The sequence below is a fragment of the Musca autumnalis genome, unplaced genomic scaffold (genome assembly GCF_047663935.1).
Source record: "Musca autumnalis isolate F117 unplaced genomic scaffold, ASM4766393v1 scaffold_4, whole genome shotgun sequence".
NCBI classification, from domain to species: domain Eukaryota; kingdom Metazoa; phylum Arthropoda; class Insecta; order Diptera; family Muscidae; genus Musca; species Musca autumnalis.
This window is the reverse complement of record NW_027411977.1, coordinates 49881985-49954073: the sequence shown is the minus strand read 5'-3', so window position 1 is coordinate 49954073 and position 72089 is coordinate 49881985. Positions and strand designations below refer to the sequence as shown.

The 72089-nt window shown below is 35.4% G+C and overlaps 2 protein-coding genes across 2 annotated transcripts; one reads left to right on the top strand and one right to left on the bottom strand.

Moving 5' to 3' along the window:
• Window positions 1-39877: 39877 nt before the first annotated feature.
• Window positions 39878-40704, top strand: LOC141402417 (uncharacterized). The gene is made up of 3 exons (XM_073983640.1): window positions 39878-40119; window positions 40190-40357; window positions 40415-40704. Exons 1-3 carry the CDS (start codon window positions 39883-39885, stop codon window positions 40583-40585), a joined length of 576 nt encoding a protein of 191 aa, XP_073839741.1. The 5' UTR covers window positions 39878-39882; the 3' UTR covers window positions 40586-40704.
• A 2187-nt stretch (window positions 40705-42891) lies between these two features.
• LOC141402873 (uncharacterized) lies at window positions 42892-43633 on the bottom strand. The gene is made up of 3 exons (XM_073984958.1): window positions 43379-43633; window positions 43141-43308; window positions 42892-43077 (listed from the first exon to the last, which is right to left on the bottom strand). The coding sequence occupies exons 1-3, from the start codon at window positions 43613-43615 to the stop codon at window positions 42907-42909; spliced, it is 576 nt and encodes a 191-aa protein (XP_073841059.1). The 5' UTR covers window positions 43616-43633; the 3' UTR covers window positions 42892-42906.
• Window positions 43634-72089: the final 28456 nt, after the last annotated feature.

Genomic DNA, 72089 nt, shown 5'->3' with positions numbered 1-72089 from the left:
TTTATTTTCGTAGATTGCCGAAATGTGTCTCCTAGGAATAAAATATAGACCAAAAAATTGAATTTGGATAATTTTCCCACAACAGTTCACCCACTAAGAACTATCCGCTCATTATCAAAAATTGTTGGCATATTTCTTGACCAAAATACTTACCTCGTGTAAAAATTTTTCAGTACCAACCCATTAATGTCCAAATTTTTTTGTTGGAGATTTGCCCTGAAATTGAAATTGGTAAACGTGGCCGCATTATATCTCTAAGTATAAAACAATAAATCTACATATTTTTGATCTAAAACATAATTAAGGTATATTTCTATAAATACAAACACACTTTGCTATAAAATTAGTTACTATAATAGAAAAACTTTCATTACAAAACAGCAGTTTCACATGAAATTAGATTTTAACAAGTAAAAAGTCGTTAAGTTCGGCCGGGCCGAAGTTTTTATACCCTCCACCATAACAATATTCTTAATTAAAATGGAATAATTAGGGTCCTTTCACAATTTTAAGTGGAACAACTTTTCGACAATGGATAGACTATTACTGCCTCCCACTATTGCTTAAATTACACTGTGAACATAAATGTTGGGGCAGAGAGAGTTCCTTTTGGAGATGAAAACCCTTGGTGTATGTATGTTAAAAACCCCGAAGGACAGATGCGCCGTGAGTCGAACTTCCGTGTTATAAAGTTTTTGCAAGAGGCCCTGTAAGCCATCATGAATTAGCATTATATCTTTGTTTGTTGTTTTTGTAGAACACTTAAGCAAAAGTGAACAAAGATATAACTCTAATTCCTGATGACCCACAGGGTCTCTAACAAAAATTTCATCACGCCATAAGGCGGAAGTTCGGCTCACGGCTGTTCTATCATTCGGGGTTCATAATATACTCACCAAGGCCTTTCTTCCCCAAGAGGAATTTTCCGTGCCCCAGCTTTCACCTCCACTTTGTTGCACAGTGTTATCTAATCTAATCTAAACAAGTAAAAAAGCATTAAGTTCGGCCGGGCCGAACTTTTCATACCCTCCACTATAAAATATTCATTCCTGTCCCCAACTTTAAGTGAGTACGTTAAAATTTCAGATAATGAACATAAAATGCTTCATTCGGGAGGCCGTTTGTTATGGTGCTTATATATCTAACTGTTGACAATTTTGGTGGGCTAGAAATTGGGAGGTCTGTTATATAGGGGTTATAATAAAACATGGGCCTATGTTGACAGTTTTTGATGGGAGCCTTTAATGTCAAATAACTCCTAATTCGGTTAAAAAATTTAGCTAGAATCCTCAAAATATCGAAAATCGGTACATAACGTGGGAACTTCAAATGTCATTAACAGCTAGTTCGGAGGTATGTGGGCTATACGAAAATATGAGCTTAAATGCACAATTTTTGTTGAATTTTAAATTTCAAATTACAGAAAGTTCGTCCAAAAAATAAAGCTAAGGTACGGAAAATCGGGAGGTTTGTTTTGGGGCTATACAAAAACATGGACCTACGTTCGGTTATACATTTTAAGTAAAATCCTCAAAGTACCGAAAATCGGGAAGTATCGTTATATTGGGGCTATGTTGAAAATTGTTGATGCAGATGTGTGTTGACCACTACAACCTTCAAATGTCAAATTACAGTTAGTTCTGTTAAAAATTGTGGCTAAAATTGCCAAATTACTGAAAATTGGGAGGTACCGTTACATGGGAGCTATATCCGAACATGGACCTATGTTGACAATTTTTGATGGAGAGGTGTTGTGACCACTAAGAACTTCAAATGTCAAATTACTGCTAGTTCGGTTTAATATTGTAGCTAAAATCATCAAATTACTGAAAATCGGGAGGTACCGTTATATGGGGGCTTTCTTGACAATTTTTGGTGGAGAGGTGTGGTGACCACTAAGAATTTCAAATGTTCAAGTTACAGATAATTCGGTTAAAACTTGTTGGTAAAATTCTCAAAATACCTGAAATCGGGCGGTAAAGTTATATGGGGGTTTTCCAAAACATGGACCTATGTCCACTAGTTATATACGTTTATTGACATTTAAGAACCCTAAATGTCAATTGATAGCTAAATCGGTCAAAAAATGTAGATAAAAACGTCAAAATGCCGTAAATCGGGGGTACCGTTTTATGGGGGCTATACCAAAACGTGGACCCAGGTCCACAACTTTTGTTATATAAGTTTAGTTACACTTAAGAACCCTAAATGTCAAATTATAGCTATATCGGTCTGAAAATGTAGCTAAAAACGTCAAAATACCGTAAATCGGGCCTACCGTTATATGGGGGCTATACCAAAACGTGGACCTATGTCCACAAATTTTGTTATATACGTTTAATGACACTTAAGAACCCTAAATGTCAAATTATAGCTAAATCGGTCTGAACGTCAAAACGTATATGGGGGCTATACCAAAACGTGGACCTATGTCCACAACTTTTGTTATATAAGTTTATTGACACTTAAGAACCCTAAATGTCAAAATATAGCTAAGTCGGTCTGAAAATGTAGCTAAAACCGTCAAAATACCGTAAATCGTGGGGTACCGTTATATGGGGGCTATACCAAAACGAGGACCTATGTCCACAACTTTTGTTATATAAGTTTATTGACATTTAAGAACTCTAAATGTCAATTTATAGCTACATCGGTCTGAAAATGTAGCTAAAAACGTCAAAATACCGCAAATCGGGGGGTACCGTTATATGGGGGCTATACCAAAACGTGGACCTATGTCCACAACTTTTAATATATAAGTTTATTAACACTTAAGAACCCTAAATGTCAAATTATAGCTACATCGGTCTGATAATGTAGCTAAAAACGTCAAAATACCGTATATCGGGGGATACCATTATATGGGGGCTATACCAAAACGTGGACCTATGTCCACAACTTTTGTTATATATGTTTATTGATACTTAAGAACCCTAAATGTCAAACTATAGCTAAATCGGTCTAAAAATGTAGCTAAAAACGTCAAAATACCGCAAATCGGGGGGTACCGTTATATGGGGGCTATACCAAAACGTGGACCTATGTCCACAAGTTTTGTTATATATGCTTACTGACACTTAAGAACCCTAAATGTCAAATTATAGCCAAATCTCTCTGAAAATGTAGCTAAAACCGTCAAAATACCGTAAATCGGGGGGTACCGTTATATGGGGGCTATACCAAAACGTGGACCTATGTCCACAACTTTTGTTATATAAGTTTATTGACATTTAGGAACCCTAAATGTCAAATTATAGCTACATCGGTCTGAAAATGGAGCTAAAAACGTCAAAATACCGCAAATCGGGGGGTACCGTTATATGGGGGCTATACCAAAACGTGGACCTATGTCCACAACTTCTAATATATAAGTTTATTAACACTTAGGAACCCTAAATGTCAAATTATAGCTAAATCGGTTTAAAAATGTAGCTAAAAACGTCAAAATACCGCAAATCGGGGGGTACCGTTATATGGGGGCTATACCAAAACGTGGACCTATGTCCACAAGTTTTGTTATATATGTTTATTGACACTTAAGAACCCTAAATATCAAATTATAGCCAAATCGGTCTGAAAATGTAGCTAAAAACGTCAAAATACCGTAAATCGGGGGGTACCGTTATATGGGGGCTATACCAAAACGTGGACCGATATAGCCCATCATCGAACTTGACCTGCCTGCAAACAAAAGACGCATTTTCCCAAAATTTCAGCGTCCTATCTCCATTTTTGTGGATGCTAGAGTGATTACAACAGACGGACGGACGGACGGACGGACGGACGGACGTGCTCAGATCGACTTAGAATTTTACCCTGATCAAGAATATATATACTTTATAGGGTCGCAAATGAGTATTTCAATGCGTTACAAACGGAAAAACAAACTTAATATACCCTCCATACTATGGTGGAGGGTATAAAAATGTGTTCAGCTAGGTGAAAGGTACCACCTACGGGGCTTTATCAAAGAGTCAACTTATCTTTAAATTTTTTGGCGGAAACGTTTTATAGCTGCAGGGAACTTCAAGAGTCAAATTGAGGACAGTTTCATCAAAACAATGTAGACCCTCAAAATTGGACCCATCTTGACGAATTTTAGTGAAGAAATTTCGTGACCACTGAAAATTCCCGAAAATCGGGGGGTACAATTATATGGGGGATAAACCAAAACATGGACCTATATTGACGATTATTTTTGAATAGACAAAATTGTAGCTAAAATTCTCAAAATACCGATCATTACAGCTAGTACGGTTAAAAATTGCAGCTAAAATTCTCAAAATACCGAAAATCGGGAGATACCGTTATATGGGGGCTATACCAAAACATGGACTTATGTTAACGATGTTACGTTGGACATGTTTTATGACCACTGAGAACTTCAAATGTCAAATTACAGCTATTTCGGTTAAAAACTGTAGCTAAAATTCTCAAAATACTGAAAATCGGGAGGTACTGTTATTAGGGGGCTATACCAAAACGTGGACCTATGTTGACGATATTTGGTGGAGATGTTTCATGACCACTGAGAACCTGAAATGGCAAATTACAGATAGTTCGGTTAAAAATTGTAGCTAAAATTCTCAAACTACCGAAAATCGGGAGGTACCGATATATGGGGGCTATACCAAAACATGGACCTATGTTGACGATGTTTCGTGGAGATGTTTTATGACCACTGAGAACTGTTAAATATTGAATTTTCTTCGACCTTTTTGTTATACAATGTTGTTTTCATTAAATCAAGCTCGAGGTCATTTGTTATTAATAATTTTTATTTATTTTCGATATTTCGCAATTTCTTGAATTGCATCTTCAGGAATTATGATCTACAACAAAGGTAACAAATATAAAAAAACATGAATATCACAGTAGTTTAATAAGCTATAACAAGAAAAAACATACTAACAGTTCGCAATAATCACGTAAAAATAAAAATAAATTCTTGTTATAGCTTATTAAACTACTGTGATATTCATGTTTTTTTATATTTGTTACCTTTGTTGTAGATCATAATTCCTGAAGATGCAATTCAAGAAATTGCGAAATATCGAAAATAAATAAAAATTATTAATAACAAATGACCTCGAGCTTGATTTAATGAAAACAACACCACTGAGAACCTCAAATGTCAAATAGCAGATAGTTCGGTTACTAATTGTGGTTAAAATTCTCAAAATACCGAAAATCGGGAGGTACAGTTATATGGGGGCTATACCAAAACATGGACCTATGTTGACGATGTTTGGTGGAGATATTTTACGACTACTGAGAACCTCAAATGGCAAATTACAGCTAGTTCGGTTAAAAATTGTAGCTAAAATTCTCAATATACCGAAAATCGGAGGTACCGATATATGGGGGCTATACCAAAACATAGACCTATGTTCACGATGTTGCGTGGAGATATTTCATGACCACTGAGAACCTCAAATGTCAAATTTCAGATAGTTCGGTTAAAAATTGTGGCTGAAATTCTCAAAATACCGAAAATCGGGAGGTACCGTTATATGAGGACTATACCAAAACATGGACCTATGCCCATATCCTTTGAGATATAAGTTTGTTGATCACTAGGAACCCTAAGTGCCACATTATAGCTAATTCGGTCTGCAAATATGGCGAAGAACGTCAAAATACCTCAAATCCGGAGGTACCGTTATATGGGGGCTATACCAAAGAGTGGACCGATATAGCCCATCTTCGAACTTGACCTGCCTATGAAAAAAAGACCCTCGCGTGCAAAATTTCAGCACTCTATCTCAATTATTGCGGACGCTAGAGTGATTACAACAGACGGACATGGGTAGATCGTCTTAGAATTTTATCCTGATCAAGAATATATATACTTTATAGGGTCGCAAATGATTAGTTCGATGTGTTACAAACGGAATGACAAACATAATATACCCTCCATACTATGGTGGAGGGTATAAAAACAGGTCAGAGAATAGCATCTTATTATGCAAATTAAAAATATAGTAAAGTTACTTTTCTATTCCCAATTCCTACTTATTTCTCACAGTACGACAAAGGGGAAGAAGTCATTTGCCAACTTAAGTTGCCAATGGGCATTAATGGGTTAAATGATAACTGGTTATGGTTACTATACACACAATTAAAACTGTGGAATTTCTGTATACATATATTTGGCTGTAACTCTTTATCTGAGCACGTACATCAACATAATTGGCATTTATGGAAAGGTCGAGAGATTGTCTTTCAAAAATGTGGGCGGAATGTGTCTAGCAGGAATAAAGATATATGCTATATATATTAATTTTTTCCAATGTACACACAAAAGTTTCAGTACATTTCATCACGTAAAATTACAAGTTTCTTTTCTGTCATAAGCTCACACCTTATTTAAAATTTGTTCTAGTACTAAATGCATTTAATATACCCATTTTATTTTAATTATACCAATCGGAAATATGAACAACTTATACAATTTAATAATTAGATATTGTTTTGTATATTGACTGTCAAGCAAGAAATGAGCTTATCAATAAAAATGACAATAAATGGCACGAGTTTCAAATGTGTATTTATGTTTTAATTCCGTTTTGTTTGTACTTATCCAAATAAAGTTGTTTGTACGTTGAAATAAAAATGAATGCAATTATAAACATCTGTGTACATCTGGCTAAGTGGTTAATCTAGAATTAAACATCATTGCATTGATATTTGTATATTTTTCTTAGAATATTCTAAATATATAAAATGCATATATTTTATAGATTTTATTTTCTATTTTAGGAAATAAACCCGTTAGTATATTTCAGTTCAAGAATGGACATCAATTTGAAGTTATAACCCTTGGCCGTGAAAAATTCCGAAATCATCGCCATCATCAACAAAATCCTATTTACATGGAAAGGATATTTTAATATTCGCCACTTAACTAAAAAAACCAACAATCATTCGTTTTGCATAAAAATTATAAATGATTGTACTATGCATTTTAGTATTAACGTTTCTTGCAATATTTAAAACAAGTTTGTTTTCTTCATGTTAACCATCCAAAATCTACTTTCGAAATATATTGAGCACAAATTAACGAAAACAAAATTTATTCAACACACTTTGCTATCAAAACATTATCAATCACAATATGTGCAATCCGTCCGTCCGTTCTTATCTTGTCAGCTAAATCTAAACAAATGTTCATAAGATACATACATATACTAAATTCTACGAAATTGATTTTCGATAATATATTCTACAAAATTTAAGAGTATTTAACATTGATTTTCAATTTTTTATAAATTAATTATTCAAATTCTCTAAATGAAATTCTGGAAACTAATCTTGATTAAAGTTATGTCTTCGTCGAGGGTATGCCTTAACTAAATTACTGATGACAGTTAATAGGTATTAATGTTTCACTAAAACATAAATCTTTTATTTAAAAAAAGGTATTTTCTTACAGCAAATGGTTCCATCAATTCAGAAAATTACCTATGTCAAACTTTTTTTAAATTTAGATGTATTTAGCACATCGACCTGCTAATGACGAACAGCTGTAATCGAACTAAAATACAAAATGTAAAATAAAAAGAAGTGAACCAAGGCTATAGTCGGGTCGGGACCGACTATGTGATACCCTACACCACTACTCCCGTGACGATTCCATCAAAATTGCGACGCTACACGTGATTACAAAACAATTAAAAAATGGGATGTATTACCAACCTGCTTTACATCATTGTAAAGGTGGGATTTTCTACTTTCATAGTCAGACTTTGCTTTTGGAAGGTTCTCAACCAAAGCTGTGATATTCGTCATTATTATTAAAATCGCAAAAATGAAAAGTTGTGTTCTATTAGCCACTATTGCGATATCTTCGTTGTGTGACCACCTACGACAACCTACATCGTTTCAAAGGTCATATTTTCTACTTTTATTGCCAAGTTTTGCTTTTTATATACCCCTTATAGACGCTGAGATATTTGCTTTGGAATAAAATTTAGACTTTTTTATCCAAATAACTTTTTTGCTCATTCCGACCTAAATATTATCCGACCATCACCAAAATCAATAGGCTTCTTCCCCTCCGGGACTCCCATCAACACCCAAAATTTCGTGACGATCCGATCAAAATTGCGACCTGTAGCGTGGTTACCAAAAAAAAAATGGAAAAATGGGATGTATTACCGACTATTGCAATATCTCCGTTATTTGGTCACCTACGCCGCACAATGGTTCAGGAATCGATTTTCCTGGCCAAAAATCAAAATTTTGTTTTGTAACAGATATTTAATGTCTATATGGTATTCGATAGTAAACATATTGAAACTAAGGGAACCAAAAAATTAGGTCAAAATATTGGAAGGTGCGGGCGTGGGGTGCCCCTAAAGACGAGCATTTTTCCAATTTTTGAGAAATACGTAATTTTTGAAAAGTTCTGGAGAAAGAAATTGCTATTTCTCAAAAACTATAACATAAGTTGCGTTCGCTGTTTTTTGTTAGGTAGGTAGGATTGTGGCCTTTAAAAATAAATTAAACAAATTACCGTGGCGTTTACACAACATGAGCTATTTTATTTTTCCTCAGGTACTAAATTTTATGAAATTCCAAATTTAGTGGACTAGAACTTTTGTGGAACAACATGGAACAATGTTCTGTTTCCACAGAAATATGCCCGAAAGTCTCCTCTTTAAGCCCATATATACTTTTGTTCACGTCCCGTTCCGTCCGTTTAACACTTTTTTAAATTTATTGAAATTATATGGGTGTGTTTTTCCATACCAATTCCCATATGAATTACAGCTCTTTTTCACAAATTAAAATTTTTTGGAGTATATGAGTTTTCATATGAGTTATATAAGTTTTTTGAAAAAATTTAAATTTTTTGCATTTTTTAATGAGAAAAATTTGTGAAAAATTTTTTTTTAATTTTTTTTTCGAAATTTTTTTTTTATTTTTTTTTTTGCATTTTTATAGTGTATTTATTGGCGTTTGACCATCTTTAATATATAAGAAGATATAAAAACACAAAAGCACTGATATTTTGATGAAAAATAGTAAAAAATTCAAAAGTTTAACTTTGACATTGAATTCCTCTGCAACTACCAGACCGAATTTGACCGCTTATAATTCACCGGAAAGCTGATTGTGTTATCTGTCTCACAAAAAGAATTGTGAAAATATCTCTATCCGTTCAAAAGTTACAGAATTTTGACCAGGAAAAAACGATTCTGAACCACTGTGCGCCGACCTAATTTGCATCATTGCACGATGGGGCCAATGACAGGTTTTCGAGGCAACAAATCACTGGGGCAAGCTAGACCTTCCAAATTTTGTACAGATGTTTATAATGGGCTTAGAAACTAATATGCCAAATTTGGTTCATATCGGTTCATATATACATATAGCTCCCGTATATATGTTCGCCCGATTTCAAGCAATTGATGAACCAAACACGGAAATTCTGCCCAATTTTTATGCGATTTGGAAAATACCACGGAATTAGGACTACAAAAAAGTTTGCCAAGTTATATTGAAATCGGTTCAGATTTTGATATTGCTCCCATATATATTTTCGCCCGATTTTAGGTATTTGGTGCACCCATCCCGCTATGTATGTCCAATCTTGATGAAATTTGAAATGTGTGACGGATTTTGGTCTAGAAACATTTTTGGCAAATCATATTGAAATCGGTTCAGAATTGGATATAGCTCCCATTATATGTTCGCCCGATTTCAGGCAAATGATTGACCAATCATGCAAATTCCATCAAATTACAATAAAATTTGGAAAATGTTACGGAATTCGGACTACAAATAAGTTTGTCAAGTTATATTGAAATCGGTTCAGTTATAGATATAGCTCCCCTATATACATCTGTTCAAATTTCATGGTTTTGCCTGTGGTTTGTTATAAGTTAATAAAAAGAGGTTCCAAATTTAGTAAAAATCGGCTATGATTCTGCCACAAAAGCCAACTATTATTTTTATATATAAAACTCAATTGTCGTTTGTTGGTAATTGAATCAGTTGAAAACGGCTAGAGCGATTTGGATAATTTTTTGTGGAAATGTTAGTCATAGTCCAGTTTAGGTTTTTATGCAAAGAAAAATTGGCCACGCCCACTATTCCGCCCACTTTTATAAATATGTTATATCTACGGAACTACTCAATAGATTTTCCTGAAATTTGCAGGGAACGTAGAGTGATGGCCCCCGGTTGAAATAGGCTACATATTTGGTTGAATTTCGGATCGGGCGGGGTACCTCCCCTATGCCCTATTTTTGTAAAAATGCAATATTTGCAACAATTACAAATGTATCGCCTTGAAAATTAATTTCCGAGTCAATGGCGATTGTGTCTCCGACCTTACGTGCTTATTTGGGGCATTAAGACTGGACAACGCGCACTTTTTTTAAATATGTTATATCTACGAAACAACTAAATCGATTTTCCTGAAACTTTCAGCGAATGTACAGGGTTGGTCCCCGATAAGAATAGGCAACATATTTTTTGACTTTTGGATCGGGCGGGTACTTCCCCTATGCCCTATTTTTGTAAAAATGCAATATTTGCAACAAAGACGAATGTATCGGTTTGGGAACTTATTTGCGAGTCAATGGCGATTGTGTCTCCAACCTTACGTACTTATTTTGTGACTTAAGATCCGACCACGCTCACTTTCTAATTAGGTTATATCTACAGGGGATTTTCAAGAAAATCAAATATCGTTTGTTGGTAATGGCATCAGTTGAGAACGGCTGGGCCGATTTTCGACTTGGGTTTTTATGCAAAGAAAATTTGACCATGCCCACTTTTACGCCCACTTTTTTCAATTTTCTATTTTTATCATTTCTACAAAAACTACTGAACCGATTTTCCTGAAATTGCCAGGGAATGCACAGAGATGGTCCCAGCTTGAAATAGGCTACAAATTCAGTTGAATTTCGGAAAGGGCGGGGAACTTCCCCTATACCCTACTTTTTCAAAAATTTTATATTTACAACAATTACGAATGTATCTATTTGGAAGTTAATTTGCGAGACAATTGTGGTTGTGTCTCCGACCTTACCTACTTTTTTAGGAACCACAGACTTGACCATACCCACTTTTTAAAATATGTTACAACTACAAAACTACTGAACCGATATTCGTGAAAATGTCAGGGAATGTACAGGCATATTTTCTTGAATTTTGAAGATGGCATATTTAAAAAAAGCCTTACCTTTAAGAATAAAAATCAAATGCTGTCATAACCCAACTTAGGTTTTTTGGAAAGAAAAGTTTACCACGCCCCCGAAAACAGGTTACATATTTTATTGAATTCCAGAGGGGGCTATATTTAAAAAAAAAAACGTTATATTTGCAAAAATTATGTATGTATCAGAATAAATTAATTAATTAAATTAATGTACAATCTAGGTACTTCTTTGGGGCCTATAGTATGTCATAACCCCAATACTACTGAAGGGATTTCCATAAAATTTGCAGCAAAAGCTCAATGTTTGCCGTTGTTATGTGGGATACCTTCCCCATGCCTTTCTGTTAACACGTTCGCGGACGCAAAAAAACTCAGAGGGGTGCAAAAAACGACACCCAATTTTTTCGAAATTAATTTTTGTGCATTTATTAATTAGTCTATATAAATAAAAATCAAATGTCGTTCGTTGGTAGTAGCATCACTTGAGAACGGCTGGACCGATTTTGATAATTCTTTCTGTAAAATGTGCCAACTTGGGTTTTTATGCAACGAAATTTTGACCACGCCTACTTTGCGCCTACTTTTTTCAATTTTCAATTGTTGTCATTTCTACAAAAACTGCTGAACCGATTTTTCTGAAATTGCTAGGGAATGTAGAGGGATGGCACCCGGTTAAAATCGGCTACAAATTTTGTTGAATTTCGGAAGGGGCGGGTTACTTCCCCTATACCCTATTTCTTTAATAATGCTATATCTATATAAATAAAAATCAAATGTCGTTCGTTGGTAATGGCATCAGTTGAGAACGGCTGGACCGATTTCGATAATTCTTTCTGTAAAATGTGCGCCATAACCCGACTTGGGGATTTATGTCTATCCCTATGTCTTTAAAAATGATATCTAATATATAAATGACAACGTGTGTATGTTTGTATGTTCCGTATAGACTCAAAAACGGCTAAACCGATTTCTTGAAAATTTCAGGGAATGTACAGAAAACTCCCATGGTGAAAATAGGCTATATATATTTTTTAATTTTGGAGAGGGCGGGGTACCTCCCCCATGCCCTATTTTTATAAAATCCCTATTTTATCACACCCACTTTTTAAATACGTTACATACCCAAAACTACTGAACCGATTTTCCTGAAAATTTCAGAGAATGTACTGTGTCTGATTTAATAAAACCGATATATTAGCAAAAAAGAAACGAGTAATTGAATTAATTCTTCCGAACAACCATCCACCCCGCTCCGAACTTCTATATATCTAAACCGATTTCCATGTAATTTTCAGATGATGTACAGGAATGGTCCTTGGTGGAAAAATGCTATAAATTTTGTTAAATTTCGGAGGTGCTGGTTATACCCTGCGTCCTGTTTTTTAAATGCGCTATATATGTATAATGTACAAACCATAAGACCCGACCACTCCTACTTTCTTAAATATGTTAAAAAATAAATGGAAATACCAGATGTTATCCATAGCGAAGCTTTGGTCTTATTGGAAAGCAGGTATTTAAATTAGAAGGCAACATATCGATAGCTATAGCTTCATCAGATATATAAGATGTACATTATAAGAAGTTGGAAGGACGACACAGTTGGCCCTTAAGTTGCCACTGAACATTCATGTGAATGAAGGGCACATATGCAATATTAAATATAAGTTATCACCTGGAACGAATTTACAATGGCACATAATAATTTAAGAAGCAATTCACCTTTAGATTTCGGACAAACACTTCCAGTTATACTATTCCAGCAGATGAAATAAATGCATGCCTCAAGTCATCAGCTTTTTGGCGTTATGTTAAAATTGCATATCGACACAAACAAATCTGAACATTTTTTATATATAATCACTTGCAGATCCGGACTAATTAGCGATGCAATAAAAATACAATCGGGCCAGCAACGCTGACCGGGTCGGCTAGTATATATATATATATATATATATATATATATATATATATATATATATATGGTAACATGGGGCGCCTTCGCCACTGGGGCGGCTACGCCATCGCCGATTTCCTCGCAAAATACAAGTGCTAGAAAAAATCCGTTAAAAGCAAAATTGTGAGTTTAATGAAGATCTATCATCTCCCAAAAGTTGGTAGTTGTGTCATAGGTATGATAGCGGACCCACGCGGTTTTGTGTTTTCAGGGTATTGGGAAAAATAATTATGGTAGGTATTTTTTGTGATATCTTCTTTACCTTTTGTGATATCAAAAACACATTTTATACCGTTAGAAGACAACTACTGAAGAATATAAATCCCAATAATTCGCATGCAAAAAGCATTTGCAAATGTCAATATATTAATATTATGAAATATGTAAGGGGTGGGGCGCCTACGCCATGATAGTGGCGCGGTGGGTTAATGTTAGAAATTTTTCATGTTTAACTTAAATTCGTTATACCATAGATATACCACACAATAATATGAAGTTAAAATCAAATATTATCCTAAACGTATCTTGTTTTAGTTATATTATGATTTTGTTACCTAAATTCAAGGCCCCTACTTCAATTAACCACTAGAATCGGTTACTTTTTGTGAATTTTAAAATAATTTTTGATTATTCAATAGAAAACGTGTTCCTTTTTTGCATAATGTTGATATTTAAGGAAGAAGTATGGTAAATTACAGTTTTAGAGTCCGTTGGAGAATGTTCAATATTGATGGCGAAGCTGCCCCGTGGTTGGGGAGGCTTCGCCACTTTTTACACAATTTGTAAATTCTCAAAAATAATATTTTAAAAACAGTATTATAATCATTTATATATCAAAACTTGTAGTCAAGATATGCTAATATTTGCACCAAAAATAATATTTGAAAAAACTTTAACGGTGTCGGTATGAGAACATTTTGAACAAAAACATGGCGAAGGCGCCCCATGTTACCATATATATATATATATATATATATATATATATATATAGAGGAAGAAGCTTATTGGTGATGGTCATGGGTCGGAATGGACAAAAATGCATGTGAAGAAAAATTCAAAGTTTTATTCTTTTGCGAATATGTCGGCTTCTAGTAGGGTATTGCAACGGCAAAGCCTATCAATGTAAGAAGAAAATATCGCATTTACATTGATGCTAAGTAGGTAGACGATGGTGGTCAAACAAGGGAGATATCACAATAGTTCGTAATGCATCCAATTTCTTTTTTTGGTAATTACGCTACATGAGGCAATTTTTATCAGATCGTCACAAAATTTTGGTGTCCTAAGGGGGTCCCAGAGAGGAAGAAGCATATTAAATTTTTTGATAGTCCGATAATATTCCCTAAAATAAATTTTAGTAGTGAAAAGCTTATGCACAGGGGTAGTGGTGTAGGGTATCACATAGTCGGTACCGTCCCGACTATAGTCTTGCTCTCTTGTTTTTAAGTTAGAACATATTTGTTATGTTTGGAGAGAGGATTTTTGTCAAAGAGTGTAAAAGTGGGGCTCCTGCTTAAATTATAACAGAGAGCTGTTTGTATGGAGCAATAGAACACGCAAAAGTGACGTCGAGAGGGTGAAAACCCTGTTTTTGCATTGGCGGCGTGTATGCGGCCAAACGCTAGTGTTTCGTTCTTCAGCAGACATTTTTTTCTGTAAATCACAGCCAAAGTGAAGAGAAAAAGAAAATATGTAATGTAAAAAATACTTGTTTCCACCCAAACATATATTTGTTTGCAGGATCCAAACATATGTTATGTTTCGACTAGTTGCAAACAAATATATGTTTGCTGAAAAATATGTTTGGGACATATGTTAGAGGCGCCTTTTTCCTTCGTGTATCATCTTATTTCACAACTGATGTTGTTTGTTGTGTTTATGATGGCGCCGAGTAAACTAAGTTTTTTACTACCTCAACATTTTAGGTACAAACATTCTGACTTTAATAGATTATCTTTCGAACTTTTCAAAGGTATCTGTTACTTGTTTATATATTGTCCCACTTCTTTTGACCTTCGCATCTCGTATAACCTTTTCCAACAGGATGTTGAAGGGATTACACGACAGGCCGTCTCCTTGTCCGAAAATCTCTTTTGGTAGTAAAATGTTCAGAGAAGTTCTTTACTATTTAAACTGAAAACCGAACGTCAGTTAACGTCATCTTACAAAGTCGAATGAGCTTTGCGGCTGCTTCATAATCGACAAAAAGATGGTACGTGTAGGTAAATATCTGATAAATGGCGCATTTGTCAGGTCTAAAGCCGCGCTGATATGGCCCAATTATTTCATTGATCATAGGCTTTATTCGTTCACACAATATCCCTGATACTATCTCACATGCAATAGTTAGCAGATGTATGCCCCTGTAATTGGAGCACACAGTCTTATCTCTTTTCTTGTGGACAGGACATAGAATGTTCACGTTATAATCGTCGGGTACGTGTTCTTCCTGACAGATTGTGCTAACTAGCTGATGCATACACCTTATCAGTGTGTTGCCTCCAGTATTAAACAGCTCGGCTAGTAACTCATCGGCTACCACCGCCTTATTATTCTTCAACCTGTTGTCAACTGTATGTACCTCATCATGACTGGACGGTATACACTCAATACCATCTTCTGGGATTGGATCTGTGGTATCTTTGTCGTTTTCGCTAGTATTGGATACCAACAGTTTGGAAAAATGGTGTTTCCATAACCGGAGCACACTACCTGCATCACTTTTATGTTGTGACTCGCTTTCCAATCCATCGTATTTCATGTATGGCAACTACATCCGCCAGTACATAGACTGCATCTTGCCTATAAAGAGTCTGAACATTCCATTTGCAGATTCGCAGCATATGGTCTTTAAAACGTTTGCGGTGTTCGTCTACTTTAGAGGGGTTTGTTTTTCTTTTTCTTCTTGTGTTCATAGTAGGAAGCTTTTTTCTAGGGGAGGGTTACTAACCCGACGCACAAACCCAAGTTTTTATTACTCTTATGGGAGAACGCACTGCACATGTTAGCTCACTACCTTCAATGGGTATTAACGACAGTTCCCCAGGTGACACCAGGGGAGGTCCACTTGAGCTCAGAGAAGGACCAAAATATGTCCTGGGCTTTGCCATGAACCGTTTCACAATATCTTTCATAACCTACGCCACCCTATAAATATATGTATATATTTTTGATTAGGATAAAATTCTGAGTCGCTAGATCGACTCATGGTCTATTCGTATGACCGTATATTCGTCGTTTGTGTTCACTCTTGCGTCCACAATAATTGAGTTATATTTTTCCACTCTAGTGTTATTCTTCATAGGCAGGTCACGTTCGAAGATAGCCAATACAATCTGTCCACGTTTTGATGTAGGCCCAATATTACGGTAATTTAGGTATCTTGAGGATTTTATCAACAAATTTTAACCGAACTAGCCGTAATGGGATGATTTGTGCTCCCAGTGGTCACAACACTTCTTTACCAAAAATTGTGAAAATAGTTCCATGTTTTGGTATATCCGCCTATATAACAGTACCAACCTATTTTCGGTATTTTGAAGAGTTTAGATACATTTGCTTGACCGAACTATCTGAAATTTGACGTTTGAGATTCCCAGAGATTACAAAAAATATCTAAAAATCTCTAAAAATTACCAACATAGGTCGATGTTTTGGTATAACGCCCCATTAAACGGTACCAACCGATTTTCGGTATTTTGAGGATTTTACATTAATTTTCTTCCATTGCTCATAAAACTTCTCAAACAAAAATTGTCAATATATGTTCATGTTTTCGTATAGCGCCCCATAAAATTTTGGTCCCGATTTTCGATATTTTGAGGATCTTAGCTCCAACTCTTAAGCGAACTAGCCGTAATTTGACGTTTGAAGTTCCCAGTAGTTGCAAAACTTTTCTCCTGTATTTTGACGATTTTAGTTTAATTTTTGACCGAACTACCCAGTGCTCACAAAAGTTCTCCACCAAAAATTTTCAAAAAAGTCCATGTTTTGTTACAACCTCTCGTATGACGGTACCACCGCATTTTGAGAATTTTAGGTACTTTTTTGACTGAGCTATCCTTCATTTGACGTTTGAGGTTCGCAGTGATCACAAAACTTCTCCTCCCATAGCACAGCACCTCCCGATTTTGGGTATTTTTAGTATTTTAGCTACATTTGTTGACCGAACAACCTGTAATTTTACATTTCAGATCCCCAGTGGTCCACCAAATATTGTCACAATACGTACATACTTTGATAAAAGCCCCCTGCCCGATTGAAAACATTTTTGGGTATATTTTCTGATTTAATTTAGGCATTTAGGTGCCGAAATTTGGTACATAGTCTTCGTTGGGGGTAAAAAACCTTCCCCCATAAATTTGCAGGTATAGGTCCACGTCTTCATGCAGCCCCCATAGAACGTACTACTCGATTTTCGGTGTTTTGAAGGTTGTGACCTCAATATTCCTCAGAAGTGGCTAAAATTTGGTATTAGTCTTCGTTGGGGGTATAAAACTTTTCCCCAGAAACTTGTCGGTATAGTCTTAGTATATTCCCCATAGAACTGTACCTCCCTATTTTCTGTATTTTTAGGTTGTGGCATCAATATTCTACCGAAATGGCTGAAATTTGATATTTTGGCTTTCATTCGGGGTATTACACGTTCTATATGAATTTTTGCGGTATAGGTTTGGGGGCCCGGGCCCCCTTCCGAAATGGTTTGGTCGACTACAATTTTTGGAGCTACTTTCTCTAAAATAATTTTTGTTTTTGGAATTTTGAGAATATTGTTCTGAAGGTTATGTACTAAAATTTTACTTTATGAACAAGTTGTCTAAGAAATATTTAATTTTTTTGTTTGAATACTCTTTTTGAGAAAAACTTCAAGTAAAATTTGAATTACTTCTATATCTCATGTAATTTCATAATCAAATAATAAAGGCCCGAGGAATTCTGTAATGAATATAAAGGTCTTAAGGCTTTAAACTCATTCTGTATTCAAAAAATGACGAGTTTAGTATTGTGTGGATTGGACGTGCATGAAAAGAAATGTTTACTGGACAAAATGTACGATATATGAAGTGTTTTCCGTGGAGTATATCTCTAAAACCAATTAGAAAATTGTTTTACTACCTTAATTTTTTTTATTATTTATTTAATGGAGAAAAATTTATTGTTGTGCGTCATAAAGTGCTAATATTTGCTATAAGTAGCATACCCACCAGAATTTTTTTCCTGTCATTAACAAAGTTGTAGCTGTAAACAACCGTAAACGAAATTAATGCTCAAACATTGGTTAAATGGTATTCAAATCTGCTGTAAATTCGGCCTTTAGGATAACGATAAAAATGTACCTCATCGAAATATTGGCCTTTGACTTCTCATATGTTTCGACAAAAGCCGCTTTAAATAATTTGGCGTCGATTTAGCCCAGTTCGTCCGTCTGTCTGGTTCGAGCGCATGAGAACTCTCAAACGGATCAACCGAACTTTAAGTCATATCGATCCACTCCTTTTTTCCCACAAGACTACAAAATGTTTCGCTAAAATAGTGCTCACAATAACTCTCGAAGGTCCAAATCGATTTCTTCGAAACATACCTTAGGTTCGGATACGGTACCTCCCACACAAAATTTCAATATCCGATTTTACCGAAACTTTGAAATCCTAAAATTACTTCCGGACGTACATATATCAAGTACCAAGAAGGTCTATATGCGACAAAATCTTCGGATACCTCCCTAAAAAAAATTTCAACATAAGTACATTGGACATTTTGACCAACGCTACTGCTTGCGGTCTTGTTTAGAGCGATATTCTATTTTTCGTGGGTAAGTCCATGCTTCCTGTCATAACGGTTCAAAAGCTCTAAATCTTACCATGACCAATAAAAATTACGGCTTGACACCATAACTATCAAAAGGAATGACTTACAAAGTTAGGTCCACTTCCAAAATGGACCATTCTTTCAGGTATCTTCTCCACAAAAGTGCAAAACTTTTGCGCTCTTCTTGAAGTCGAATTTATGAGCTCAACATAAGCATTTATTCGCAACGCCCACAATCGTGAAGTTTTATATTTTTGTCGGAAAGTTTATACGTCCAAAAAAGGCCATGAAATTCTGATACTCCCTGACTACACAGTTTTTAGGACAAAGATTTTGGTTATGAAGCCCGTATTCGATCTGTCTATAGATTAAAGTCTCAACACACATATACTGAGGGTATATCTATGTCGGCAAACCCGACTGATACTTTTCTTCTTGTTTTCGGGGAAACAAAAGTTATGAAATTTCACAAGCTTGCCTCCGCTGTGCCGACAGAAGTCATAGTCCCTGGAAAGTTTTAAATGTCATCGAGTTCATAAACATCTAATCGTTCAATTAAGATAGAAATAAGGCGGAACAACAACCATTGGGATATCAGTTGGTGGAGTTTTTCGACTTAACCTATTTTGTCAGGACTTAGCTAAAATTTTGCCGAGACCTAATGTGGATTTCGTAGTCTCAAACAGTACTGCGAGTAGAATTCGGAGTCTATGAGTCGTAGTTGGTATCGCCCAACACCTGATAAAAATGTTTTCTGTTTTTTCTAAATGCCTGTTCCAGAACCTGCAAGAATCTACACATTTTTACAATTAAAATGTGTATATTCTTGCAGTACTGGAACAGACCATAAATGTAATTTTCTGAATTTTTTAGTTGTCTTGCATGGACTCTGTCACTTCTGGTAAAATAGTAAAGTTTTGGTGTTTTTATACCCTACACCACTATGTGGGGAGGGTATTATAAGTTGGTTTTGCCCAAAAAGTTTGTAACGCATCGAAATAATGGTCGTAGACCCATACTTATATATACCAAAATGAATGTCTCGACGAGCTGAGTCGATCTGGTGTGTGTGTCCGTCCGTCAGTCCGTCCGTCTGTCCGTCTGTCCATCTAAACCTTGTAATCACGCTACAGGTCGCAATTTTGATCGGATCGTCACGAAATTTTGGGTGTTGATGAGGGTCCCGGAGGGGAAGAAGCCTATTGATTTTGGTGATGGTCGGATAATATTCAGGGGTCGGAATGGGCAAAAAACTTATGTGGATAAAAAGACAACGTTTGTTTCCAAAGCGAATATCTCAGCTTTTATATGGCATATACCAAAAGCAAGAACTGACAATAAAAGTAGAAAATATCACCTTTCTAATGATGTAAAGTAAGTTATCGTAGGTGATCAAACAACGAAGATATTACAATAGTCGCAAATAAAACCCAAATTTTCATTCTTGCGATTTTAATTATAATGACGAATATCGCAGCTTTGGTTGGGGATTTTTTTAAAGCAAAGCCTGACTATGAAAGCAGGAAATCCCATCTTTACAATGACACAAACTAGGTCGGCGTAGGTGACCAAATAACTGAGATATTGCAATAGTCGGTAATACATCTCATTTTTCCATTTTTTTGGAAATCGGGCTACAGGTCGCAATTTTGATCGGATCGTCACGAAGTTTTGGGTGTTGATGAGGGTCCTGGACTGGAAGAAGTCTATTGATTTTGGTGATGGTGGGATAATACTTAGGAGTCGTAATGTTCAAAAAACTCATTTGGATAAAAAGACAAAGATTTTTTCCAAAGCGAATATCTCAGCATCTATAAAGGATATACCAAAAGCAAGACCTGACAATAAAAGTAGAAAATATCACCTTTCTAATGATGTAAAGTAAGTTATCGTAGGTGATCAAACAACGAAGATATTACAATAGTCGCAAATAAAACCCAAATTTTCATTCTTGCGATTTTAATTATAATGACGAATATCACAGCTTTGGTTGGGGACTTTCCAAAAGCAAAGCATGACTATGAAAGTACGAAATCCCATCTTTACAATGATACAAATTAAACACCTGCATGGATACAACTGAATATATCAGTTCCGACATTTTTCAACATTGAGTGAGTATGGATATGTAGAATGTAGTTTCAGTTACAAGTTGATACTGATACTTTTTCAAACAGGTATGATATGAGTTGGTATAGACAGAAAAAAAGGAACATATTTGTTTATATCTGGTTTGTACAAACTGATATAAATGGATATTGGTGTGATACAATAAGTATTTATTGTATGTAGCCCAAACAAAATAGGAATTGAAATAGAAAAATTCCCACAGAGCTGAATTTTGGTGGAAATGTAGGATTTGTCATTACAAATGAGGTCCTAAAAATCTCCGTTGATCCCATGCGTGCAAAGAAACTTATTCATGGTCATAGGTCATATTTTTGGGTTTTTTTATATATGTCAAAAACTGTGAGCCTTACCAAAAAGTGACTAAAGCAAAAGACAACGACCGTAAAATTCTCTATAAGATATCGCGTTCCTGAAAGTCACATAATAATGATATGCACATATAAAGCACCTATAACTTATTTGACCCGAAAGTCAGGATACAAAATCTGGTTAGACATGGTGCTACTGGACCGAGTACTACAAACCAAATCAAAAATTTTGAATTTCTTCAGAATCATTCCATGGACCAATAACAAATTCTGCATTATGAAAACCATTAGGAATAACAAAATCGTTTAATTTGTTATGGAGGGTATATTATGTTTGTCATTCTGTTTGTAACTCCTCGAAATAATAATTTATGATCATATAAAGTGTAGATGTTCTTTATCAGCCTGCTTCTACACCGATATAGCCCCATGACTGTACTTCTGTGGAAATGACTTTAATGTCCGAAGTAAGTGGATAATACTTCGGTAAATGTATTGTAGGCCTATTCAGCTTGAAACAACCCCTACACGCAGAAAAAATTATGTTAGAAATATGTTTGGATCCAAACAAATATATGTTTGGGACCGGTTGCAAACAAATATATGTTTGGATCCAAACATAATATGTTTGGGTGCAAACAAATATATGTTTGCAAAATTTTGTAACATATCTCAGTTTGATATGTTTGGGTAAAACATATTTTTTATGTTAGAACATTTTTTTCATGGGTGGAGAGAGGATGTTTGTCAACGAGAGTAATAACAGTGCTCTCGCGGCTGTGGGTATTGTATAATAGAAGACGTAGAAGCGAAGAAGGGGGCTTTGGTGGCATGTATGCGTCAAACTCGTGTGTTTCTTGTTTTGTTGTTGTTAACCAACTTAGCTGGCGACGAAGAAAAGAAGAAATGATATGAATTATATTTTTTTTCTTTCTTCAGTGTTTTAGTTGCCTTTGTAGAGTCAAGACGGTAAAGTGAGTGAATAAATCAGTGTTTTGTGTTTTCTTAAAGAAATTGTGCTTTTTAGTAAATTAAATGCCCAATACATTTTATAATTGGAAATTTTATAATTGAATCAATAAGGTGAATGGAAATATTTTATTGGCCAAGGAAGAAATCGCATTTAATATTGGTAATTATATACATACTTATGTATATTTGAAATATGGCATATCCATATTTATTTATTACATTACATAATCATTTGATTCTAGATGCCGATTCCCCGCTGATGATTTCAACTATGAGGACAATTTGTTTTATTTCACAACTAAGGAGAAGCGTTCAACTACGTTTCTATATATTTTTCCTTTCTAAAGTGTGACTATTTACAAATTATTTCAATCAGTTTTTCTTTTATTAAATTGTGTTATGTATTTCTTTGGAATTTTGTATGTACCTATGTGTTTGTTGTTCTTTTGTCTTCCAATAAAAAAACCACAACATTTGTGTGTATACTATAGAGATAGCCAGTGAGTTCTTACTGAGAGCAAGTGAGCACACATTTTAAAGCACTGTTGGGTAGAAATGCTCGGCCTCATACACAAAAGTGTTTTAAAGTGTTTTACATTGAATTTTACGCTCCCTTGCTCTCAGTAAGCGCCCACTGGTGCATGTGTTTGTTTTTTTTGTGCCTTTTGGGTTTGTATTTTTTTGCACCCAAACATATAAAATGTTTGCACCCAAACATAAAATTGTTTCCACCAAACATACCTTTGTTTGCACACAAACATATATATCTTTGCACCCAAACATAAATATCTTTGCACCCAAAGATATATATGTTTGTACCCAAACATATATTTGTTTGCACCCAAACATATATATCTTTGCACCCAAACATAAATATCTTTGCACCCAAACATATATATGTTTGTACCCAAACATATATTTGTTTGCACCCAAACATATATTTGTTTGCAGACCCAAACATATTTTATGTTTGGGACTGTTGCAAACATATATATGTTTGCTGCAAAATATGTTTGGGACATATGTTAGAGAGGCCGTTTTTTTTTTGCGTGTACCTTACAAAGTGACGCGTCGTTTTAAGGGCTTTTGAAGGTATTATTCTCTTAAGGTCAATCCCCGACCAGAACAACAACATTTTCGGCGGTGGTGGCCTGAGTATTTCAGCCATGAAAACTTATTTACAAGTTGTGTCGTAAGATACTCCGTTCGGGCTCGGACTTGCGGGAAATAAATTGGTTTGAAGGTATTTTAAACCTAGTTTTGAAATAACCACAAAAAACGCTTCAATATAACAAAACTATTTGCAATAAATATTTGGAATATAATAAAACTATTTTTGATAAATATTCGCGTTTTAATTATTAGGTCGGAAACTTTTCTAGTAGCCCTCGTACATTCCACTCACTGAACCCAGAATTGATGCGTTCAGTTATAACAGTTCATGTCTTTAATATTTATGTATCCCCTAAATAATAAAAATATTCAAAAATGTTATTTTTATGAAATTTTCCTTAGAAGTTATTCACACAAGCCTGTTACACCTATAGTATCTGTTGGTATCTGTAGTATTTGAAAAATATCTGTTGTACAACAGATACTTGAGAACGAAAAAATAAATAAAGTTCTCACTCGTTCATATACAACACATAACTGTTTCTAACAGTTCTGTTATTGTGAGTATACACAACCCAAACAATATCATAACTGTTACACTCATTCCCACATTTATATCATATTATATCTGTTATGTATATGATATATCTGTTTTGTTGATATAAACAGTTATACCATTGCACGTGTTTAATACAAATTACATCGGCGTAGGTGACCAACTAACGGAGATATCGCAATAGTCGGCAATACATCCCATTTTTCCATTTTTTTGGAAATCACGCTGCAGGTCGCAATTTTGATCGGATCGTCACGAAATTTAGGGTGTTGATGGGGGTCCCGGAGGGGAAGAAGCATATTTAATTTGGTCGGATAATAATTAAGGGTCGGAATGAGCAAAAAAGTTATTTGGAGAAAAAGTCTACATTTTATGCCAAAGCAAATATCTCAGCGTCTATAAGGGGAATATAAAAAGCAAAACTTGGCAATGAAAGAAGAAAATATTACCTTTGAAACGATTTAACGTAGGTTGTCGCAGGTGTTTACACAACGATTATATCGCAATAGTCGCTAATAGAACCCAACTTTCCATTTTTTGCGATTTTAATAATAATGACGGATATCACACCTTTAGTTGGGGACCTTCTAAAAGCAAAGCCTGACTAAGAAAGTAGACAATCCCATCTTTAATATTATGCAAATTAAGTTGGCGAAGGTGGTCAAATAGTAGAGATATCGCAATAGTCGGTAATGCATCCCTTTTTTCCACTTTTCTGCAATCACACTACAGGTCGGAATTTTGATCGGATCATCATGAAATTTTCTCACAGAGATAGAAGCCTATTGATGTTGGTTACGTCGAGAGTAGTCAAATATAAAACTACATATTAATAATTTTGGTTCAGTTCGCCTTAAGTCATTTGGTATAAAAGCCAGATAGGTGAAAACTTTCGTATCTCCCTAAAAGAAATGTTTTCGAGTGAATAGATTATGCACAGGGGTAGTGGTGTAGGGTATCACATAGTCGGCTCCGTACCGACTATAGCCTTTTCTCACTTGTTATGACATAAAAGAATATTATTTTCTTACAATAGTTCGGTAAAGTCCAATCTGCACTCACTGATTCGGGTTATTCTTTTTTTGGATTTATTTATTTCAGTTTATTATTGGTATACAAATACCATTAATAGGGTTTTAGATAGATTTTCTTATCAGATTCAGTCCTCGCGGTAAAAATGTGTCCAATTGATAACTTAATAAGGCAAAAATAAGACAAAACTTTTTTAATGAGACTAAAGTTAATGTGTGATATATGGATATGTACATTGAAAAGAAGATCTACTGAAAATCTTTGAAATAGAATCGAAAATGCCAAATAAGAGCTACTGTGGTTAAAAATTCTGGGATACGTTAGAACGTAAACCTACATGACTAATATTCATTTGAAAGATTTTTTAGTTATTGCTCAAATTCTGTTGGAGAATTTGGTTAAAATCTTCAAAATACCAGGCGGAATTTTTGTATGGGGACTATACTGAACGTGTTCTGATATGGTTAATTTCAATTCTAAACATCCAAAGACTAATTTATTATACTCTGTTTCAAATTTCAATGTTGTATCTAAAATATTGTAAACTCACTCTATTGAAATTATATAATTTGTATCAATATTTCATATATAATCAACTAAAAACCCTTTAAATAGCTTTATGTAACGCTACACAACATTTTTCAAATTCGTAATTTTTGATCAAGGTGGCCCCCTCGAAATTAAATCCTGCGTACGTCCCTGCACCCAATGGCTGAAATTTGGTATTTAGTCTTTGTTGGAGGTAAAAGCCCTTATGACTGAAATTCGTCGGTGTAGCTCCACGTGTCGATCTTCGTCCAGATTTTCGTAATCCTGAAAGTTATGACGTCAATATCCCACCGAAAGACTGCAATTTGTTATTTAGTCTTCCATGGGGTTATAACATATTCCAGAAGAGAATTATCAGTATAGGTCCGCGGGTTCCTATATCCCACATAGAAGCGTACTTCTTGATTTTCGGTATTTTGAAGGTTTTACCGAAATATTAAAAATTTGGTATTTAGTCTTCCTTGAGTCTAAAAACTTTTCGCCAGAAATTTGTAGGTATAGGTCGACGTTTTGATATAGCCCCCATGGAACGGTACCTCCCGAATTTCTGTATTTCGAAGGTTAGCCACATTGTTTTACCGAACTTGCTGAAATTTAGTATTTAGGAAGGGAAGGAAACTAATTGTTCTATTTTACTTCGATACAACTCGCTGTGGAGGGTATAACAGGTTCGGCCTGGCCGAACTTAACGCCGCACAGTGGTTCAGAATCGTTTTTTCGTGGTCAAAATTCTTTAACTTTTGAACGGATAGAGATGTTTTCATAATTCTTTTTTTGTTATACTGATAACACAATCAGCATTCCGGCGAATTATAAGCGGTCAATTCCGTTTTGACAGTTGCAGAGGAATTCAAGGTCAAAGTTATACTTTTGAATTTGTTTACTATTTTTCATCAAAATATGACTGTTTTTAAGTTTTTTATATCTTCCTATATATTATAGATGGTCAAACACCAATAAATAAACTATAAAAATACAAAAAAAAAACAAACAAACAAATTTTTCAAAAAAAATTAATTTTTTTAAGAATTACAAAAAAAAATTACGGTTTTTTCAAAAATTAAGGAAAGTAACCCCTGGCGTTACAAAAAAAAAAAAAAATTATAAAACTCATATAAAAACTCATATACTCCAAAAATTTTTAATTTGTGTAAAAAAACTGTAATTCATATGGGAAATGGTATGGAAACACACACATTTTTACCCATGTAATTTCAATAAATTTAGTGTTAAACGGACGGAACGGCACCGGAACAAAATTATATATGGGCTGAAAGAGGAGACTCTCGGGCATCTTTCTGTGAACATTGTTCTATGTTGTTCCACAAAAGTTGTAGTCCACTAAATTTGGAATTTCATAAGATTTAGTACCTGAGGAAAAATAAAATAACTCATATAGTGTAAACGCTACGGTAATTTATTTAAGCTATTTTTAAAGGAACACAATATATGTTAGAGTTTTCGAGAAATAGCTATTTCTTTCTCCAGAAGTTTACGAAAATTACGTATTTCTCGAACATGGGAAAAATGTTCGTCTTTAGGAGCACCCCACGCTCACACCTTCCAATATTTTGACCTAATTTTTAGGTTTCCTTGGTTTTAATATGTTTACTATCGAATCCCATATAGAAGTTAAATATCTGTGACAAAACAAAATTTTGACTTTTGGCCAGGAAAATCGTTTCTTGAACCATTGTGCGCAGTTAGTTCTTAATTGTTTCACTATTTCTTTTGCAATAGTTTTGCATTTGTCTATTGCTCACACTATTTCCTAAAAAAACATATGGCCAAATGTAGCGGAAAGTGTGAGAGAAAAAAGAAATAGCCCCAAAACGGTTATTCTTTTGATATTTATATTATGAAATAATAATGATCGCCGCCATCAGGTGACTCGAATGTATTCCATGCTAATGGACAAACCAATATGTGTATAACCTGTCTCATGCATATATTAACATAATCTAAACTATTAAGAAACCATTCGAATCATTACGACAGTTGCCAGTATGTCTAGTTTTGTTTGTCGGTGAATGTTAAAATATTCGAGAAGTTTTTGCTTTCATTTTTGTGGACCAGTTATCATTTTGGTTTAGAACGGACGAAAGTATAGGGTTACTCCACACGTGCATGTATCTGTCAAATGGCTCATACATCATATTTAAAAATTTAGCATAGATTATAATTAGTTAAGCTTAGCTTAATACTATGGTAAAACATAGTAAACAACAGCTAGAAATTATAGTTTTTGTGATCAAATCAACATTTTAATTTGTCATCAATAAAAATAATTTAAACGTTTTTTATAAATTCATTCATATAAGTGGTATCATACAAGACATATATTATTAATAAAAAACAAGTTTGATAGGGCATAGTTTTTATTGTTCAGGTGGAATGCAAAATGTAATTTTTGAAAAAATAATGTATTTTTTCCAATTACTTAATTATAAAATAGGCCATATAGAAAACATAATGTAAAACTTTAAAGCAATCATCTGTAGAAAACTAAAATTTCAAAATAAGAGTTTTTTACTTGTGTGTATAAAGTAAAGTAAAACTATCTGCAAATATACATGTGTATTTCCTGTCATCAACAACAAATTTTCAGTTTATTTGTTTTTAAAATGTTAGAACATATTTTTTCAATTCAATTCAATTTTATTTAACTTGTAATTCAAAGCCAACCGGCCCATCAGTGTAAATTACAAAATGCATAAGAATTGCTTAACCAAATAAAAAGGAAAAACTACTCGAACTATATTTTGCGCCTCAACCTAATTTCCTAACATAATATGATGATGACCCGCAAGCAACGTTCATCAATAATTTGCAACACTTACTTTAGCATGTGCTTTTGTTTGTTTTTGTGAGTTTTTTTTTTTTTTTTTTTGTTTGACATAATAGCTAACTGGACGTTACTATTTACCTTTTTGATGTTAGGCTAAGGCCATGGTCAAAATAATTATGTTTGTCTCTTCGTGAAATATTTGTTTTAAAATGTTTTTATTTTATTAATTTGAAATGAATAGGTCGTGGTGATTATATCTATTGTTGTCCCATTGTGTGTTTTTATCAATCACACAAATTTGGTTGGTCTGTACTTCTGAGGTAGACATTTGACACCAAACCATACATATATTCAATCTGACAGCAATTATAATTCTTTTGTCTTAATAATGCCACAAAAAGAGAATGGCGTTCTGAACACGCGAACATAGCAATGAAATATGCACAGTGAGGAAAAGAAGAATAACGAAATACAATAGCCACGACTATTTACAACTCAGCCTACTAACCCATTATTTTATATGGTCATATCAATGAAAAAATTTTTAAAAAGTGAGCAAATGTTATAGTCGGGACGATGCCGACTATGTGATACCCTACACCACTACCCCTGTGCATTAGGGTTATAACTTTTTTACAAGCTCATAACCCTGTATCATAGCGTGATGAGTTTCTACATAGGATTACATAAAATCTTAATTATAGGGTAATTCGGTGAAACAACCGAACGTACAAAATGATTTTAAAATTTTAATTTATCAGAATTATGGCAATTTTGTGAAGTCACTGTAAGCAGATATGTAATTGAAAATATACTGTGAGATTGAAAATACACGTGAGATAGCCAAACTGACATAACATATGTTTCTCACTAATTATACCCTACACCATCCTGTGGTAAGGGTATTATGTGTTAGTGCATTTGTATGTAACATGCCTAAGGAAAAGAGATAGACCCATAGTTCCTTCTAGGGATATGCATAGAATCGCTTTCTGAGTCGATTTATGCATGTCCGTCCCTCCATTCGCAACGTACAGGTCGCATTTATTGTTCGATTTGACTGAAAATTGGAAAAGATCATTTTTTTAGCTTAATGAAGAACGCTATTGCTTTTGCTGAAAATCGTTTCAGATTTGGATATAGCTACCATATATATTTTCGGCCGATTTGAGGTATTTGATGCACCAATCACGATGTATCTGTCCAATTTTGATGAAATTTGGAATGTGATGGAATAGGTCTATAGATAAATGTGTCAAATTATATCGTAATCGGTTCATATTTGATGCACCAACCACGCTGTATCTGACTAATTTTGATGAAATTTGGAATGTGTTACTGAATTAGGTCTATAGTTAAATGTGCCAAATTATATCAAAATCGGTTCAGATTTGAATATAGCTCCCATATATATTGTTTGGGCGATTTTTGGTATTTGGTGCACGAAATACTTTATATATGTCCGATCTCAATGAAATATGGAATGTGTGACGGAATTTGGTCTAGAAATAAGTGTGCCAAATTTTATCGAAATCGGTTCAGATTTGGATATAGCTCCCATATATATTTTCGCCCGATTTAAGGAATTTGATGTACCAAAGACACTATGTATGTCTAATTTTGATGAAATTTGGAATGTGTGACGGTGTTTGGTCTAGAAATATATGTGCCAAATGTATTGGACACCACCAACACCTTAAATAAAAAGACAACACAAAACTGTATTCACTAAAATGTTCACTCTTCTTTATTTCTTCCAACCAGTGGGGGACATCTTTGATAATGATATGTTTTATTTACACACAAAGTTATATCCAGTAAAATAACCCAACTTATATGAAACTTTTGACTTATTTATCATTAATTTACATTGGCGTAGTCACTTAAATGAATGTCTGGTAGATTTTTTTTTTATTTCAATTTTTCCTCAAAAATCTCATCACAAGCAAAATTTGATGTATCTGCGTCTTCTGTATGTCACCATATGTGGATTTGGCCAACAAACTTCAGGATATACTATTTCCCCTATAGGAAAGTCTGGCTCGAACACATAAAGGATTTATTTGCAATTTCAAATCTGAAGGTTTTCACTTTGCCTAGCACTTCTGTTTTGTAAGACAAATTAATTTTTTCTTGCGTAGCTGTAAAATGTAGGAAGCAATTTTTGGGTTTTGTTTTGATCATTATCAACATCTATCTATAACAACGAGTAAAGTATGTAGCGCTCTCCTAAAATTCATTAACATGGATGAGACAATCGGTCGTACTGTACAAACAAAATCCTATGATTACAGAACAGGAACATGATAAATAATCGACTTTACACTATGCGATTATTAAGAATATTTAATAAATATAAAAATTATTTTTATATTATTTGAGAGATATTGGCTAAAATATGCTCCAAATATCTTAACCAAAATAAATATTTTTTTTTTCGATATTTATCGGTTGCGTCAAATTGTTGGCAACACAAGTGGTCAGTTTTGTCTTTATAGTTCATTATCGTGAACAGAGGTTTGCCCTTATTTAAATCGCACCAGAACTTTCCTTTCTCTACGAACTATCAAAGAAGAAACATCAGAAAAAAAAGTTGCAAATCATAAAAAACCTTTTCCCTAAAGTTGCATAAGCACGTTTTATACTATATCATATCATATACCAGATTGATACATCATTTCGTGTGACTTTTCAATATCCTCTTTATAATAGGGGTAAGAATCTAAATAAAGTTAAAAGTGTACATTTATTTAAAGTGCAAGTTTTTAGGGCCTTTGGAACATCAATTCTGTGCGCACTTTGGCCAACTACTGCAAGTGATTATAAACGTGATAACCTACATATATTTGTGTTCTACCCACAGGGTAGACACAAATCAGCACACACATATTTTGAAATAAGTGAAATCAGATCATACTGCAATTCAAACTGTTTCCAATCCAGCGAGAACCGCTTCGGATTTCCTACTTCTGGATAATAATATTCCCTTTGTTAAGGATAATTCACATTGTGGGTTAGAAACCATAACCTCGAAAATCTCAAGCATTCCGCCACTTGCTAATGAAATCATATTAATACTGCTAATCGCAAATGTCGCAGACCAAGATTGGCAGATCAATATTTTTGATTAGTGATTTAAAGAACAGCTACCTACATCCACACTCCTTTTTGGCATAAAATATTCAACAACATTGGAAGGAAATCAAATCCCTCAGCAACAGTGTAAAACCTCAAAACCAAATTTTCGCCCATTATCATCTGTTCCATCAATTGGCTGTTGCTGGAACTTTAAGCGCAAAACGACAGCCCTTTTTTCTTTTGAATGCTGGATTAAGACACTCCTGCAACCCGCTAATACCGAATGTGCAAAAACTATTCATAAACCATTCCTGAGATTGAGAGGAGCAATCGCGAAGACAGCCAAGAAGACGATCTTAAATTCGAACTACTATTATACGGATTATTCTTAAATATCTCTATCATAAAATAGCAGAAGAATGCTAGACATTAAAATCACTCCTATGGATTAATAATTATTGAAACGATCGTTAAGTATAAACATCATTAAATCCGATTTTTGACACATTACCTATAAAGTGAACACGATCGCAAAAACACAAAATAAACTAAAAGTGGTTAAACCTCAATCTTTATTTCAATTTCCTGATTTATCTTAAAGGAAAATGTAAACGGAGTATTCTTGCATTATTTAATCAACACGTTATCACGTTCTAAGTGCGACATCTTCATATCAATAGGTAATGAATCAAAACACGCTGAGCATTTAACATAAACTTCTCTTGTCCCTTTGTTTTATATGATCGATATAAGAAATAACATTTTATTAACATTAAACAGCTTTACTCTACGAATGAAGAAATAATCTACGTGCAAGACCAGCAATTACAAAAACGTCGACTGAAGGCCTTCATGACGTGAACAGTATGCTGGTAAGTTTTGTAATACATAGCCATTCATAATTCCATACATTATTGTCTTTTATCGATCTATGAGAATTTTATGTGAGATCAAATGTTAAACTTGTTGTACTCTCAATTATTAAGAGCATACCCCTCTTCTGTTATGGAAGTAACACTTCCCCCTTTTGTCATATAATTTCTCTCGCTACAATAAAACGAGTATAAAAAAGTAGAACAAAAATAAACATATTTTGTTTTGTTTTGCTACCTTTAGATATTCATTGATTTACAAACATCAGATACTTTCTTTTCAAATATTAACCCTTTGAGGGATGCTTACAAGTAAATGATATTGTTTACAGAATTCTTAATATATTTATATGTTTTTTGTTATTATCTATTATATATTTAAACCTTATCTTTATACATACATATAACGGTGTGAACCGTATATCATAATATATTTTTTTTCCTCGTATATTAAACATGAATTGAATAAATAGAAATAATATAATTCAACATGAATAGATAAAGAACTTTTTAAGACGTTTCTTGTAGTATGGGGTAGGGTCATATATTGATGGAGTGATTAATAATTTTGGGGTCCTAAATACCAAAATATGGTGATAGGACACAGGTTGGTGTGGGTTAAGAGGCAGGACTCTCATAACACCCGAGAAAATGTATCTGAAACTATAGAAAGACACTTTCTAACCTGAAAGGGGTTGCTTTTCACGTCGTGTATTATGAATAACAACCATAGAGGTCAAATTGTTTAAAGGGGGTACCACTTCTTTCCATTCTTTTTTTGTTAATATCTAGCTTTTTGTCCATTTCTTGATTAAATAAATAGGGAGTCTTTAGTAATTTTGTAATAAACAAACAAGGTTTTTGCAGAGAAGGACGCGAACCCCGATTATCCGACTACAGCTACCATTCAATGGCTCCCGAAGTCCTACCTCTGCATTAATTCAATGATGCCTTATAAAATATTTCAAAAATAGCATCAACAGAAATTTTATTGATGTGTACGTTACACAAATTATATCGTAATCTGTTCACATTTGGATTTAGCTCCCATATATATTTTACCTATTCACAGTGGTGTAGGGTATCATATAGTCGGCCCCGCCCGACTTTGATCCTTTCTTTACTGTTTTTTTTTTTTAATTCTGAGAATCATAAAACTGTCGTAAACGATTTTTTCAAAGATATAAATTTTTAACAAAAAAACAAAATCTCAATTTTTTCAAATTTGTTGGTGCATGACCTTTTGAATGGTATGAACGTTATTTTAGTTGTTAGTAGGCTTAAGTTTATCCATACGTGAAACAGGAAATAATTTTTTTATTTCATATTTCATACTTTTTTTCAAAAAAAATATTTTTTAAAATCGATTTGTGCATGAACTTGTTTTTATTTCAATGGTTAGTTTAGTGATTAATAGGCAAAAGTTCATTCATTCCCGCTACAGGAAATCGTTTTTGAGTCAAAAAGTCATAACCCTACTGTGCATACGTTTTTCACTCGTAAACATTTCTTTTGAATTTTAACAGGATCTTCACTACATTTTGTTGGAAAAGGCAAATTGAGTTTGGTCCCAGCAAAAATTTGGATCCGGTAGTCATTACGTAACCCTTTACAAAGTAATGTAAACAAGCTTCTTTTCGCATTACAAGTAATCTGAAAAGTAATGGGTAAACCTACTTTACTCCTCACTAAGTAATGAGGACGGTGGCACAGTGTGTGTCCGACTACAAATCCTTGGTTTGAGTGTTCAACGCTCACCGACGGCACGCGAGTTTTTGACTTTTTTTACTTTTTGTTAATTAAAAAATAACAGTTCATGGTGCACATGTGCACTGCACATTTAAGTTCTTAAGCAACACTTAATGTTCGTGTGCGTGGCACAGTGTGTAGTGTGTTTCACTAGAAATCAGAGGGTTCGTGTGTTCAACTCGGGCAGGGAGCGAAATAAAATAAAGTAAAATAAAAGTAAGAAGTGTGTTGAAATTCTACACATCAACTGTTCTAAAAATATAATTTTTTTCAACTTACTTTTCAACTTCTAGCGGCTACAGAATAACTAGTTATTCTAGTGGTCATAAAATAACTAAAAACTGAGTGCGACATGCCCTTGTAAAACTAATGGGGAAGAAATGGGGGATTTGAGAGTAGTTACGGCTGCCAAAAATCCCTTACGAAACCCATGATTTTGGGAGGACTTTTTTGCTGGGGTGTTGGTCGGATATATTCAAGAGTCGGAATGGGCAAAAAACTTATGTGGAGAACATAAGTTTTTTGCCCATTCCGTTTAAAGGTGATATTTTCCATTTTCATTGTCAGGTATATAGAAGCTGAGATATTCGCTTTGGAAAAAAACTTTGACTTTTTCCCCAAATAAGTTTTTTGCCCATTCCGACCCATAAAATTACCAAAATCAATAGACTTCTTCTTCTGATTCGACCAACGGACGGAAACACATTGCCAGATCCATTCAGCTCGTCGAGACATGAATTTTGGTGTATATATATGTATGGGTCTACGACCATTTTCTCGATGCGTTATATATTTTCAGATTTTTTTCACTAATGGTTCCAGAGATATCGCGCCTTGAAAAAAACTCTCTAAAAACTATATGCAAAGAAATACTCATAACTTCTTTAATATTGGTTCAAATAGAAAAACAACTTTTTGTATTTTTATTTTTTATCAGCTACCTAATAGAAAAAGGAAGAAAAAAATTGCAGAGTAGGCTTGAATGCAATTTTCGCGATTTAATATTTAAAATCAAATTTTAACACGATTGTGCTCTTCGATTTTCTTGGATTTTTATGTATTAAACTACTATCAATTAAAAATAGGTTAAGTCCTATTTGTTAGTGGGATTCGAATGATTCGAACTGCGTCATTTTTCGATTTTGAAAATGGATTAACAATTATTGGACCAGCCGAACTATAAACTAACTAAATTAATGATCAAATAAATACAGATCGGTAATTATATGACTGGGTATTCGAATCGAATAATCTACCAAACATTAAAGTGATATTTTCACCAGAAGATGAATATTGAAATACGAAAGAGAATTCGAATTTGAAATATGTAATGACAAAACGTACCGCGGGCACAAAAAAACTTAACTCAGTAAGATCCACTACTGCTGGTTAGCTAATTGCTAAACCTGTCTTAAAATCGCAGAATGAAGAAGTTTTTTAATGGTTTAAATATATTTCTAAATAAGATAAACCTACAAAAACATATGTTAATAAATGTACATTTTTATTCAATTTATAATTTTTTTTTTTTGTTTTTGGTAAAATAACAAATATTTCACATTGGTATAAAGGAAAAATTGCATTGACAAATATAAAAAATAAATAGTAATCATTCGAATCCCACTACTAAATAAGACTTAACATTTTCCATTGACAGTAGTTAAATACAATTTTTTTTAAGAAAATCGAAGAGTACAATCGTTGTTAAAATTTGAGTTTCAATATTAAATCGCGAAAATTGCATTCAACTCTACTGTGCAAAATTGTGTTCTCTTTTTTTATCAAAATGGGACAATTATTAGAGAAAATTATGAGTATTTCTTTGCATATAGTTTTGACAGAAATCGACTTTTTCAAGGCGCGATATCTCTGGAACATTTAGACAAAGAAAATCTAAAGATATACTGAAATGTTTTGCTAATGAGCAGCATCACCCCAGCAAAAAATAAAGGAAATTAAACACCTCATTTTGAAAAAGTGTCCGATTTCACTCAGAAATATATTCTTGTTGAGGATAATATTCTGAGTCGATATAGTCATGTCCGTCTCTTGTAATCACTATAGTGTCCACAATAATTGAGCTAGAACACTATATTTTTGCACCCGTGTGTCTGTTTTCCATAGACAGGTCAAGTTCGAAGATAGGCTGTGTCCGCCAGTTTTTTGGTATAGCTCTTTGAGAGTTTAAGCTAAATTTTTTGGCCGCACTATCTGCAATTTAACATTTGAAGTTCCCAGTGGTCACAAAACATATTCACCAAAAATCGTTAACATAGGTCCATGTTACGGTATAGCCCCCATATAACGGTACCTCCCGATTTTCGGTATTTTTAGTATTTTAGCTAAGTTTTTTGACCTAACTAGCTGTAATTTGACGTTTGAGGTTCTCAGTGGTCACGAAACTTATTCACTAAAAATCGTCCACATAAGTTCATGCTTTGATTACGATTTTCTGTATTCTGAGGGTCTTGTTTGATGGAAGGTTCCCTGCAGTTACAAAACTTTTCCACCAAAAATTTTCATGATAGATCCAGAATTTGATGTAGACCCCGTATAAAGGTACCATCTGTTTGGATTAGATTAGATAATTCAGCATTTTGGGGTTTCCGTGGTCAAAAAAATGTAGACAGAAAGGAAAATTAGTATTAAATTTTAGTTAAGAATATTTTATGGTGGAGGTGTAACGTGACAAAAGAAACTCCTTACTGTCAGGTGTAAACGGCGCTTTGACAATACTCCACCACACATTGTCTCTACCTGAAACTAGAGGTATTTTTACAACCATCATAGTCAGTGATAAGGGCAAATAATTCGCATTCACTTCATGCCTCGAGTCACTGATATATTTCAGAGTTGGTTGCTTATGGCGAGTTGGCTACTGCAGGGATTTAGCTACATGGGTTTGATCTAAAGGCTGTTCTCAATCCGTTGGCCACCTTGGTGTTACCGAGTTGAGAATACTTTTTGGAAACTACCCATTAAATTGTAGTGGCTAATTAATTGCACTTGACCTTGGGTTTGTTCAGTTCTACAGGGCTCTTGAGTCATCTGTTCCATTCGGCACTGGACCTTCGGGTTTTTCAGTTCTACATTGCCTTCGGGACGTATGTTCCATTCGTATATCTGATTTTTCAGTTCTACAGGGCTTCCGAATCATATGTTCCATTCGGCACAGCAACTTTTGGTTTTTCAGTTCTACATGGCTTTCGAGTCATCTGTTCTATTCGCACTGGACCTTCATGTATTCCAGTTCTACAGGTACATTGTAGACACTAGATCGTAGCCCTAGACTAACACTCTAGCGAAGTATCCATTGTGTTAACACCCGAACGCCGTACTCATCCTGTTCCCGAAGACCGAATACATCGTCTTCCCGGTCATCTGCAGCAGAACACCGAATACATCGTCTTCCTGGTCATCTGCAGCCGAACACCGAATACATCGTCTTACCGATCATCGACAGCGGACCACCGAATACATTGTCTTCTCGATCATCAGCAGCAGTATAATTATTAGCAATGTTGTGCGATGCTCGGTGCATCGAACAACTTGAATAAAAAGAAGCAGCAGACAACTGCTTTGTCTGAGTCGTTGTTTCACACTAAAGGTAAGGTCACATTAGGCAAATATTTGCTCCAGCGACCGGCATTGTGCGCTTACTGAGATCAAGTGAGTGTTAATAATACATTGAAATTATGCTCACTTGCTCTCAGTAAGCGCACACTGCCGGTCGCTGGAGCAAATATTTGCCTAATGTAACTCTACCTTAACTCTTTATTTTCAATATTTTCACTTAGCAGCTAATCTACAAAATATTTCTTAACCTAGACTATCACTAATTCTTATCTCTAAACCCTTCATTGACCAAACCAAACAATCCGTTGATCAATGTAGAATTTTCCAACATCGTCCCAGCAAACCAAATGTCGGATGTCCGATATATCGAAACAATTTCGGAAGCAAAATCGTTCAGATTTCGTATCGATTTCTATACGATTTTTCGTAGGGGAATTTGTTCAGATTTCGTTCCGATTTCGGAGAAAATGTCGGAAGTAAATTTGCCTTCGAATTTGCTAATGTTTTTCTTCCGATTTCGTTACGAATTCGGAACGATATGTCGGAAACAATTTTCCCTTCGCACAACAACTACCTTTTGTATATATCTAACAGGTAACATTTTAGTTTGTTGTCGAAAAACAAAATGGTTGGTTATAAAATTCGCATATACATTTTTTAAATATTTTAAATATAAATGCAACATATAATAATTCAAGCTAGTGCTGATAGACTCAACATATTCGTACACAAAGTTTACATTGTTCTACTATAACTACAAAATGATAACAACAGTGAAAATCATTAGATATCTTTGAAATTATAATCTTCCAATAAAAAAAATTATCAATAAAAAAGAGGCATCAGAGAAAATTTTTTTCCTTCGATAATCATACGAAATTATTCCAAAATTGTTCAGAAACCTTTACGAAAGTTCGGAAGGTACCTCAGATATTCATACGACATTATTCCGAAATCGTTCAGAAATCTGTACGAAAATTCGGAGGAAGAAATTCGAATTCCGAATTTACCAAGGATTTTCTTCCGATTTCGTTGCGAATTCTGACCGAAATCGATCCGATTTCGCTCCGACATTTCGTTCCGAAATTATGTCAACCACTTCATACAACTTTCGTTAAGATATCGTTACGATTTCGGATCAGATATCGGACGTAACGTCCGAAATTTGTTCCGATTTCGTTACGATATCGGTACGATTGGTTTGCTGGGGTGTGTGTCATAAAAAGAGTCATAAAACCTTAAGTGCGACTGCTCGTAATGCAACACGTAATGCACACACAACACAAATGATAGCAGCTACCGCTGCATGTGGGATCTTAAACGCTCTCTTCTATTTGATGCGTTCACGAAATATGGAATTATAATTTACCACTTATGATAAGAACTCATAATGGTAATAAAATATTTATTTATTTATGCTGCTGGAAATTTTGGTGGAAGATTTATTTTTAATTATCAGAATTTCCAGCGCCTCGACACAAAAAGTAAAAAGTATGTACAAAAGTATTTTGTACAGCAGCCGAACACTAAATTCATCGTTTTCCCGATTATCTGCAGCCGAACACCGAATTCATCGTTTTCCCGATTATCTGCAGCCGAACATCGAATTCATCATCTTCCCGATCATCTGCAGCCGAACACAGAATTCATCGTGTTCCCGATCTTTCACACCCGAACACCCACAACACCGTTTCTCTCGAAGAAGAACCCGCTAATTCACCACGAGCTCCTCAGCTGCCAAAACCCAGCGAGTCTGCATAATCCTCACGCCAACTATTAATCCCAATATATATACCCATTGAATTCATTCTTATCGCATAAAAACAAGTAGATTGTAAATTAGTATTTAATCAATAAATCCCCGATATAGGCCACAGGAAAGAGAAAATACTAGTATTTTCATTTCGTAAGGTTTAGTGGGTCCATATGGAGACCCTGGACGCGACTGAACTTACCCCAGCCGACGAGAAAACCACGATATAGAGGGTATAAAAAGTTCGATATAGAGGGTATAAAAAGTTCGGCCCGGCCGAACTAAACGTTTTTTCTTTAATTGGTAACATGTCGACACGTGTTATGTTCAAATGTGATAACACATCTACACATTGTTATAGTTGTTTTAAAACAATTCCGTGATTTCGTGTGAATTAAAAACTAAGTTATCTAATCTCACCAAAATTCTATATAAATTTAATTTATAAAATCCAACCGTCCAAGGAAAATGTTTACAATATTTATTATAATATCACTGGCAGCAGTTGTCAAAACTATTCGCTATGAATTTATATTTGATAATCCAGAAATCTTTGACAAGTGTCCACAAATTCCGGGAAACAATGGCATCCATGATTTTATGGATATGAGCGAAATAAGGTTCGAGTTAGAGGAAGGTCGTATTAATGTTTTTGGAAATTCTACCGTAGTGTGGGAAGGTGTTGAACCATCTGATCGTATACAGGTAAGTTTAGTGTGATTTTATAACCTGAAATTATCTCGTCCTTTTCCGCTATATTGCTTTGAATGTATAGCTGCGTGGAGAAGTTTTAAAATATCAGCGGGGCACATGGCAAGTAACGCCCATCACGATTACAGCTAATGATTTTTGTAAGATCCAATATAAACCCGGCACATTCTGGTACCAAATATGGACAACACATATACCTTTGAATGAACGTGAATGTGTAAACGTTAAGGGAGTATGTGCGACACAGTGCGACAATTGAGGGTCACTTATGTTGAATCTTCTTTTACAGCATACATATCATATGGAGCCCTTTACCATTGATACCGTCTCCGATTATCCCACGAATATTGAAGGACGTCATAAGGCAGTTTACGAATTCGTAGCTTACGATCAAACAAACCAAAGACGATCAAAGATGATTTGTGTACAAATAATTGGTGAATTAATAAAAGTGAAATAAGCAAAACTCCATAAGGAATAATTTTTATGGTTGCTGGATTCTTTATTTAAATGCTCACTGAAGGTTTACACGTTGTAATTAAAAAATAAAAAAGTCCAAATTGAAATGTATGAAACTAATTTTTAAAGTATAATTCTGATACCAGGGATGGAAAATTCAGTACAGTAGTATTTTTTTTCAGTTCTATTTCACTATAAAAGTACCAAGGTACCCTGCGGCCAATTTGGTACCATTTCACATACTCTAGACCCACAGGTTGAAAAATTTTATGTGAAACTAAAAATGCTTTAAAGATTAAAATTGTTATATGCAAAATGTATGTACCTTCATATTGGGAATATACAAAATATGAACCTTTATTGGTCATTTTCTTCGTAGAGCTCTTCAACCTATAGAGAAACCGAAATACCAAGTTACAGTCACTAAAGTAGACTAGTCATTTAAGACAAAAAAACGGTATCGTAGTACCTTCCAATCTGAGAAGTTCCAATACCTCTTCTATGGGCTGCATTCGTTCTGGTAAACTGTCGATAGTCCTACTATCGCTTTGATTACTGACGTAAGACAAAGTTAACATCGGCCACCTTAGTTAGCTGGCCCATTACAGAACATTTGTTCCATAAGGGGAACTAAGAAAAGATCTCCAATTCTCTCTTTTTATTGCTTCGCTTTTTGGAATACCGCCTCTTTCTATCTCTTTTTCCACTTGTTTGTTCATCGAAGCCTTGGCCTGCCAGTTCTGTGTGTACCGCCATATGGAACGTATTTTTACTCGTTTTTAGCCAATGCAATCGTTGAATCTCGATACGTTTATCTATACTGATGTCGTTGTATAGCAGATACAGCATACAGATGGTTTATACGACGTCGATATTCACCGTCAACGCAGATTGACCCGTAGATCTTTCGAAGAATTTTTCTCTCAAACTCACCAAGCCCTGTCTTATCTGCTTGCGCAAGTATCCAGGCTTCTGAACCATAAAATAAATTCTGAAACATAATTAGGGTAGTATCAATGTTTTGTAAAGCGTTGTTTTTGTTTGACATAATGTGGCTTTGTTTTTAAACTGCTTACTTAAGCCAAAGTAGCATCTGTTGGCCAATACAATTCTTCTTATTTCACAACTGATGTTGTTTGTTATGTTTTTGGCGGTGCCGAGGTAGACGAAGTCTTTTACTAACTCAAAATTATAGGAAACAATTTCCACTGTAGTTCCAAGCTCTATGGACACATTGCGCGTCGTCACCATCAATTTTTTTTCGGCGTTTACCGCCAGCCCCATTTTTGCTGATTCTCCTTCGACTTTCTTAAATATATCAGTTACTTCCTTTACTGATCGTCGCATGATGTCAATGTCATCAGCATAAGCAATTAACATGTGGCTGTTGCTGTAGATTGTGCCACTTCTTTTGACATTTGCATCTTATATAACCTTTTCCAGCATGATGTTGAACAGGTCACACGAAAGGATATCTCCTTGTCGGAAACCTCTTTTGGTACTAAATGGTTCAGAGAGGTTCTTTTCTATTTTAACTGAGGACCTATTATCAGTTAAAGTCATCTTTGACAGCCGAATACGCTTTGCGGGGATACCAAAATCAGACATGACTTGGAATACCTTTGGGCGTAGGGGGCTGACGAAGGCTGCCTTATGATCGACAGGATTTACCAGAAGATGGTATTGAATGTATTCCGCCCAGCCAATATGAGGTAAAGTCAGCTATAAACCGGCTAAAGAATAGTAAGGCAGCAAGAGCTGATGACTTACCAGCCGAGTTGTTCAAAACCGGAGGTGACACGCTGATAAGGTGTATGCATCAGCTAGTTGGCACCATTGACATCATGCGACGATGAGTAAAGGAAGTAACTGATACCTTTAAGAAAGTCGAAGGAGAATCAGCAAAAGTGGGTCTGGCGGTAAACGGCGAAAAGACAAAATTGATGGTGTCGACGCGCAATGCGTCCATAGTAGAGTTGGGCAATTTCGTTCAATTGAACGATCCGGATCATTATCTCGTTCAATAGACACCGGTAATTTCTTTGAAAAAACTGCGAATACTTTATTTTATACGTTGTTTTTTTATGATGTTACTCATTCGTCTTTGAACGAGAACAGTGATCCGGATCGTTCAATTGAACAAGGTTGCCCAACTCTAGTCCATAGAGCTCGGAACAACAGTGGAAGTTGGTTACTATAATTTTGAGTTAGTAAAAGACTTCGTCTGCCTGGCAGGCCAAGGCTTCTATGGAGCCAAACAAGTGGAAAAAGAGATAGAAAGACGCTGTATTCCAAAAAGCGGTATTTCTTATGGAGTTTTGTTTATTTCAATTTTATTAATTCACCAATTACTTGTACACACATCATTTTTGATCGTCTCTGATTTGTTTGATCGTAAGCTATGAATTCGTAAACTGCCTTATGACGTCCTTCAATATTCGTGGGATAATCGAAGACGGTATCAACGGTGAAGGGCTCCAAATGGTATGTATGCTGTAAAAGAAGATTCAGCATAAGTGGATGTGGCCCTCAATTGTTGCACTATGTTGCACATACTCCCTTAACGTTTACACATTCACGTTCATCCAAAGGTATATTTTTTGACCATATTTGATACCAGTATTTGTTGGGGTCAAATTGGACCTTACAAAAATCATTAGCTGTAATCGTCATGGGCGTTACTTGCCATGCGCCCCGCTGATATTTTAAAATTTCTCCACGCATCTATACATACAAAGCAATATAGCGGAAAAGGACGAGATAATTTCAGGTTATAAAATCACACTAAACTTACCTGTATACGATCAGATGGTTCAACACCTTCCCACACCACGGTCAAATTTCCAAAAACATTTATACGATCTTCCTCTAACTCGTACCTTATTTCGCTTATATCCATAAAATCATAGATGCCATTGTTTCCCGGAATTTGTGGACACTTGTCAAAAATTTCTGGATTGTCAAATACAAATTCATAGCGAATAGCTTTGACAACTGCTGCCAGTGATATGATAATAAATATTGTAAACATTTTCCTTGGACGGTTGGATTGGTTTGGTTTTATATAGTATTGTGGTGAGATTAGATAACTTAGTTTTTAATTCACACGAAATCACGGAATTGTTTTAAAACAATTATAACAATGTGTAGATGTGTTATCACATTTGAACATAACACGTGTCGACATGTTACCAATTAAAGAAAACAAGTAAAAAGTCGTTAAGTTCGGCCGGGCCGAACTTTTTACAGTTCAGTCACGTCCAGGGTCTCCATAAGAACCCAATAAACCTTATGAAATGATAATACTAGTATTCTCCCTTTCCTGGGGGCTATATCGGGGATTTATTGATTAAATACTAATTTACAATCTACTTGTGTTTTAATGCGCCAAGAATGAATTCAATGGGTATATATTTGGATTAATAGTTAGCGTGAGGATTATGCAGACACCCTGGGGTTTGGCAGCTGAGGAGCTCGTGTTGAATTAGCTGGTTCTTCTTCGAGGGAAACGGTGTTGTCTGAGCTCGGGTGTGAAAGATCGGGAACACGATGTATTCGGTGTTCGGCTGCAGATGATCGACAAGACGATGAATTCGATGTTCGGCTGCAGATGATTGGGAAAACGATGAATTCGATGTTCGACTGCAGATGATTGGGAAAACGATGAATTCGGTGTTTGTCTGCAGATAATCGGGAAGACGATGTATTCGGTCCTGTAGAACTGAAAAACTGAAATGTGCAGTGTCGAATGGAACAGATGACCCGAAGGCACTGTAGAACTGAAAAACCCGAAGGTCCAGTTCCGAATGGAACAGAGGACTTAAAAGCCCTGTGCAATTTATTAGCCACCACAATTTAATGGATAGCTTCAAAATGTATTCCAAACTCGGTAACACCAAGGTGTACGTTGGCGGATTTAGAACAGCCTTTAGTTCAAACCCGTGTAGCTAAATCCCTGAAATGTATCAGTGACTCGAGGCATGAAGTGAATGCGAATTTTTTGATCTAATCACTGACTATGATGGTTGCAAAAATACCACTAGTGTCAGGTAGAGACAATGTATGGTGGAGTGTTGTCAAATCGCGGTTTACACATGACTGTAAGGGGTTTCTTGGTAGTAGTTGTTGTGTTATGTACGTGATCATTTTGTCACCTGACATCTCCACCATAAAATATTCTTAACTAAGATTTAGTACTCATTTTCCTTTCTGTCCACATTTTTTTCGACCAGGGATACCACACATGCCTGAGTTATCTTATCTAATCCTAAAAAGTCTCCAAACAGATGGTACCTTTATACGGGGGCTATATCAAAGTTTGGACCTATCATGACAATTTTTGGTGGAAAAGTTTTGTAACTGCAGGGAACCTTCCATCAAACAATGAAGCTAAGGCCCTCAGAATACAGAAAATCGTAATCAACGCATGAATATATGTGGACGATTTTTAGTGAATAAGTTTCGTGACCTCTGAGAACCTCAAAGGTCAAATTACAGCTAGTTAGGTAAAAAAACTAAGCTAAAATTCTCAAAATACTGAAAATCAGGAGGTACCTTTATATGAGGGCTGTACCGAAACATGGACCTATGTTAAAGATTTTTGGTGAACTGAGAACTTCAAATTTTAAAGTGAAGGTAGTTCGGCCAAAAAATTTAGCATAAACTCTCAAAATATCGAAAATGGGGAGGTATCGTTATATGGGAGCTATACCAAAACATGGGCCGATATAGGCCATCTTCGAACTTGACCTGGCTATGGAAAAAATACACTCGGGTGCAAAAATATAGCATTCTAGCTCAATTATTGCGGACACTAGAGTGATTACAACAGACGGACATGGCTATATCGACTCAGAATTTTATCCTGATCAAATCTGAATGGAATCGGTCACTTTTCAAAATAAGGTTTTTGATTTCCTTTTCGATTGCTTGAGTGGAGTATTCCCCCATTGGCTCAACTTCATTTATTACCCTCTATTACAGAGAGTAATGTTTTTCAAAACGAACTGACAGTGTTGCAAAATTTTACTGATCGCTACCAATATCATAATTTCATCCCGGCGAAGGGAATTATCAATTGGCTTCTAAGTTTTTGAAACGATGCCTTTTTTGATTTCCTTTATTTTGTGCTGTGGTGATGCTGTTTATCAGCAAAACATTTCAGATATTGCGCCTTGAAAAAGTCGAATTCTGTAAAAACTATATGCAAAGAAATACTCATAAATTCTTTAATATTGGTCCAATTTGAAAAATCTTTTTTTATGTTTTGTTGTTTAATAAAAAAATAGACCAAATTTTGCACAGTAGACTTGGATGAATTTTTCGCGATTTAATATTTAAAAATCAATTTTCATCAAAGATTGTACTCTTCGATTTTCTTGACATTTTTTGTATTAAACTACGACTAATTACAAAAATTTTAAGTGGGATTTGAAAAATTACTATTTTTTCTAAATATTTTAAAATTTGTCAAAAATTTTTTTCTATATACCACTGTTCACAATCTGTTATTTGATTAAGTAAAAAGTTGCATTATTAAATTTGTTTACTTTATTTAAGAATTTATATTAAACTTCTTAAAAACTTCTTCTTATCGCGATTTTAAGAATGGCTTAACAGTTAGTTTACCAGAATTAGTGTGTATTACTAAATGAAGTTTTTGGTGCCCGCGATAGATTTAACCATTGCATATTTTAAATTCAAATCCTATTTCGTATTTAAATAGTCATCTTTTGAAGGTTATATCACTTTAATATTTGCTAGATTCTTTGGCTCGGATGCCCAGTCACATAATTCCCGGTCTGTAGTTATTTGATCATCACTTTAATTGTTCAGGTAGTACAATAATTGCTAATCCATTTTCAAAAGTGAAACATAACTCCGTTTTTTACGATGTTTAAAATAAATTCCTAAATAAAACAAGTAAGAAAGTATCAGTCAGCTATGCTGACGGAGATTTACCCTCAGCCACTGACAAAAAAAAAAAAAAAAAAAAAAAACAACAAAACCAAACCAAACGCAATAATTATGCCGTATATAAAATATATTGATTTTGTATCATGAGTTTGCTTTAAAATTTATAGGTACCGTAATACCAAATCATTGACATATATCAAATATTTTTAGTAACCAAACTTATTCATAAAGGACGCGAAATATTAAATTACGTTAAACTAAACCCAACCTGATACATGACTGGATGAAATAATACGATGTGCAAAGCCTATACCAATCAGAAACTCCCTGCGAGAATTATCCTGCGAATTTACCATTTTGGTTCGTGTTGTCAGGGTTTCTTGGAGCTTTTACGCCAATATCCCAGCAAGTATGGACTTGCGAAAGAAAAAAATTGTGCCGCCGTAAAGGAAGCCGCAAGGACAAGCTACTGCAAAAAAAATTTAAAAACGATCCGAGAGGAGCTTTTAAACTTCACTTTATCCGAATCTTGTGTGGGAGGTACCCGAAGAAGTGGACCGAATAGTCCATATTTCAACCTGATACATGACTGGATGAAATAATACGATCTGCAAAGCCCATATTCTAACGGATACATGATTGATGAAATAATACGATGTGCAAAGCCTGTCCAATCAGAAACTCCCTGCGAGAATTATCTTGCGGATTTGCCATTTTTGGTTGGTGCCGTTAGGGTTTCTGGAGCTTTTAGGCCAATATCTCAGGAAGCTTTGACTTGCGAAAGAAAAAAATTGCGCCGCCGTAAAGGAAGCTGCAAAGACAACATACTCCAAAAAATTTCAAAACGATCCAAGAGGAACTCTTAAACCTCACTTTATCCGAATTTTGTGTGGGAGGTACCAGAAGGGTGGAGTGTATTGGAAAACATGCCCAAGGATGCCTCTATTTCACGGTATGTCATATGACGATCTTGTATAATGAGATCACGCACGGTATCAATGTTTTCTGACGGACCGATCATTTTTGGACGATCTTCTGGACCTTTGTTTTAGCAAGTTTATCTATGGTGCTTTAGTGCCGTGACATAACTCCGCAAACAAAGGCGGGAATTATGTCACGACGCCAAAGCACCGTCCTATACCACTGCAAAAAACTTGTTAAAACGAAAGTCCTGAAATTATCGTCCTGTCAGAAAACATTGATGCCTTGGGCATGTTTTCCAATACATTCGATATTGCATGAATTTACATCAGGAATGAATAATACGAGAGTTATCGTTAACGCCATTTTATAAACAAATTTTTTTTGTGGGGGACGTACCCGAAGTGGACAAAATTTTACGATACCCAAAATTTGGTTCGAATCGGTTGGTCCGTTCGAGTGTTAAAGTCCGCTCGAAGAATGGGCGATCCTGAGGCTCTTAAAGGGTACACGATAGCACGAAAAAATCTACCCAGAGAAATTAAAAGATGCATCAAAGAAAAAATCCTGGGATGAACTATGTGAAGAAGTTCAAAATGATCAATGAGGTCTCCCATACCAAATTATAATGCAAAAGGTTGGAAACAGAAATGAGATTCGGGGAATAAAAAATCATGAATGGGCCCGTACAATCGTTCATACGTTATTCCCTGTGAGCGCTGATAGTAGTAAAAATGTGCCCTTTGCAACAATAGAAAACGTGAAGCTTTGCTTTCACCAATGCCGAAATTAGAAATGCTACCCATAATCTAAAAAACGTAAAGCAACAGGCCCAGACGGAGGAATCCCCAACGAGGTAATATCAATTGTGGGTAAAGAATGGGCTGAACTATTCGAACACACTTTTAACCAGTATCTCATGCATGGAACGTTCCTCAAAATCTGGAAACAAAAAAACTCGTACTTCTATGGAAGAATAATAAACCGTTAGAGAATCAATCCTCGTACAGACCTCTCTGCATGCTGGACTCTTGTGGCAAATTGTTAGAAAAGCTATTACTAAATAGATTGGAGGAGGAACTAAGCGAACACGGTGGTTTCTCTAAATTGCAGTTTGGTTTTATTAAGAGAAAGTCAGCGGTAGATGCCATAAAAATGTAGTAGAGACAGCAAGGTTATCGATGCATCAAAAACGTTTTTGTGCAGTTATAACCCTTTATATAAAAATGCGTTTAACTCATCCAATTGGAATGTTATAAGGCAGAAATTAAGGAACCCATATAATAATTGTTCCACAAGCAACAGGGGAGACTACTCTCATATCAATGAGTGCACCCCGATTCATATTAGCTCAATGATATGGGACCTACAGTTTATTGCCGAGTCCGAACGGCGAGTCCTAAGACACCACTTGAGAATTTTTACATTGCTGAAATACTCAGGAAATGTCGCCAACATTACTGAGAAGGGACCGATGTATTCTTTGATGTTTAGTCAGAATGATTGACAGCTACCTACAAGATAGAACACTATTGTTTGATATTGATCTGGGAAGAGAAAAATATGGGATAAAATCTGGTGTTCCTCAAGGGTCTATATTAGGACCTTTTCTATGGGACGTGATGTACGATGTACCCGAAGGAACAAAACTAGTCGGATACGCAGACGACGTCGCGCTAAATGTCGACCAACCTACTGCACCCCTAATAGAAATCATTGCAAATGACTGCCTGTCAAGAATATACAGATGGCTAAGATCAAAGAGTTTATCACCGCAATCAAAACCGAAGCGATCCTAGTGACCAGAAAGGGCAGTTTCACTATCCCTCAAATTATAATGGACGGACATGATATTTCTTTTAATAAAAGTCTTAAATATTTAGGAGTAGTACTAGATTGCAAACTATCATTCAAAGATCACGAAGAAATGATAACAGAAAGAGAATTGGGCACTGTAAACAAGCTAATAAGAATCATGCCCAGAATTCGTGGCCCTGGAAAAACAATCAGAAGGCTAATAAGCTCAGGTACATCGGACCTGCTCACTAAGAGTTGCATCCGCTTACCGTACAATCTCAACAGCCTTATCGGTCCTTGCCGGAATACCACCGATACCAATTATGATAGAGGAAAGAAAATATATATTCGATCAACCCAAGTTATTACCGAATGGACACAATACTCAAATTCGTGTAATCAAGGAAGAAGCCAGAAGAAGACTTTTTGAGAAGTGGCAACAAGAATGGCAAAACTGTACAAATGACAGTTTTTTTTAGAATCTTATTCCCTGTATACAAACATGGATGAGAAGAATTCATGGAGAACTAAACGTTTACCTGGCACAAATTTTCAACGGTCATGGACATTTTGGTACTTATCTTTATAGATTCCAAATAAAAGCCTCAACATGTGAACTTTGTTGTGAAAATGAAGACAACGTCGAACATACATAGCAATATTAAAGAAGTAATGAATCAAATGATAGAAACGAATAAAAAATGGAGAAAATATTCTGCATTTATACAAGAAGTAATGGCAGGAAAAACAGTCTACCAGCAACAACATCGAACACCTAAATCCAATGCTAATGCACGGGGGCGTAGCAAAATAAGTGAGAACTGAAAATATCAGGTAATGAACGCCAACTCGAAGTAATGCGAGAGCGGTCCCAGGGTGGTGGTTCCTGTGTAGGACCCCTATTGATAGTGTGCTATCATTACTTACTTAGCTGGCCTATACGGAACATTTGTTCCATCGAACTAAGAAAATATCTCCATTTCTCTCTGAATACCGCGCCTTGTCATCTCTTCATCCACTTGCTTGCGCCATCTATCCTTTGGCCTGAAAATTCTGCGTGCACCGCCATGTAGCATGTATTTATACGCCTTTTTAGCGGGTTCATCATCGCTTATTCTTATGATATGGCCTAGCCAACGCAATCGATGCATCTCGATACGTTTATTTATACTGATGTATAACTGATACAGTCGATATTCACCGTTAACGCAGATTGGTCCGTAGATCTTTCGAAGAATTTTTCTTATCAGCTTGCGCAAATACCCAGGCTTAAAGTGTTTACTTAAGCCAAAGTTGCATCTGTTGGCCAAAATAATTCTTTTTTTTTCACAACTGATGTCGTTTGTTGCGTTTACGGCGGTACCGAGGTATACGAAGTCTTTTACTACCTCAAAATTATAGGAACCAACTTCAGCTGGTTCGAGCTCTATGGACGCATTTCGCTTCGACAGCATCAGCTAGGCCTTCTCGCCGTTTCCCACCAGACCCACTTTAGCAGATTCTCATTCGACTTTCTTAATGGTATCGTTTACTTCTTTTACCGATCGTCCCATGATGTCTATATCATTAGCATAAGCAAGTAACATGTGGCTATTGGTGCAGATTGTGCCACTTCTTTTGACGTTTGCCTCTCGTATAACCTTTTCAAGCAGGATGTTGAAAAGATCACACGAAAGGCTGTCTCCTTGCCTGAAACCTCTTTTGGTACAAAACTCTTCGAAGAGGTTCTTTCCTATCTTAACTGATGATCTTGTGTCAGTTAGAGTCATGTTACAAAGCCGAATGAGCTTTGCGGGAATACCAAATTCCGACATGGCTTGGAATACCTTTGAACGTAGCGGACTGTCGAAGGCTGCTTTATAATCGACAAAAAGGTGATAGCTGTCGATCTGCATCTCTTGGGTCTTCTTCAGGATTTGCCGCAGGGTAAATATCCGTTCGATAGTGGACTTGCCAGGTCTAAAGCCGCATTGGTAAGGTCCAATTATTTCATTGACCATGGGCTTTTGTCGTTCGCATAGTATTCCTGACACTATCTTGTAGGCAATAGGGAGAAGACTTATGCCCCTATAGTTGGAGCACAAAGTATTATCTCCTTTCTTATGGACGGGACACAGGATGCTCAAGTTCCCATCGTCAGGTACACGTTCTTCCTGCCAGATGGAGCTAACTAGCTGATACATACACCTTACCAGCATGTCGCCTCCGGTTTTAAACAGCTCAGCTGGCCATCAGCTTCCGCTGCCTTATTATTCTTCAGCCGGTTTATTGCTGTCTTTCTTCTAGGATTGGATCTGTGGTATCTTCGTCGACTTAGCTACTATTGGATACCAACAGTTTGGAAAAATGCTCTTTCCATATCCTTAGCACACTATCTGTATCAGTTACCAAATTACCATTCTGGTCTCTACAGGAGGATGTGCCAGTGCCAAAGCCATCAGTTTGATGTTTCACTCTTTGGTAGAATTTTCGGACTTCATTCTGTCTCCTGTACATCTCGATTTGTTCACACTCCCGCTTTTCCATCTCTCTCTTTTTCCTGCGGAAAAGACGTTTCTCCTCTCTCATTTTCTCTCTCCTTTTCTCCTCCGTGCGCTACGAGTTGCCACTGATTTTTTTCTTCGGTAACAGCACGACACTCCTGTTCATACCATGGATTCCTTGGTGGAGATCTCTGGTATCCAAGTATAGATTTTGCGGCTGTTTGCATGGAGTGCGCAATACTTTGCCATTGTGCTGATATGTTATCGGGACGGTGATTGCTTTGTTTAAGGAATTGGGCCCAGCTGAGTGGAATATGCTGTGGCTATCTGTTGTGATTGCAGCTTACCGATGTCTAACTTTCGTGATGTGTCTGTTCGTACTTTATTCGCTACGTTTAACCGGGTACGTACCTTTCCTGCAACAAGGTGGTGGTCCGAGTTTACGTTTGCTCCTGGAAAGAACGCACATCCAACACCCTCGATGCATGTCTTCCATCTATCACAACGTGATCAATTTGATTTCTGGTTCTTTGATCTGGCGACAGCCAGGTGCCCTTATGAATATCGAGATGCTTATATCTGGTACTGCTAAGTACCATGTTTTTTGCAGCTGCAAAGTGTATCAGCCTCCTACCATTGTCAGATATTTCACTGTGGATACTGAATTTCCCGACTGTTGGGCCAAAGATATTCTCCTTTCCAAGTTTGGCATTAAAATCGCCTAGTATAATTTTAATGTGCTATCATAACGTCCATTAAAGTTGGTTATATGTACCGGTAACATGAAAGGCGTCCAATAAATCTATTGCTCTTCTCCTCCGAATAATAAGCCATGACGTGAAGGTGGAGCTAAGTACTTTCATTACTGAAGAGAAACTACATATGTAATTATTCCATATTGTACACATATTCACTGTGGTGTAAGGTATCATAGAGTCGTCTCCGTCCAACATTGAGCTTTTCCTTACTGTTTTTATTTACGAGTATTACTCATTGTTTTCCAGAACCAAAAACGTGTCAAAAACAACTTTAAACAGTTAATCTTTTCATTGAGACATTTTCAAAATGACACAAATTCATGTTGACAATACAAAAAAAAAAAAAAGATCACACTTCTTCAGGGGTATAGATTTATTTCAAGGCTAGTTTATTATCTTCTAAAGATTATTCGTTCATTTATTCATTCATCAAATTTGATTTTCACAAAGGCATTCGTTCCATTCATTCTTTTCATGAGGGCGATGTTGGTTTTGTTGTCATCATAAAGTTGTATTGTATTTTAGCCATGACAGTGACTTTCATGTTGCCATTTAATGTATTTTTAATTTAAGTTTTTGTTTGGTCTTCTAGAAGCCAATTATATTCATGTAAATTTTGAATCTGTGACTTCTTCCTATTGTGTAAGTTAAATCTGTCAATTTTTAATGTGTTTGTCTTCAAATGTTGCTTTTATTTTGATTTTTAACAAATAAACGAATTTTATTTATTGAGTTGGTGTTGAAAATGCTGATCTATAGTTTGTCGCATTTTTTCTTTTTATAAATTTCATAGTAACACATATTTCAAACATATTTGATATTGAATTGATAAATCTTGTTGTTATATTTGTTAATTTTTGTTGACGACAAACCTTGACTTAGTCATTCAGAAGAGTCCACTGAACCACCAAATGAAGTAAAAGTGACGGGGAATTGAACATCTTCCGCTTGACATTTTAAATCAATTAATAATTTCAATAAACATTGTGTTACTTTGTTTAACCATGCGCCCATATATTATAGTGGTGGTGTTGTTGTTGCAACCAGTATAACAACAACATAATTCAAACGAATTCTTTAATAAATAACTGGGTTAAATTTTTGTTATATTTTACTACCAAACAAGTTTCGCTTTTCTATCGTGGGTGCTGCAGAATCTTTGTCATTTTGGTTTCGCAACAAACTCAACAAACTCACCCAATGACTTTCAATTTCAAAAACAATATTTCTCCTAATAAATCAAAATGTAATTTGTCATTGGATGCTGAGTAAATAATTTTTGATTAATGAATGAACCCTAACGAGAAAATGTGATTTGTTTCTCTCTCTCACAAATAATCATAATTCATTGTTTTAATGACTTGTCATATAATTGGCTTAAAATGTTGTTTCGGTAATAACCTTTAAATATTACCAAAAAAACTATTAGTCTAGGCACTGCTATACTTTTGTCCCTTCTCGGAAGACAATTTGATAATAGTAATTATGGCAAAAAGTAATTATTGCAAATATTTTACAGTTTTGCACAGTGGGAGACATTCATGGAATTCCTCAAAAAATATAATATATATGTAAATGCTGGTAATTAAATATGTATAATAAATTTAATTAAATATTATTGATGATGAGTTCAAATACGACGACAAGGTCAACCAAATACAATTTTTATTGAGGAAAAAAATGAAGGTGTAGATTTGTTATGCAGCATTATATCAAAATTTGTTCAACGACCCATACAATGAATAAAAATAGATGGAGTATATTTAATATTCCAATGCAAAACACACTGAAATGTATGCTCCCTTGCTCTCAGAAGACGCTCACTGGCTATATCTAACATATACATACATTTATAAAAGATAGTGCTTTATTGAAAGGCATATAAATACCAAACGCAAAAGCAACAACAGACACATAGGTACATACAAATTCCAACGAATTACATAACAGACTTTAATAAAAGAAAAACGGAATGAAATTATTTATAAAGAGTCACACTCTTAAAAATAAAAAATATATAAAAACATCGCTGAACGCTTCTTCTTAGTTGTGAAATAAAACACACGCATCTGGAATCAAATGATTATATAATGTAATAAATAAGTACTTCCATATTTCAAATATACATATGAATGTATTACTTACTTACTTAGTTGGCCCATTACAGAACATTTGTTCCATAGACCGAACTAAGAAAAGATCTCCATTCCTCTCTGTTTTTCGCTTGACTTTTTGGAATACCGCGCCTTTTCATTTCTTCATCCACTTGTATGCTCCATCGAAGCTTAGGCCTGCCGATTCTGCGTGCACCGCCATGTGGCATGTATTCATACGCCTTTTTAGCGGGTTCATCATCGCTCATTCTCATGATATGGCCTAGCCAGCGCAATCGTTGCATCTCGATACGTTTAACTATATGCATGTCTTTGTATAGCTTATATAGCTCGTGGTTCATCCGACTTCGATATTCACCGTCAACGCAAATTGGCCCGTAGATCTTTCGAAGAATTTTCCTCTCAAACACACCAAGCACTGCCTTATCTGCTTGCGCAAGTACCCATGCTTCGGAGCCATACATTAGCACGGGTAGTATCAGCGTTTTGTATAGTGTTATTTTTGTTTGACGAGATGTGGCTTTGTTTTTAAATTGCTTACTTAGACCATAGTAGCATCTGTTGGCCAATACAATTCTTCTTCTTATTTCACAACTGATGTTGTTTGTTGTGTTTATGGCAGTGCCGAGGTAGACGAAGTCTTTAACTACCTCAAAATTGTAGGTACCAACTTCCACAGTTGGTCCGAGCTCTATGGACGCTTTGCGCGTCGACACCATCAATTTGGTCTTTTTGCCGTTTACCGCCAGACCCACTGTCGCAGATTCTGCTTCGACCTTCCTAAAGGTATCAGTTACTTCCTTTACTGATCGTCCCATGATGTCTATGTCATCAGCATAGGCAAGTTACATGTGGCTATTGGTGTAAATTGTGCCATTTCTTTTGACATTTGCATCTCGTATTACCTTTTCCAGCAAAATGTTGAATAGGTCACACAAAAGGCTGTCTCCTTGTCTGAAACCTCTTTTGGTACAAAATTCTTCGGAGAGGTTCTTTCCAATTTTAACTTAGGACCTAGTATCAGTTAAAGTCATCTTACAAAGCCGGATGAGCTTTGCGGGGATACCAAATTCAGACATTGCGTGGAATACCTTTGATCGGAGGGGACTGTCGAATGCTGCTTTATAATCGACAAAAAGGTGAAATGTGTCGATCTGCATCTCTTGGGTCTTCTCTAGGATTTGTCGCAGGGTAAATATCTGGTCAATGGTGGACTTGCCAGGTCTAAAGCCACATTGGTATGGTCCAATTATTTCGTTGACCATAGGCTTTAGTCGTTCGCACAATATCCTTGACACTATCTTATAGGCAATAGGGAGAAGACTTATGCCCCTATAGTTGGAGCATACAGTCTTATCTCCTTTTTTGTGGACGGGACATAGGATGCTCAGGTTCCAATCGTCGGGTACGCGTTCTTCCTGCCAGATGGTGCTAACTAGCTGATGCATACACCTTATCAGCGCGTCGCCTCCGGTTTTAAACAGCTCGGCTGGTAAGCCATCGGCTCCTGCTGCTTTATTATTCTTCAGCCGGTTGATTGCTGTTTTTACCTCATCTTGGCCGGGCGGTATACATTCTATACCATCTTCTGGGATTGGATCTGTGGTATCATCGTCTTCGCTACTATTGGATACCAGCAGATTGGAGAAATGTTCCTTCCATATCCTGAGCACGCTATCTGTATCTGTTACCAGATTACCTTGCTGGTCTATATAGGAGGATGTGCCTGTACCAAAGCCATATGTTTGATGTTTCACTCTTTGGTAGAATTTTGGACTTCATTCTGGCTCCTGTACATCTCGATTTTGTCACACTCCCGCTTTTCCATTTCTCTCTTTTTCTTGTGGAAAAGACGTTTCTCTTCTCTCCTTTTCTCCCGATATCTCTCTCGTGCGCTACGCGTTGCTACTGATTGTAAAGTAGCTCTATATGCCGCATTTTTCTCTTCGGTAGCAGCACGACACTCCTGGCCATACCATGAATTCCTTTGTGGAGGTCTCTGGAATCCAAGTATGGATTCTGCGGCTGTTTGCATGGAGTGGGCAATATGTTGCCATTGTGTTGTTATGTTATCGGGACAAGGAGTGCTCGCGTTAAGAAATTGGGCCAATTGAGTGGAATTTGCTGTGGCTATCTGTTGTGTTTGCAGCCTATCGATGTCCAACTTCCGCGTTGTGTCTGTTCGTGCTTTATTTGCAACGTTTAGACGGGTACGTAGCTTTGCTGCAACAAGGTAGTGGTCCGAATCAATGTTTGCGCCTCGGAACGATCGTACATCCAACACGCTGGATGAATGTCTTCCATCTATTACAACATGATCAATTTGATTACTTGTTCTTTGATCTGGAGACAGCCAGATGCCCTTATGAATATCGAGATGATTAAATCTGGTGCTGCTAACTACCATGTTTTTGCAGCTGCAAAGTCTATCAGCCTCATACCATTGTCAGATGTTTCACTGTGGAGACTGAATTTCCCGACTGTTGGGCCAAAGATATTCTCCTTTCCAATTTTGGCATTAAAATCGCCTAGAATGATTTTAATGTCATGGGCAGGGCAACGGTCATATGTTTCTGTATGTATATGAAAAATGTATTGATGTAGTTACCAATATTAAATGCGATTTCTTCCTTGTCCAATAAAATATTTCCATTCACCTTTTTGATTCAATTATATACAATTTACTAAGAAGCAAAATTTTCTGTTTAAGAAAACAAAAAACTATTTACCGTCTTTACTCCACGATTGTATTTGGAAAACTGAAGAAAAAAGAACAACATTTTGTTTTCCCTTCGCTTGCTAAGTTGGCTAACAACAACAAAGCTCGAAACGCACGGGTTTGGTCGCATACACACCACCATTTATTATAAAACAGCATTAACAGCAGTGCTCTCGCGGCTGCGGAATGCTGTTCTATAATAAATAGTGGTGTGTATGCGACCAAACCCGTGCGTTTCGTGCTTTGTTTGACAAAAAAATCTGTTCTAACATAACAAATATGTTGGTATCCAAACTAATAAAATTGAGATATGTTACAAAATTTCAAACATATATTTGCTTACAACCAATCCCAAACATATATTTGTTTGGATCCAAACATATTTCTAACATATATTTTTCTGCGTGTAGACGCATTAACATTTAAGAGATGATCCTTATATAGTTGGATTGTTGGCTATGTCTGTACGAAATCCGTTTCAGACGATTTGGTGTCGATGTACGAGTAGCAATGTCCGTCCGTCTGTCTGGCTGGTGCGGCGCACCAGGTGCGCACGATAACTCTCGAACGGATAAGCCGATTTAGTCCAAAACTTGGCTTTCGCAATGTCTTGTCCAAACTTAGTTTAAGTTGGACGATGGGCCATATCGGGAGTAACCGATTTGGTCCATAATTTGCACATCGTGAAATTTCTACCTGATGAGATTCCAATATGGATTCTACGGGTCCACTCCTTCGGGTAACTCCCACACAACATTTCGGAAAATTCAGTTTGGAACCTGCTCTCGGATCGTTTTGATTTTTGTTGTAGCAACTTGTGTTCGCTGCCCTCATTACGAAGGTACAAGTTTTGTCAGGGGCAAATCCATACTTCCTGAGAAAATAATCAGAAAGTTGTAAAAATTCCCTATGGCACAATGTGTAGTGGTTGGAGCGCACGATAACTCTCGAACGGATCTGTTGATTCGGTCTAAAATTTGGCCATCGTAAAATTTTGTCTGGACTTAGTTTAAGTCCGAAGGTGAGCCATATCTGTCCATTCCTTTAGGTACCTCTCTCACAAAAGTTCGACAATATTTGGAAAATTTGTGCCCACGATTACTCCTGAAGGCGGTAACGGATTTGGTCCATACTTTGCACATCGTAATATTTCTTCGAGACATAGATCAGGCTTGAGTATGGACTATATATGTATGTCGACATCTTCAGGTACCTTCCACACAAAATTTCGGGAAAATGCACATTAAGGCATGCCTTCGAATCGCTTTTTTCCTTGTTGTAACAACTTGCATTCGCTGCTCCCATTACGACGGTGCAAGTTTTTCATTCATTCATTTCATTCAAGCCCATACTTCCTGACAAAATGGCCCGAAAACTGTAAAAATCCCTATGGCACTATGCGTATCATAACTCTCGCACGGATCAGCCGATTCGGTCCAAAATTTGGCCTTCGTAATATTTAGTCCGATTTTATGTTTTCGTGGACAAGTCCATGCTTCCTGACATCGTGGCCCAAACCTCTAAGTTGTACGGTGACCAACTGAAATGACTGGTGGGCACAAAATCTATAAAAAGAATGAATCCCAAAATAAGATACTCTTCCAAAATGAACTATGTCGGTCCAATTCTTCAAATATATATTTGTCGCAAATTTCAAAAAGGGCTACAAAATCCGTAATCCGTAATAATTAAATAGTTTCTCTTCAGTAATGAAAGTACTTAGCTCCACCTTGACGTCATGATTTATTGTTCGGAGGAGAAAAATGTGAAAACAAGATGCACAGATGATGTATAGTTATATAGATGTACCATAGGGTTTTTGGAAATTCGACAGTACTAAGTACTAAAAAGTACTAAAAAGTTTCTAAATTTGGTACTAATTATACATATATTTTGAAAGGATATAGCTACAATCTTCCAATTTGGTATAGCAATCAAGGTTGGAAAGTGGTGTTGATATAAGGAAATGGTTTTGGGAGTTCGTACTTATGTGTACGAGAAGTACTAAATGGTACTAAATTTGGTACAATTTGGATTTGGTTGAACTGATAGAGCTGGAATTCTGAAATTTGGCATTAAATTGCAGTTGGAGTATAGGATTGTGAAAAAATATTGAATGTGATGTAGGCATCTGAGTTGCAAATGTTTTGAACAGCACTGTATATGCCCAAGAGAACTATGGGTCTATCTCGCTTCCTTTTGCATGTTACATACAAATGTACGTAGATATAATAACCCTTACCACAGTGTGATGTAGAATATAAACATAGAAATGCTCCACGCAGGTGGTACAATAATTGAGAAATTAGTAACCAGATAATCATTATTTAAACGAGAATCCAATTAATTATTGTATAATTGGGCATAGTCTATTTTTTCATTATCTAATCGAAAATCGCGGTGTGTTCGAATGTGAAATTACATTAACAACTTTTGTTTAATTTCTAAAATCGTGTTTCGTGTTTATCTGATGTGTAACAATAAATTAATGTCAACAAACCCCTATACACGGAGGAAAAAAAGGCCTCTCTAACATACAGTGATTGTCACTGAAAATGATGCAGCCTGAAATAAAAAATATAAACGAAATTTTTAATCAAATACGAGTCTTTTTTGATCCGACCGCACGATTAAAAAACTCATTTTCTGATCATTTGTCTTGAAGAAAACGTAACCTCAGGCAACCCTTCCAAGCAAATCACAAATGAGTCTTCCTCTGCATTAGTTTCGAGTAATTTTTGCCCATTTTCTGATGGTATATAAAGTATTTTTCGAGTCGTATTTTAATCATTTATTTGTGGTTTGCTGATTAATTTGTGACTATTTTTCGAGTCTTTTTTGAGTCATGTTTATAATCGTTTATGAGTCTTTAGGGAGTCATTTATGAGTCTTTTTATCAGACGAAAAATTTAAAAGTATTTTCTTTTTTATTCTTCTTTGTTTTTTTTTTGTGTCTTTTCTTTGTTTTGTTTTCTTTTCTGTTTTTTTATCACTTTTTATTATCCCTTTAGTGTACTGTTTCTTCATTCACTTCCTTCATTTCATTTGGCAAAACCTGTACATGTGTTGTCTTTGTCAATATTCATATTACTATACGTGATATTTATATCAAAGTTTTGTAGAAAGTGTATATGAGAATTATATACAATCAAACCGTTATGTTAAAAAAACAAGTAACAAAGCGTTAAGTTCGGCCGGGCCGAACTTTTCATACCCTCCACCATAAAATATTCTGAACTAAAATGGAATAATTAGTTTTCTTTCCTGTCCCCAACTTTAAGTGGGTACGTAAAAATGTCATATAATGTACATAAAATGCTTCATTCGGGAGGCCCTTTTTATGGTGTCTATATCTAACTATGTATGTTGACAATTTTTGGTGGGCTAGAAATTGGGAGGTACCGTTATATAGGGATTATACCAAAACATGGACCTACGTTGGTTAAACATTTTAAGTAAAATCCTCAAAGTACCGAAAATCGAAGTATCGTTATATTGGGGCTATGTTGAAAATTGTTGATGCAGATGTGTGCTGACCACTACAACCTTCAAATGCCAAATTACAGTTAGTTCGGTAAAAAATTGTAGCTAAAATTGCAAAATTACTGAAAATTGGGAGGTACCGTTATATGGGAGCTATATCCGAACATGGACATATGTTGACAATTTTTGATGGAGAGGTGTTGTGACCACTAAGAACTTCAAATGTCAAATTACTGCTAGTTCGGTTTAATATTGTAGCTAAAATCATGAAATTACTGAAAATCGGGAGGTACCGTTATATGGGGGCTTTATCAATACATCGACCTTTCTTGACATTTTTTGGTGGAGAGGTGTGGTGACCACTAGGAATTTCAAATGTTCAAATAACAGATAATTCGGTTAAAACTTGTATGTAAAATTCTCAAAATACCGAAAATCGGGAGGTACCGTTATATGGGGCTATACCAAAACATGGACCTATGTTCATAATTTTTTCGATTATAAGTTTTTTGGTCAGTAAGAACCCTAAGTATCAAATTATAACTAATTCGGTCTAGAAATGTGACTTAAAACGTCAAAATACCTGAAATCAGGCGGTAACGTTATATGGGGGCTATTCCAAAACATGGACCTATGTCCACAAGTTATATAAGTTTATTGACATTTAAGAACCCTAAATGTCAATTTATAGCTAAATCGGTCTGAACATGTAGCTAAAAACGTGAAAATACCGTAAATCGGGGGGTACCGTTATATGGGGACTATACCAAAACGTGGACCGATATAGTCCATCATCGACCTTGATCTACCTGCAAACAAAAGACGCATTTTCCCATTTTTTTCAGCGTTCTATCTCCATTTTAGTGGATGCTAGAGTGATTACCACAGACGGACGGACGTGCACAGATCGACTCAGAATCAAGAATATATATACTTTATATGGTCGCAAATGAGTATTTCAATGCGTTACAAACGGAAAAACAAACTTAATATACCCTCCATACTATGGTGGAGGGTATACAAACAAAACAATCAGTGTTCAATCACCTAGCTGCTCAAAATATGATCCGAAGATACATAATTCTAATCACTTATCAAACACCTGCATGGCCTTTTTTTAATTAAGCATTTTTCAATCTTCAGATGATCAAAATGTGACAATAAATAGCAAAAAATGGTCACATTTTAACGCCTCAATGATTGATATGTTATTGCTACACATTTGTTGTTGTATTTTCAATTGAACTCTTTTTAATCATTACAGGGAGTCACTTTCGGGTCCCTTTCTGATCATACAAGCGACTTAATCAGTTTTTGATCACCAAAAGGACTCTAAAAATTTGGAAACCTGTTTCCTTTTTGTGGAATTAAAAATACGTAAGTATAAAAGAGACCCCGTCTATAAACCATGAGCTGTACCCGCCGACCGACACCGATATACATAGTAAAACGTATCGTGCTGCAACTATTGCGTTGGCTGGGTTATGTCAAGATTCTGAATAAAGCCACCGGCATATGCAGCCATGGAAAGAGATAACTATGATTTTGGCAGATCAAAATAATACATTAACAAGTAAAAAAGCATTAAGTTCGGCCGGGCCGAACTTTTCATACCCTCCACCATAAAATATTCATTCCTGTCCCCAACTTTAAGTGAGTACGTTAAAATGTCAGATAATGTACATAAAATGCTTCATTCGGGAGGCCCTTTTTATGGTGCCTATATCTAACTGTTGACAATTTTTGGTGGGCTAGAAATTGGGAGGTACTGTTATATAGGGGTTATAATAAAACATGGGCCTATGTTGACAGTTTTTGATGGGAGCTTTTAATGTAAAATAACACCTAATTCGGTTAAAAAATTTAGCTAGAATCCTCAAAATATCGAAAATCGGTACATAACGTGGGAACTTCAAATGTCATTAACAGCTAGTTCGAAAGTATCTGGGCTATACGAAAATATGAACTTAAACGAACAATTTTTGTTGCAGAATTTTTGTTGACTTTTAAATTTCAAATTACAGAAAGTTTGTCCAAAAAAATCCTTAGAAAATCGGGATGTTTGTTTTGGGGCTATACAAAAACATGGACCTACGTTCGGTTGAACATTTTAAGTAAAATCCTCAATGTACCGAAAATCGGGAAGTATCGTTATATTGGGGCTATGTTGAAAATTGTTGATGCAGATGTGTGGTGACCACTACAACCTTCAAATATCAAATTACTGCTAGTTCGGTTTAATATTGTAGCTAAAATCATCAAATTACTGAAAATCGGGAGGTACCGTTATATGGGGCTTTCTGACAATTTTTGGTGGAGAGGTGTGGTGACCACCAGGGACGTACGCAGGCGGGGGGCACAGGGGGCCCGGGCCCCCCCCCCGAAATGGTTTGGTCGAACAAAATTTATTAAGCTACTGTAACCAATTTTTACATTTTTTCTTTGTCATAAACATTTTTTATGTTAGAAGATTCCAAATGAAAACATATATTTTTCTGAAGTTTATGTACAGAAAATGTACATCAAGACAAGTTTTTTAAGATTTTTTTTTCAAATTTTTTGTTTGTATACTCTTTTTGGGAGAAACTTCCAATGAAACCTGAATTACGTCTTTATGCCACATCATTCCACTATTAAATACGAATTCCGTAATGAATATATTCCATATTTGTTATGTCTTATTCAAGCTATATTGAGGTCTCGAGGCTTTACACTCATCCTGTATCCAAAATAATTACGAGTTCAGTATTGTGGGAATGGATGTGCATGAAATATGTCTATTGAAGGGTTCTTCGTGGACTATATATTGAAAGCCAATTAGAAATTTGATTCGCTGCCCTCACCAAATTTTTTTTACTTGTTGCTAAACAAGAGAAGAAAATAATGAAGAAAAATGAATTTGTGTGCGTCAAAAACTGCTTAAATCTGCTACATGTAGCATACTCATAACTCTCGAACGGATCAACCAATTTGGTCAAAGTTTTGGATTTCGTAAAAAAATTTCGCTAAAATGGTAGTAATATCGATCTGAACTTTGCACATCGCAATATTTCTTCTCGAAATATGTCGAACCCAAAATTGATTATATCGGTCCAGTACTTCAAATAAAATTACTTCCAAATGTACAACAAGTTCCAAGAGAATATGTGTAGCCAAAATCTTCATGTACGTCCCTCACAAAATTCAACATAAGTGCAGCTTAAGACTGTTCGAGGATCCTTTGAACTTTTTTTTACATTTGTAGTCTTGTTTACTGCGATATCCAATTTTTAGGGGGAAAGTCCATGCTTCCTGACAAAGCTCTAATGACTAAGACTATCTAAGACTATCATCCAAACAGGCCACAACATTCTAAAAACTCCCTGAATACATAATTTTTGGGGGAAAATATTTTGGTTGTGTAGCCGGTATTCGATCTGTCGCAAATTCACACGGGCTGAAGGCACATATCCTGTCGGCAAAGGCGATTTATACTTTTTGACTTATTTTTCAGAAATAAAAATTCACTTATTTTAGTTCGTTTACAAGTTATTATAAATATAAAACGCTTTTGGGCACAAGTGGTCAATAGACAAGGGTCGCCGGAGGAATTTTCAAATAAATCGCCGTCAAAGTTCACAATTTTTTGGTTATTTTAGGTTTTTACGATTTTGCGTGGGAACGACAAGTCCTATCAAAATGGGACCGAAAAAAAATGTTGTAGAGGATTTTCACTGCTACAACATTTTCCTTAGTTGCCTTTCGATAGGACTTGCCGCTTCCCAGCAAAATCCTGAAAATCTAAAATTAATCTAAAAATGTGAACTTTGACCGCGATTTATTTAAAAATCCCTCCAGCGATTTTCCCAGGTGTAAGCCGTTTTCAACTAAAGTTAGTTAAGGACACCGTACATGACATTGTTTTATAAGGAGGCAATACAGTCAGTGCATTGTCTCAATTTGAACTTCTATATCTCAAAAATGGTAAAACTTAGAAAAAAGTAGTAAAGGCGAATCTTGTAAAGAATTTTTACCTAAAAGACCCCTAAAGATGTGAACTTTGACCGCGATTTATTTAAAAACCCATCCCGCGATTTTTTCTTGTTTTCGGATTTTTCTCATCTATGAACATTGTAGTTTCAGAAACCGCAAAAACTTCCCACGTGTAAGCACATTTCAATTAAAGTTAGTTGAGGCGTTCTTCAACATTATACCAAAAGTAAAGAATGCAGCCGGAACAACAATCAAGAAATCACGACTAAGCTAGAGTTTGCCAATTGGTTTCTGACATACTTGTTCGACCATGCTGTGGCTTAGTCCAATCTAAATCGTAGTCTGTATCGTCCGTTTTTAAATTTCTAAAGTTTTTAATTGGATTACACAGACTCTATCACTTCTGGTGAAAGATCAAATTTGGCGTTTTTATGGCATTAAAGAATAGTTTATTCTTAGGTTATCGAGTTATTCTTCTTTTTAAACGTAATTAATTTATAGAAGTCATATGGGTATCTCGATATGTAATTAAAAAATGAGGCGATATGTTCGGGTCGAACTAAACCCCTATACCCTATAACTCCTGTATAACTCAATTCGTCCTACTCGCGAATATATTTAAGTAGGGATTGGATTAAAACGTGGATATATTTTAACCACTTTATGCATGGAGGCTCTTTAACAAAAAGGAATCCCAAAATCTTCCAGCAACATTTGAAGGAAGGGGTTCAATGCGATGACGTGATTTCATGGCATCTTTTGCATTGGTTCAAACTATGTTGTGAAAGATCCGATCTTTTCATCAGCATTTGAACCCATGCAAAGGAAGTCGTGAAAGATCCGATCTTTTCGTCAGCATTTCAACGCATTCCATATAGAGATGAATTTTTTTTTATATTAGAGTAATTATTCACAATAGGCTTGATATTGTTGGAGACTCGAAATCACAACCAACGTTGTCAAACACTCTTAACGTAATGATAATGTCATTGCAAAGGGTTGGTAAAATGACATGCCGAAGCATTGGTGGAAATGACATGCCAAAGCATTGGTGAAAATGACATGTCAAAGCATTGGTGTAAATGACATGCTTTGGAACCAAAAATAAATATCATCTTTTGGAGTGCACGCTCATATAAAATTCATCGATGAAGATGCTAAAAAGTTGACATGCCAGCTCACTTGCAACCATGATTGAATGACATCTTTGTCATCGAACATTTTGCTGGGCTGTATAAGATTAAGAGCTTTGAAATACTGAAAATCTTGCGACAGCAGAAATAATAGCAATTCTCTGTACTTTTAGAATTCTGGGATACACCATAACGTGGACCTATATTTTTTAATCATATAGGTGCAAAATATTGAAAACGGGGCGCAACTTTTATATGGCGACTATACCAAACGAGGTTTCAATTTGAATTCTAAATATCCGAGGACTTATATATAATACTCTGTAAAAAGTAAAAATTGTATCCTAAATATTGTGAGCTTTCTCTACTGAATTTATATACTTTGTGTCAATAGTTCAAGTTCAAGTTCATATTTATTGAGTCTTTTTTTTTTAACAATTAACAAATTATAGAATTATAATAAAACGAAAGCTTAAAACTATTTTGTATTGTTTTAATTACATTATTTTTATATTCAGTTGCGACCTTGTGTGATAAATTAGTGAGTAATTATAATTAGGCATATTTTAATAATTTAATTCGAGCTTGCTCCCGACCCTTTCATATTTGGAGAGAAAATCTCCTCTTTTTGTGTCAATATTTCATATAAAATCAGCAAAACCTTAAAAACGCTTTACGTAACGCTACACACCATTTTCAATTTTCATGATTTTTGGTCAAGTTGGGCCCCCCCCCGAAATGAAATCCTGCGTACGTCCCTGGTGACCACTAAGAATTTCAAATGTCAAATGTTCAAATTACAGATAATTCGGTTAAAACTTGTTGGTAAAATTCTCAAAATACCTGAAATCGGGCGGTAACGTTATATGGGGGCTATTCCAAAAAATGGACCTATGTCCACTAGTTATATAAGTTTATTGACATTTAAGAACCCTAAATGTCAATTGATAGCTAAATAAGTCTGAAAATGTAGATGAAAACGTCAAAATGCCGTAAATCGGGGGTACCGTTATATGGGGGCTATACCAAAACGTGGACCTAGGTCCACAACTTTTGTTATATAAGTTTAGTTACACTTAAGAACCCTAAATGTCAAATTATAGCTATATCGGTCTGAAAATGTAGATAAAAACGTAAAAATACCGTAAATCGGGGGGTACCGTTATAAGGGGGCTATACCAAAACGTGGACCTATGTCCACAACTTTTGTTATATAAGTTTATTGACATTTAGGAACCCTAAATGTCAAATTATAGCTACATCGGTCTGAAAATGTAGCTAAAAACGTCAAAATACCGTAAATCGGGGGCTACCGTTATATGGGGCCTGTACCAAAACGTGGACCTATGTCCACAAGTTTTGTCACATAAGTTTATTGATATTTAAGAACTTCAAATGTCAAATTATAGCTTTATCGGTCTGAAAATGTAGCTAAAAACGTCAAAATACCGTAAATCGGGGGGTACCGTTATATGGGGGCTATACCAAAACGTGGACCTATGTCCACAACTTTTGTTATATTAGTTTATTGATACTTAAGAACCCTAAATGTCAAATTATAGCTAAATCGGTCTAAAAATGTAGCTAAAAACGTCAAAATACCGCAAATCGGGGGTACCGTTATATGGGGGCTATACCAAAACGTGGACCTATGTCCACAAGTTTTGTTATATATGTTTATTGACACTTAAGAACCCTAAATGTCAAATTATAGCCAAATCGGTCTGAAAATGTAGCTAAAACCGTCAAAATACCGTTAATCGGGGGGTACCGTTATATGGGGGCTATACCAAAACGTGGACCTATGTCCACAACTTTTGTTATATAAGTTTATTGACATTCAAGTACCCTAAATGTCAAATTATAGCTACATCGGTCTGAAAATGTAGCTAAAAACGTCAAAATACCGCAAATCGGGGGGTACCGTTATATGGGGGCTATACCAAAACGTGGATCTATGTCCACAACTTTTGTTATATAAGTTTATTGACACTTAAGTACCCTAAATTTCAAATTATAGCTAAATCGGTCTAAAAATGTAGCTAAAAACTTCAAAATACCGCAAATCGGGGGGTACCGTTATATGGGGGCTATATAAAAACGTGGACCTAAGTCCACAAGTTTTGTTATATATGTTTATTGACACTTAAGAACCCTAAATGTCAAATTATAGCCAAATCGGTCTGAAAATGTAGCTAAAAACGTCAAAATACCGTAAATCGGGGGGTACCGTTATATGGGGGCTATACCAAAACGTGGACCGATATAGCCCATCATCGAACTTGACCTGCCTGCAAACAAAAGACGCATTTTCCCAAAATTTCAGCGTCCTATCTCCATTTTTGTGGATGCTAGAGTGATTACCACAGACGGACGGACGGACGTGCTCAGATCGACTTAGAATTTTACCCTGATCAAGAATATATATACTTTATAGGGTCGCAAATGAGTATTTCAATGCGTTACAAACGGAAAAACAAACTTAATATACCCTCCATACTATGGTGGAGGGTATAAAAACACATAAAGATAATAATCTTGAAAATTACATAAAAATGAAGAAAAATTACATCTGGTGATAGAAATCATCTGTGTATTGTATTCAAGAAATTACATAAATGGTCCGCAAATTTAATTTCCGATTGTAGGAAGTCCAGATCGAATGCATTGGTGCAAAATGCCATGACAATGAACTGGTGAAAATGTCATGACAAAGAACTGGTGCAAGATACCATGACAATGAACTGGTGCAAGTTGCCGTGACAATGAACTGGTGCAAGATGCCATGACAATGAATGCGCGAAAGCACGAGTCACTCCCTAGTAAATTTCATCGGTGATTCACCCGAATTTTCATCGATGCCATGTCACTTCCCAGCAAAATTAAATGGAAATGATTCCATGTGAAATCATGATTTGACTGGTTCTTTTGCATGAGTGCGAAAGGAGTCGTGAAAGATCCGATCTTTTTCATCGAATTTTCATGAGTGCAATCGAAGTCGTGAAAGATCCGATCTTTTTCATCGAATTGTCATGAGTGCAATTGAAGTCGTGAAAGATCCGATTTTTTTCATCGAATTTTCATGAGTGAAATTGAAGTGGTGAAAGATCCGATCTTTGTCATAATATTGTCATGAGTTTAAATAAATTGATAAGTACCCGCACAATAGATTATCAAATACTCATGTACCCGAATAATTGTGTACTTGCAGAAGTAATTGTAAAAATGAAAATAAAAGTGATCGATAGGGGCAAAATTATATATTTATATTAAAAATACAATGTAAATTGATATAAAACAAAAGAAAAATATATTTTGTGTTTGGAAGTCTGTTTCGTTTTGTGGATATTAAAAAGAAATATGAAAAAGACCCGGTCTATAAATCATGAGCTCCACCAGCCGACAAACACCGATATAGTAAAACATCTTGAGCTGCAATTATTGGGTTGGTTGGGCCATGTTAACAGGATGGATAAAGATGCCACCGGCATATGAATACGAGCCATTCGACGTTATGCGACCCGAGGGAAGAACAAAACTCCAATGGAAAGATCAAGTTCAAGATGATATCACAAAACATGACATCAAAGTTAAAGAAGCAAAGTAGAAGATCGGTAAAATAAGTATAATAGAGACCATAACATGGTAACTATTACAGGATAAGTTTTTTCTTTTGAAATAACATAACAGAATTCAAATTTATACTAGATTTCCCCAATGATGAGCTTGGTTCAGAGATTGACAATAATTTATCGAATATTGGAAAAACGGAAACCCAAGTTGACAGAAATGTCTTGCAGCCATCGGAAGAGATAAATATGATATTGCAGATTTATATAATATATAATTTTGAAAACTACATACCAAATAAAGAAAAATAACATCTGGCGATACAAATCATCTGTGCATTGTATTCTTATTAATTCAACAAATTACATAATTATATTACAAGTTTTATTTCTGATTGCCGAAAATCCGGATCAAAGAAGCCATGGCAATGAACTGGTGCAAGAAGCCATGACAATGAACAGCTGCAAGAGGCCATGACAATGAACTGGTGCAAAATGCTATGACAATGAATTGGTGAAAGTGTGTGCCACTCCCTTGCAAATGTCATTGGTGATTCACCTAAATTTTCACCTATGACATGTCACTTGCACCCATGATTCAACTCATGATTTGTCATTGAACATTTTGCTGGGTTGCACCAATGATTCAATGAAACATATTTCATTGTATAAATGAAACATATTTCAGTAATGTAATGAAACTTTTTATTCATATAAATTTAAGGAAAATATGTGAGTATTAAAATCATGTTAGTTCACAAGCATCTGTACAAAAATTTGATGTATCAAAATTTTTTGGTTTGCTTCAGAAATTAATGAAACTGTTTCATGAAATAGAGGAAATATAACATATTTAAAAAATTGAGTGTGGTCGGGTCTTTAAGTCCCTTAATAAGTACGTAAGGTCGGAGACACAATCACCATTGTCTCGCTAATTAATTTGCAACCGATACACTCGTAATGCAAATATAGCGTTTTTAAAAAAATAGGGCATAGGGGAGGTATCCCGCCGCCTTCGAAATTCAACAAAATATGTAGCCTATTTTACCTGGGGGGCAACCCTGTACATTCCCTAAAAATTTCAGCAAAATCAATTTAATAGTTTTGTAGATGTAACATATTTAAAAATGTAAAAACTGAATTTGGATTAGAACGAACATTTCAAAAAACTCAAATCAGTCCAGCCGTTCTCAACTGATTCCCCAACGTAAGCCATTTGATTTTTATTTATAGAGATACAATTTAAATATTTTCTTTTAATATTTTACGTTGCGAATTTTTTACGTGTCAAAGTTATCAATAACACAACTTTCAAATCATCTCTTTCAATTCGCTCACATTTGCTGGAATTTTGAATAAACCAATAACATTCAACAAAAAATTCTATAACGTAAAAAATTTGTACACAACACATTTTTGGCTTACCAACCAGAGCTATTGTATGCTACCTACCAGCTTTGTTTTGTAATTTATTTCAAAATGTAGTATATTTTTAGGCTTTTACAAAAAACGTTTTTTTACGATTTCGATATCGAAGATGATTTTTATACCGTCAGACTTTCTATTCTAGTGATAAAGGACTGCAGTTTTACACAAGAGAATAAATTGAAATTCCAATCCCTCTGAATGATAGAAATATGAGAAAATTATCATTTTATTTTGTGAGAGGCTCAAATATTTGTGGGCCCATAAAGAAATGGTATGGCTTTGAGTAAAACTGGGTCTTTCTGGTGTTTTATGAAATTATGATGGATGTATATGATACATTTTTTATTAAATTAACGGAAGTCTAACACAAATGCCTGCTGTCAACTCTTCTTACACATACAGTTCTTTGTTAAGCGAAAAGTTGTACTGGGGACAGATTCTTGTTCTATAAAATTTAGAAATGAAAAATACTTTGTACTTAATTGATTGAATTAATCGAGCTAACATGACCTAATTCTAACGAAGTACAATATTCTACGATCGAATTTGATAACTTCTATTTATGCGGACATTATTGGAATAATTCTATTTCTATTCTATTTACACGTTTTAAATTGCAACTACAGCGATAATATAGAACCGCTTTACTAGAGTTGGACAATCTAGGTCCTAGTTCGATACTAGTTCAAACACGTATGGGTAACGCCATACATATTACTTATACGCAGTTTTTCATACAAACAATGGGGGCCATTTGAAAATGTAGATCGTTCAGTTGAACTAGATTGGCACAACTCTACATTTTAAACAAAATATGTATTTTTCAAATTCAAAGGTAACTGACATTTGGCTATTGAATTGTATTTATTCATGACAAACGCTTTTTTGCGCTGCCTTTGAAGTTATGAGTTTGACTTTGACCGCTAACACGCTTTGAAGGAAGCGTGGACCTATACTGACGGAATACAGTGGTAAAGGTTTTTACCTCCAACGTAGACTAAATACCAAATTTCAGCCACTTCGCACTGAAAGAAAAATGCTTCGGTGTATCAATGAACGGGTTTCATTGATTACACCGGTCAACACGACTTTTGTTTCAACCGAATTTTCTAACTGTAATCGGCGAATTATTTTCAAATCCGGCCTCGACGGACCTTGTAAAAATTGGATATTTTGAGTACTTTAAGCTGTAATTACGTCTATGACGTGGGA

Bases quoted from the DNA above. Each gene is read 5' to 3' on its own strand.
- LOC141402417 (XM_073983640.1), top strand. From the start codon at position 39,883: ATGTTTACAATATTTATTATAATATCACTGGCAGCAGTTGTCAAAACT. The intron at 40,120-40,189 runs GTAAGTTTAGTG...TTGAATGTATAG, and splicing joins AACCATCTGATCGTATACAG to CTGCGTGGAGAAGTTTTAAA. The intron at 40,358-40,414 runs GTATGTGCGACA...CTTCTTTTACAG, and splicing joins AATGTGTAAACGTTAAGGGA to CATACATATCATATGGAGCC.
- LOC141402873 (XM_073984958.1), bottom strand. From the start codon at position 43,615: ATGTTTACAATATTTATTATCATATCACTGGCAGCAGTTGTCAAAGCT. The intron at 43,309-43,378 runs GTAAGTTTAGTG...TTGTATGTATAG, and splicing joins AACCATCTGATCGTATACAG to ATGCGTGGAGAAATTTTAAA. The intron at 43,078-43,140 runs GTATGTGCAACA...CTTCTTTTACAG, and splicing joins AATGTGTAAACGTTAAGGGA to CATACATACCATTTGGAGCC.